The 71,835-nt window shown below is 33.3% G+C and overlaps 7 protein-coding genes, 1 non-coding gene and 1 pseudogene across 11 annotated transcripts; all 9 read left to right on the top strand.

Moving 5' to 3' along the window:
- The first annotated feature begins 2,995 nt into the window (after positions 1-2,995).
- On the top strand, positions 2,996-3,069 carry TRNAI-AAU (transfer RNA isoleucine (anticodon AAU)). Its single transcript has one exon. It is a non-coding gene; the product is annotated as a tRNA-Ile (tRNA).
- A 15,607-nt stretch (positions 3,070-18,676) lies between these two features.
- Positions 18,677-25,954, top strand: LOC100809005 (protein STICHEL-like 3). Its single transcript, XM_006594473.4, has 6 exons — positions 18,677-21,697; positions 21,836-22,055; positions 22,311-22,859; positions 23,633-24,209; positions 24,708-24,771; positions 25,586-25,954. Exons 1-6 carry the CDS (start codon positions 19,637-19,639, stop codon positions 25,676-25,678), a joined length of 3,564 nt encoding a protein of 1,187 aa, XP_006594536.1. The 5' UTR covers positions 18,677-19,636; the 3' UTR covers positions 25,679-25,954.
- Positions 25,955-27,244: 1,290 nt separating this feature from the next.
- On the top strand, positions 27,245-31,870 carry LOC102666725 (uncharacterized). 2 transcript variants are annotated; one of them, XM_041008309.1, is made up of 6 exons: positions 27,245-27,358; positions 27,616-27,699; positions 28,924-29,397; positions 29,627-29,674; positions 30,698-30,939; positions 31,162-31,870. In XM_041008309.1, exons 1-6 carry the CDS (start codon positions 27,301-27,303, stop codon positions 31,747-31,749), a joined length of 1,494 nt encoding a protein of 497 aa, XP_040864243.1. In that variant the 5' UTR covers positions 27,245-27,300; the 3' UTR covers positions 31,750-31,870. The 2 variants fall into 2 exon arrangements, with proteins under 2 accessions (XP_040864243.1, XP_014621265.1); XM_014765779.2 differs by having other exon boundaries at positions 30,545-30,939.
- Positions 31,871-36,981: 5,111 nt separating this feature from the next.
- LOC102666727 (uncharacterized) lies at positions 36,982-38,130 on the top strand. Its single transcript, XM_006595341.1, has 3 exons — positions 36,982-37,401; positions 37,743-37,875; positions 37,988-38,130. The coding sequence occupies exons 1-3, from the start codon at positions 36,982-36,984 to the stop codon at positions 38,128-38,130; spliced, it is 696 nt and encodes a 231-aa protein (XP_006595404.1).
- A 6,225-nt stretch (positions 38,131-44,355) lies between these two features.
- Positions 44,356-50,359, top strand: LOC102666517 (uncharacterized). 3 transcript variants are annotated; one of them, XM_006594470.4, is made up of 6 exons: positions 44,356-44,524; positions 44,849-44,917; positions 45,790-46,257; positions 46,594-46,686; positions 48,773-49,182; positions 49,464-50,359. In XM_006594470.4, exons 1-6 carry the CDS (start codon positions 44,467-44,469, stop codon positions 50,103-50,105), a joined length of 1,740 nt encoding a protein of 579 aa, XP_006594533.1. In that variant the 5' UTR covers positions 44,356-44,466; the 3' UTR covers positions 50,106-50,359. The 3 variants fall into 3 exon arrangements, with proteins under 3 accessions (XP_006594533.1, XP_040864241.1, XP_040864242.1); XM_041008307.1 differs by having other exon boundaries at positions 44,417-44,524; positions 44,832-44,917; positions 45,129-46,257; XM_041008308.1 differs by having other exon boundaries at positions 44,461-44,524; positions 45,129-46,257.
- Positions 50,360-51,030: 671 nt separating this feature from the next.
- On the top strand, positions 51,031-51,843 carry LOC100802081 (fasciclin-like arabinogalactan protein 12; annotated as a pseudogene).
- A 2,243-nt stretch (positions 51,844-54,086) lies between these two features.
- On the top strand, positions 54,087-55,286 carry LOC100801554 (fasciclin-like arabinogalactan protein 11). Its single transcript, XM_014766268.2, has one exon. The coding sequence runs from the start codon at positions 54,201-54,203 to the stop codon at positions 55,143-55,145; it is 945 nt and encodes a 314-aa protein (XP_014621754.2). The 5' UTR covers positions 54,087-54,200; the 3' UTR covers positions 55,146-55,286.
- Positions 55,287-60,273: 4,987 nt separating this feature from the next.
- LOC102663271 (uncharacterized) lies at positions 60,274-61,716 on the top strand. Its single transcript, XM_006593209.2, has one exon. It carries the CDS (start codon positions 60,274-60,276, stop codon positions 61,714-61,716), a length of 1,443 nt encoding a protein of 480 aa, XP_006593272.2.
- A 361-nt stretch (positions 61,717-62,077) lies between these two features.
- On the top strand, positions 62,078-69,480 carry LOC100816631 (uncharacterized). Its single transcript, XM_026124868.2, has 2 exons — positions 62,078-65,502; positions 65,779-69,480. Exons 1-2 carry the CDS (start codon positions 62,078-62,080, stop codon positions 69,242-69,244), a joined length of 6,891 nt encoding a protein of 2,296 aa, XP_025980653.1. The 3' UTR covers positions 69,245-69,480.
- Positions 69,481-71,835: the final 2,355 nt, after the last annotated feature.

The raw sequence follows: 71,835 nt of genomic DNA, 5'->3' as shown, positions 1-71,835 counted from the left end.
TTATATAACCGATGTTGGTAATTTTACTTTAACATCGGTTTTTGAAAAACCGATGTTAACGATAATATTATCAACGTCGGTACTTTCAACATCGGTTGAAAAACCGATGTTGAAAGTCATAAATAACCGATGTAGAAAGCATATTTTCTAATAGTGGATCCCAAATCCAATAATGTTAGTATAAAAAGGAAAGAATCCCTCAAATAAGGAGACTGATTCATTTCTCACATAATCATTACATATCCCTGGTAGTTCTAAGCCGAATCCTCATTTAAACATTAAAATACCTTTTGCAGGTATTCTCTCTTGTTGTGTCAAATCCTCACGCACATGAGATCTCAGCAAGAAACATCAAGCAGACGACCTTTTGACTTAGTAAACCCTTCGATACAGTAAGAGACCCTTCGATAGAAAGACAATTATCCATCCTATTTGTGAGAGGAACAGAGAGCAAGTACCCAAATTTGGGAAGAACCGATATGAAATTGAAGCATAGTTTAAATTCTAATGGATAAATGCTATTATTCAATGATTTGATAGTAAATATGCAAGTTTGATCTTAATAACAATCCCGCAGTAGCCTTGGATTATGGAAAACAATGTGCATGCTTGGTTTTTAGTTTGAAGGCCCAAAAATATGTTCAAAAAGTAAAGCTGGAAAAGTATTTTGTTTGGTTTTAAGTTGAGCTTGATTTTAAATTGAATTTTGTTACAATTTTGCTTTGAAAGTCAGTTTGAAATGGAAGTAAAAGGAGAGTTTATTTTTATAAACACAGTTTACAATATGAATTTTATTCAAACTTGTGTTTATAAATTTTAATGATTGATAAAAGGTCAGACATTAGGGTAATTTTTTTATTACAAATGAAAAGAAGACAAAACAAAGAAAAAAAATTATGAACGCCTTATTAAAAAACAAGGCCATGGTCGTGAGTATGAAAAGCTATTGATGTTTTTTTTTCGAACAGCAAGCATTATATTGATGAAAGCAGGGTAGGTGCCACGAGTAGTGACAGACACCAAGCCAAGAGATACAAGATATTAATGAAGAGTGGACATCCGAGTTCAAGAACATACAACTCGTTTAAACTATTGATGTACGTTGCTAAAATCCATAACGATGAAAGACAAACTGTGGATATTTAAGGACTCTTTTTAATAGACTTAAATATCATCATTAATATCTGTAATGATAGTACCATGATATTGATGGGTATAGTAAATTATAATCGCCTGGTCGATCAACAAATCTGTATTAATGGTAGAGAAATCTTGAACATTTGAATATTCTATCAATGCATGGTAGTATAAGTCTATAATGATAGGTTCCTAATTTTAACTATAGTCTTCTTATAAATGAACGAAACTATTATTATTCATGTAATTACGTTTTTCTTTCTGAATATATACTGATTCTGAATTTAAAAATAAAAAATCATACGTAAGTCAAGCTAATGTTTTTAAAGTTTGGGACATGGGCATCCTTGGCCACATACGGTCACGTCCAACCCGTTTGTCTATATATTTGACTTGGTTATCCGAATTAATGATATCAAAGTAAACACCCAAAAATTGCTACGGTGAATTTGCCCCCTTCTAAACCAACACAAGGGCTCCACAAACCACCACGCACTTGGAAAACAAGAACACAAAAATCAATTTGTCTAGATTGTGTTTGTGACTGTGTAACTCTAGATCAGCTGATCCAAAACGATATACAATTTCATTATAATTTTCTTAAGAAAAAAATCATGATAAATCTTACAAAAAGAAAAAGAAGAGAAGATGAAGAAATAAATAATTAAATGAAATAATTTTTAAGCAATCAAACATGCATATACATGCGTGCGTGACCATCCAACTCAAAAAGATTGAACTTCACAGATATAATTAGCTAATTAAGTGGACCAACAAACAAATATTGACGAAATTGAAATAGGTATCCTCGGAACTGAACAGGAGATGAAATGAGGATTAAATAAAGCAATTGAAAACTTAAACAAGTGACATGCATATTTTTCGCAATTTTCACATACTGTGAGAAGGATTTTAATAGTATATCTCAAGTTTGACAAAAGATCACAACCTAGCTCCCACAATCACGTGGGCATAGTTAGGGTTGTTAGGATGATGTGCATGTTTACATTAGCTTGTGTCTTACTAATTAAAAGAAACTTTTTATCTAAGCAACTCGGTGAGAGCAACAAATTGTTAGCGAAATTTCTAGCGGTGAGATCTTAAAATCATACGAGCTTTGGAAATGGCCGAAATCAAGTGAGTTTATACTTGAGAACATTGAACACTGTAGTTGGATTTGACTACAAACATGTATAGGTTCTCTAAATTCTTTCGTGAAACTATAAAACGTCGGCGTGAGCAAGAATCATTTTTCACATGTAATGTGATAACCTCTCGTGGTGTGTCGTCTAATCGTAGCAAAGCACGTACCGGACCCTCATTTTGTTTGATTTTTTGGGGTAGATTTACCCATCCCTATCACGTTGAATGAATTGAAATAAAATTAGAGAAACAATATCACATTGAAATGAAATTAAAGGGATTGCATTAATTAAGGTTAAATTAATCAGTAAATTCTCTTGTAACTTTGTAAGATTTTTTTTTAATTACGTTCTCATCATTTGATTTTTTTTAATTAAATTTTTATAATTTAAATTCTATAATTATGTCCTTTATAAGTTAACGCACCATTAAAATGCGGCTAAATATCACTAACACGACATTTTTTTAATTAAATCCTCGTAATTTAAATTTTATAATCATGTCCTTTATAATTTACACATATTACATACCATATAATGGTATGTAATGAGTTTTTTTTCTTCATATTTACAAGAGTCAAGAGGTTGCAGAAAGATTATCCAATAGTCGAGTTAGTCGGGTCAATGTATTGTGCCGAGCCCAAATACAATCGCATGAATATTTCGTTTTTTTTTAGTTCTAGATTTAAAATAAATTTAAATCAGACTTATCAAATGGCCTATTAGCTCAGCTGGTTAGAGCGTCGTGCTAATAACGCGAAGGTCGCAGGTTCGAGACCTGCATGGGCCATTTATTTTTCATTTTTAGTACATTTGTGTGTTATAATTTTCTTCTATCGCCCCTTTACATTGCAATAACGCTAAGGATTGGGATCAACACCTGCATGGGAGGGCCAATATATTCAAAAACCGGCCCAATATATTATCCCCTAAATTTTTATTGTCTGGAAATTTAATCAATATGTTTAATCATTCTGTTTCATTATCAATAATTATGAGTAGGGCATGATAAGGGTGAGACATTCATCTATGCTAAGAGGTTTAGATGGAATGTTGGGCAGAGGTTGTATAGGGTTATTATTGAAATTGTCTTCAGGGACATGCTCTCTTAAAATGCTGGCTTCATCGGAGCCAAGTACCAAATATTAAATTCCTTTATACGCAATCCATAAACAACTGGATGTGAAGTTTGTCTCATTTAAAAATCCCAACTACTACATTCATGTCTCTTCATGAGTTTACTTTACATTTGGTGATTAGCAAAACAGATTAAAATTCTCTGTTCTTTTTATCTCTAGTTCCTAATTACAAGTTGACATGTCAATTAAACAAGTCTCATTTTTTTTCTATTAAATTTAACAAATACATAATGACTTCTTCTCAAGTGAGTTGTTGAATTTAATATATTTAAGTTGGGTGTAATATATCACTAAATTACAAAAAATATTATTGATAAATACCACTGATTTTGCCAAAAAATATATATCACTGATTAAATAATTAATTATATTTTAATTGTAGATTAATAGCCTGTTAATAATTTATGACCGCGTCCAATTTAAATGCACAGGATTTTATGTAAACGTTTTTTCTTCAATTACATTCTTTCATCAACTCAACTGTTATTTGGGCTTCGCAGTTGCATACCCATTAGCATATGCCATATGAGCCCGTTGAGACATAGATCCTGTTAGGGAATTTGATATTGGTCCCTCCCCTTTTTGCTATTGACTCTTACAAATCCGGGAAAAGACCTCCTTATCCCTCAATGCAAATCCTCCCCTTTCCTTCACACCTAGTGACCCCAGCGACCCATCACCACCCCGACATCAGTTGCATGCAGCACAACTACGCCCCAGATCCACATGCACATGACCCCCTCTTCCATGATCTAGATTCGTCCGCACCACCACGAGTCCTCTGCAACTCCCCTAAATCACCACTGCACCAACACACTTTAACCCACCCAAACCACACCATGGAGTCACGCCCCACCCCACACACTATGCCACCAAGTCATACACCACCGCCATTGAAATAACAACACAAATACGATTCTGTTGAAACAATACAGCATAATCATATTTCTATTATTAGTTTTTTTTTAACATCCTCACTTATAAACAACAAAAATATAATTTTATTGTATTGTTTTAAAAGGATCACATTTTTAATATATTTTTTTCATCTTTTAATATCACGAAAATATGATTTCATTGACATATAAACAACGAAATCATATTTATATAATGTATTTTTTCGCACCCCATTATATAATGGAAACACAATTATATTATATGATGATATGAAAAAATTGTGTTTTCATCAGAAGGATATTTTTGAAAAAAAAAAAATAGGTGTCAACTCCTTGGTAGGAACTATTAGCAATGAAAACAGAACCAATAGCAACTCCCTTCGTGTTAATAATAGCAACTTCCATTGTTTCGTTACGGCTTAGGTAAGGAAGGGTAATTAGGTTAGGTTGTTTATACTAGTGTATGTTTAAGTTTGACTTTAAAATGTTTTAAATCGTTGGTTGGTAGCAGTTTGTCTCTTGAAAATTTGCCTATAACTACGATTTGATCATTCCAAACTAAAACCCAACACACCATGATTAAAAAAAATGTGTTTAGATTACCGCCAAATTTCATCCAATTAAGTAAAATACTTTGCACTTGTTTTGTTTGGTAAAAATTATTTCCCATGAAATAATTATTTTAAAAAAATATATATATTAGAAAATTGATAAAAAAAACAATATTTTTTAAATGTAGAAACCACACTCAACTTGCAATATAAAAAATTAATGAGCAAAAGAAAAGAGCAATGTAATCATGATGAAGTAAAATAAAAGGTAAATATGGAAACAAACATTTATATATATATATATATATATATATATATATATATATATATATATATATATATATATTATCCAAATTAATCTTCCCTATTTTCATCTTTATTCTCTACGTTAAAAATATTTTTTCCCCTCCAAGTCCACCTTCAGTAAAGCAAGGACATATAAAAAGTGTTTGCACTTGATTTAGTAAAAGAATATTCAAAACCCTTTGCTAGTTTTAAGATATTAAATCCTTTATATATGATTATTTTATCAACTTGTCACTTTTATATTTTCATTAAAAAAGAAAACCTTATCAGTTATCACTTTTTGTTTGCTTGGAAAGTAACCTTATGGTGTTAAGATCTTTACGGCTAGCAATTTTTTTTTAAGAAACTTTTCTTTTAATGAATTATTTATTCCAAGTGTGCATATTGCCCATCATTCCGAGAGTTGATACTCTAATTAAAATTGTTAGGTTTATAGAGTCTCTTTCATGCATCAATTTTATGTCAAACTTTGATATAATTACCTACACTTTGTAATTTCGTTCTTTTAGGGCTAATTAGCTAGTCGAAATATATTAAAACAATATACGATAAAATACCTATCATAACAGTAGTACGTACTCTGTTGTAATAAATTATTTTATTGTACCAATTAAATATATTTTTCTTTTCTTTACTATCTATATTGTTTTTTTTATATAATGTATTTCTTTTCTTGAGAATAGTGATAAATTAGAAAGTAATAAGATGAGATAGTTGTTTTCTTTCTTTTTCTCTCACCATCCACACTATTGCCTAACTATTGATATCATTAATGTGAGTGTCACCATCCTCATAATTGTCACTGGGATGGATAACGAATGAAACTATTTTAAATATATATAATTTAAAATTTGAATTAACAATTGACTTAAATTTGATTTAAAAGTTAAATGAGTTGATCTTGAGTTTAAGATTGAACTGGTTAAATAAATGAGTTTAACTTGAACTACATATAACATATCTTGATTGATTCATAAATCAACTCGATATATACTTTTATCTATTAATATCATATTTATCTGTCTATAAATCTATGCATATATTAATTAAATATTTTATATTATTGAATTCCTATAATTATTTTTAGTCAATTTAATATTCTTTTTGTATGAAACGAATAAATAAAAGTATGTATAATAATTATAAATTTAACATGTACATATATAGTAATGTGTTTTATATTATTAAATTGATATAGTTAATTTTTTTTATTAATACCATATTGATTTTATTTATGCATAAAATAAATGAATAAATAAAAATATGTAAAATAATTATAATTTTAAATTAAGTCAAGCTGACTAATTAAATTGAGTTATTCGTGAGTTTAACTTAGTTGAGTCGGACTAAAAATAAATGTTCATACCAAACTTGAATTGAGCTTAAGTTGAATTATTTCATATCATGTTAAACCAAAATTGACTCAGTCTCATTTATCACTATCTTCATCATTATTATTATCATCACGATGTTATCACCGTCGTTATTATTATCAATATCAACACCATCACTATTTATTATTATGTTAAAATGAGACAAGATAATACGTTTGAAAAAATAAAGTAACACTTACTAGAGTATTAGTGAAAAAAATAATTAATATTATATTAAAAATTAATATAATACTTATTTTATATATTTTTTGAATATGAATCTTAGTTTAGGACGAGGAAATAAAAATATATTAGTCTGATTTTTCACTTTATATATTTATTGATTTTGGAGAATTTGAATTCGCATTGATTGAACTTTTTTCTAGCTGCATTAGTTTTGTTACCTGATTTTCTGAGATCTAAGTGTACTTTGTCGTAGCATCTTCTAGTGACCCGTAGGTTTTTAAGATTCCAGTTCAATTAACCCTGCGCTGCAACCTAAATTCCCCAACTCCCCGCCGCAAAGGAGCACCTACCTACCTCTCATCAAAATCCTATGCAAACCAAATTCACGGAGCTGTTTTTGTTCTCGATGTTAGATTTTAGAGAGATTGCATCACTCAAATGGCTTTTTAAAGTGATGAGATTGCACACATCGGAACGATAATTATATTAATGTTTCTCCGGAACTAGACATGAAGGGTCTTTCCCAATGACTTCAAATGATTCTCTCCACCATTGATTTAATTTTTAAACTATTGGAGTCCCTCGTATTCCCATAAAAGAAAAAGGTTTATAATGAATCATTATCTATAGTCAGAATCATCAACTAAGGAGAATATATACTATTATTCAATTAATCAAATTGTGAGGCTAGCTAAACCTTTGTGTTTCTCTTTATAGGCCGTATCATATGAAAATATAAATTATAATTAATCACACATGGTGCACCAATATGCTATCTAGATAAATTCATTATAATCACACGTGGATGGTTCCTATATTTTATCAACTTCTTGTCTAGGACGGCTTAGCATCTTTAGTCTTTAAATTAGCCCCTCTTCTATTTTTTTGCACCTCTTCTATAAGAAAAATGTCTTATTACTATTAGTTATAAAAGGCGTGCTAATTATCTTTTGTCGTTTCTACCAGAGTAAAAGCGTATTTTACTTAAACGGGGGGTTTCGTTGTTTAATCAGCACTTCTTTTCATTAAGTTTCGTGAAGTAACTTTCAACGAGTTAATAAATTAAACGATTTGGTGACATGGCCATTATAAAGTTAAGCATTAGTCAAATTAAGATTTGGTTACGATAATGGTAATGATTTCTACCTCTTAGATAAGAATCTAAGAAACCTTTATTTCTTGCTCTTCAAAAAAGAAAAGAAAAGAAAGAAACCTTTATTTCCTAAAGTAAAATTTACTAACAGTAAGTATTGGGATAAAGACAAAATTCAACTGTAAAAAAAGTTAACTATTATTTTTTAATTAAAAACAGAGCTTTATTTTAACAAATAATGTTATTTTTTAACCTTTATTATAGTTATTTATGCTAAATTTCAATTTTGATTAGAAGTTAAATATTAAAAAAACATTTAATATATTGTACTTAAATTTTGTAAAAAAAAAATAGTAAAAGGTTTAAATAGTTTACAAGACATCATAAATTAAAACATTTGCATTGCAATTTTGTTATATAAATACAACTAATGTATCAAAAGCTTAAAATAATATCAAAACAACTTCTTAATACTATTATTTTAAGCTTGGTTACGTCTGTAAATACTATATATATTCACACAACAATTACTTACCTTAATTATTATAATTAATTGTTATCCTTTTTTAGACGGGTATGCATAATCAAACTCTACTAAGTCATTAGAGATTAAAGTATAATGATAAAACAACTCATGAAAACTTAAAATCTTCAATAAAATAATCAAAATCGTTTTTATCTATCTAAAATAAGTAAATCTAATTTAATTATATAATAACACACTAATAGTATAAACTTTTTTAATCAAACAAGATGATTTCTGACTAGTTGGTAATAAATCACATACATTTTTGTATGAAAATTAAGCTCACAACAGAATATATCCAAAAAAAAGTATATATACCTCAATAACCTAACAACTCTATTTCTTTGCAAACTATGCGTATAATTTTGATCTGAACCATGTTTTGGGTTTTCTAATTTTTCAACAATATATAACATTTTCTTTTCTTCTTTTTCTTTGTTTTAATACTTCCCAACCCCTGGTCTAGTAATGAAACTTTTCACTGGATCGAACTAGGGTTCATTCACTTTCTTGCATGTCCTCTTTGTGATTTTTGGATCATTAATGAAATCTAGAAATTTCACACATGCACCGCGCGACGGCCGGCGACCCATTCAATTCCTCCGACGAATCTAAAGCATTAAGCATCCAATGAAAAAGGTTCAAAGCAGGCAACGTCATGTAGTTCATCAAGTCCTCTCTCAACTACTTTCCGATTTACAAGTCATCGCCAAATTGTGGCACCGTGAATTTCAACTATACACCATATGATTCTAACTCTATTAATTACTCATGAATATGTCTCTCACGTCCTCACATGTTATACCGCACCGGTGGTCACCAAAAAACTTTAATGTTTCCTTTGTAGAGAAAGGTTGAGGAGGATAGATAGGCTCTTAATTAAAGTAGCATATTGCATTAACATGGACGACATTCGAGGATGGTCCTAACGTAAGTCCTGAGTGCCTTCATGCTTGGCTCTGATTTTGGTCATTGTTCGCAAAATGTCATCATCTTAGTAATTATAGCACGAGTGGATTATGATGGTCTCCACACTTCAAATTTCAATTTAGGGTGGCTGCAAACGTAGTTGAATATGATTTTTGTAATAACCGTATTAATTGAATGAAAATGGAAAAAGAAAATCAAGATAAGTAAGTCCTGAGAGCGCAGTTGCCTGGGTCTGATTTTTTGGTGATTGTTCGCAAAATTTCATTTTCTTAGTAATTATAGCATGCCTCTTCAAATTCTAGTTTAGTGTGCGTGCAAACATGATTGAAAGTTTGAATTTGATTTTTGTATAAATCATATTTACTTTTTTTTTAATTATGTTATTGATACGAAAGGTATCAGCCACATATTATTTGAATGAAATGAGAAAAAAAAATCAAACTAAGTCATGACTTGTAAACTGTGATTAATCCAAATATATTTGTACCATAGAAGGCATCTAACTGAAGCGTAAAGAAACTACATGATATTATATTGATAAAACTTCTTTTATATAATGTACATATATATTTAAAATATTTCATTTTTTATAAATTTATTTGGATTATTTGTTATTATTATTTGGAAACATCAAAATTAGATGCTAGCAGTTTGTGCACATTATTTCAGGTATTAATATTATTTTGCTTTGTTATTGCTATTAAATACTTCATAATTTGAAACAAGTGTTCTACTAAAAAAAATTGAAACAATTGTTTAAGATTAAAAAAATCATAAATATGATAAATTTTAATAAAATATAATTTTATTTAATTATATATATAGCGTTTTCGTTAATGTTGAAAAATAAATACTATTTTCTTATTTTCTTACAAAGATAAATCATCCAAAATAAATTTAAAGTGTGAATTATTTTTAAATAGTGGAAATAATATCTTTTAAATATATTGAATTAAGTAGCAATAGGTTGTTTATGGCTTGACATGGTAGCATATGAATAATGATTTAGAAACAAAGCAGATCAAGAATTACGGTGTTTTAATTTGGTTTCTAAAATTTATGAAATGTAGGTTAAATATGGTCTATTAATTTCTTGATTAGTCTCTATCAAATTACATCATTGACACCTTTAATACATATCTTGAGAACCATAATTATTGTAAAACTTAATTAAAAGAAAATTGGCAAAAAGTTACTAAACAAAGAACTCAAAAAAATTAAAAAATAAAAATTAATAAACGATATATTTCATGATTGAATATTTGATTTGTCTAATTTTTTTATTTATTTAATTAGCAAAAATAAATTGATGGAGGCCTTAATTATGTCTCTATTTTAAATTATTATAATATTATTGTGTTGCTTATAGAGTTAGGCATTTGATATATTACTTTGGATTTGAGAAAGAAACGAGCTTGATGGCGTTTGCTCGTGTTGGCTATAGGGAAGTTGTGGGTTTGAGATATGTTTGCTCGTGATGGCGAGGACGTGAGGTTGAATCATGAATGGTGGCTGTGCTGTTGATCACCATTAATGGTGAAACTCTGAGGTAGTTGTAGTGTGGTATGGGAAAAGCTTTTTGAGGGGTCATGCAAGGAGTGGTGTAGTTTTTGGCGAAAATTAAATCAGATGATGGGCATCACTTTACTGCGGTGAAGATTCAATGAATATCATGAACTGTGTTGAGACTTGAGATGTTCCTAATTAAGAAAGAGGGAAAACATAAAAGAATATATATCTAATTTTTGTGGCTTCTTTTTTTTAGACGATCAATCTGACAATCTAAAATTATTGGCAAAATATTGCCCCAAATCCCAATTAGTGGTAAATGTTTGAACAATGTACAACGTACAGACTACTAATGTAGGTATGTCTTTATTAATGCTTTGACACTTTGACGACAAATTAGTTAATAATGTTCATACGTTTAAAAAATATATATAAAAACATATTTAACTTAATTGCTTCATTATATGACAAAAATCATATAACCAATGTAAGTTTTAAAAAATAACCAGTGATAAACATAATGCGTGGGCTTTTTTTTTAAGAAAAAAAAAACCCACAAATTATATTATCACTAAAAAGGTTTGGAAACTATTAATTTGAGGTTAATATAATCGTGAATGTAAAAATATTTTAGCCCCTAATAAAGACTTTTTTGTATTAGTATATAATTAAATACTTAATCAAACCTAAATATAATAAAAATAAAGGTTATTATGACTTAGATCTGAATTGATAGTCGTATTCTGCGGGAGTTGGTTTCTTCCATCGTTCGTGAGTGGAGCAAGACAACAATAATGCAGTGGGAGAACAAATATTTGCAAAATATTTTGACAACCTAGACATGCATGATGCATATAGCAAACCAAAAATTGTGATGAGTTCTTTGCTGGTTCGGATCCGATATCCATGAATTTTGAGCCTGCACCCGTGTTTGGATTCTGAATAACAATTATCACCATTTCTCTTGTACTTGGAGATGACTTTAAAATGTTTGGGACGTAGGCGTGAGATTCAAATGAAAAATTGGTAGAATATATGAAAGCAACACTTAGGGCTACAAATTACATTCGGGGACCTCCATTAGCCCCACACACATATTTATGGACCTAACTTCCGAGTTTTGAAGGTTGAGTGTTTATTTTTTTAAAATATTTATTAGGTTAAATATAAGTGGTCCCATATATGTCACTACCACATGCGTTTTCAGTAGTCGATGAAAATTTAATTTTGTTTCATTTGAATAGCTACTTCTTCCAATTCTAGATTTTTCACTCTCAAGCTCGTGTCATATTATATTATATTTCTTTCGTGGTAAAGAGATTTTACTGACTGCACTACCACTTTCAAGTGGACCACCGATAAAGATCAATCTAATAAGCTCTCCCCTTTTCTAGCAAAATATTTATAAAAAAAAATTGGAACACTTGAAGACAATCTTGCAATCTCTTGAAGCATATATTATTCTCTCTAAACATCATATCGCACTTAATGTTCTTTGTTCAATTGGTAAGGGTGAAGTGGACATTAAAAGTCATGTGGGTTTGCTCAGAGTGAACTTTAGGGAATGTGGTCCATAACAGAACATAGTTCAGTGGCAACAGTTTGAGCATCCAGAGAGAACCGTGCTAGATCAAAATTCGGTCAGATCCCATTCCTTATATGCTATGGAAATTGGAGTTTTTATAATTTCTCATATTGTACTACTTTCCATTTGGGCGCACATAAGACATAAGTCAACCCATAAATGAGAAAGTCATATATGTGATTTTGGTATGTCGTTTTTGTTCAGACAATTAAAAATAATTACACTCGTCCAACAAAAATTGGTTAGACCATAAACCTGTCATTGCCATAAATATATTGTAGTGTATGGACATTTTAAAAAGCTCATCATTTTAATACTTTTATATTTTAATACTTTTAATAATCTCATTTTAATTGGATCTAAGTATATGACTTTTAAGATACACAGAAAAGAGAGTGGACGAACGAAGGAATAATGATGGGGAAAAAAACATTATATTCATTCCGTCCTTTGTTTGGTTTTATTTAATAAGTGAATTGAATGATCGAAAAAAATAATGTGGAATTCATCAATATTTGCAGTATGTGGATGAAAATTGGAGAGAAAGGTGATTATATAATAAAAGACGAAATCGCCATTGTTTTTTTATTTTATAATTCTCGTTTTATTAAGGTATTTTTTCATATTATATATTTATATACACATGAGAGTAAATAAGAGGAAAGGAAAATGTTAACTTTCACCCATTTATATGAGATAATTATTTATACATTAATTAATTTACTTTTTAAAATACAAGCGAAAATTAATTTGTTAATGCTAAACTCACTTAAAAATTTCTTGACACATCAATGAGCGTATAATGTAATATACCAAGAGTAAACAATACGTGCAATGACTCTTAAAAAGTATCATTTAATCACACAAGCTTTCATGTCTAATAAATTTGTTAATTTTACGGAAATTGATTATTTTAAAAATTATGTTTATTATGATTTTTGATCGGTTGATTATAAAACTTTTTCTATTGATGATATATAGAAATTAGATTCTATGTTATAACATTTAAAATATAAAACTACATTATGAAAAATGCAATGGTAAGTAAATTAAATACTTTTTCTTGAGAGATTCATAACTATTAAGCGAAGTTGAAATAGACATAACGTTTTAAGTTGAAATTCTATTAATTTAAAATTAGTATTGTTTGATTGAGTAGAAAGAAAAGTAAAAAAAGATTAAAAAAATTAAATTAAAATAGAATGTAAAAATATAAATTCTGCATTATTTTACTGTTTATTATTTTTTTTATTCTCTTTTTCTTCAAACGAAACCTTAGTATTCTTATAATTGAATGATTTTTTTATGTCCATTAATTACAGCGAATGTCATGTATTTGGGTGAGGGGACGGACTCTGGTACGATACTTCAGAGGAACAACCAATTAATTTAAGTCCAGTCAAATTAATCTGAGGAGGAGTAAATAAATGACGCAAACTACGTTATAAGTTTTAATTTAAGTTCCAATTAGAAATTAGAAAGAGAGAATAACAAAGTTAAGGTTGTACCTTACGTCCTTCTGGGAGTACTTTGTGTGTAGGGGATGAGACAATGTGTACATAATGAAAGTAGCACGGAATGTTTCTGTGGGGATGGGTTGATTCCCTCCTCGATCACTTGTGGATCAAAGGCATCCAAACCAACTAGCTAACATGAAAATTAAATATTAATTTCAAAACATGAAAACGTAAGACTTCAAATTACTATTACCTGATAATTGAATGCAAATGAGGACACCGACTAATTAAGACCACAATTCATCCAGCCCGATGTCCTGAATAATGATTTTATTCGCACCATTTTTTTCATACTTTCTCTTCTTCTTTATTTTTTTATATATATATACTTTGTAGACTCACCAGAATGGTTAATCGTGTGTCCCTTGAGTTAAATGCATTGTAGATGAAATTATTTATTTCATTTAAAAATAATTTTAAAAAATATACTACAATTTAAATGTAGTAATATTTTGAATTGAACTGTAGATATAAAAATTTAAATTGGATTTGAATTCATTGTATAGAAGAAATTTACATTCTCAAACAAAGAGGCATATTTAATTATTTAGGCCACTACAACAAAAATGCAAAAAAAAAAAAAAAAAAACAACAACAACTAAAAGCAGTTGCCACTAAAAGCAGTTGCTAGTGGCAAAGGATATAATGGAATTTGAATGTCATTGTTAATATAGTTGACACTAATTTTTTGTATGTTTATTTTTATTCAAGGAAGTAGAGCTGACAAAATGAATTGAGTCGGATCAATCTATATTCTATATAAACTTCATTTTTTAAGTCCAGCTAAGTCTAGTAGCTCATTTAGTAGGTTCATATAGTTTATTATACTTTTTTGTCTAAATTTATACAAATTCAAAATAAAAATAAATTGGGACAAAATAAGTCTGGTTTGAATTCCTATCTATATTTCTTGAGCATATCTTGACTTGATGGCTCGTTTGACTCAATAGTTCATTGCATCGGTCTAATTCTATTTGAACCAACATTTTCTTGATCCAATTTGATTCAATTCAATCTATTTTGTCAACTCTATTGGGAAGTCCCAAAACAAATGTTCAACCTAACATAGTGTTTGATTTAGAGAGATGAATGAGCACAAAAGGTATACACCAATCAAAAGCAATAAAAGATCATGGACTAGGATGTTTGTTACATGTGAAAGAGCAATGAAAGTTTTAAGAAATATGTGGGTCCAAGACAAGGCAATACACAAATTTGTTGACACATTTTTTTTCTTAAGTTAGAGACTACGGTATCTTTTAACCTATTTGATCAAAGACTAATTCTATTTGTGGTGCGTATTTGTCGTTAGTTCAAGAAAATTTTACATAAGGTGACAATCGAACACAAATTTTCTCGTTAAATAGATTGTTTCCACTTATGTAAATACAACAAGATCTTATATCATTGTGTCAATCCTTTGAGTTGTTTATTGACGCACATGAGGCTTTGCTTATTTTTTTTTATTATCTTTGTTGATGATGTTCCCTTCTTAACTGATAATCAATTATGTTTTAGTTTGCTATACAAAATTGATTTCGGGTGGCCTTAGCTCAAGGTATATAATTGATTATGCATTTTTCGTTATTGATTATATGCCCCCAGTTAATTGCAAATAAATCAGTTAACGAGACATATATTATGCATATTGCATAACTGATTATATGCCTTTAATTTGAAGAAAAAAAGGTTTTTCTTTTCACATAGTTGTGGAAACGTGTTTTTTTCTTGGGGTAAATGGGTATTTGATTAATCTCCATTTTTTAATTTTTTCTTTTATTATTCACCTAATCATTTTAATTTTTCATTTTTTTACTCTCCTTCATCTCAATAAAATAACCCAACTTTCTAAATGAATTATGAGATGAAAGTGTGAGAAATGAAAATGAATAAAAAAATAAAAGAGAGTGAAAAGAGAGTTAAAAATGAAGTTGCTTAATTGGGATGAAAGAGAGTATAAAAAAGATGAAAGCAGTATCCATTTCACTCCATTATTCACACTTTTTTTACACTATATTTTTTTCTAATTACCTAATTGATTATGCTAAAATATAATTAGTTATCTTCTTGAGATTAACTCTATCCAATTTAAACCATTCAGTGAATACATAATTGATTATGTTAAGGGAATAATCAATTATGTAACAAATCTAATAACAAAATATTCTAATTTAATGCCATATAATCATTTAGCCAATGGACATAATTGAATATCAAAGCAAAGACATGAACAAAATTTCAAAAGTTTCATTGGTTTACATAATCAATTATGTTATTAGGATAAGTGATTATGCTACTAACAAAGAGATGAAAAAAAAAATTAAAAAAGGACCACAAGAGTCATGAGTATTTTTTGGATAATTTTGAAAGGATGAGATTTTTTTTCCATCTGCCAACACTTTTACTCCCTTTATTTCATTTTGGAATCAAAATTTTACCTCATGAAACCCACATTTAAAAAAATAAAATTACGCTACACATTCACCCCAAACAAACACCATCTAAAAAATATCTTAATTCAATTATATCTCAAATTCATCTGCTTAAACCAAACACACTTAAAAAAAAAATTCTCCAATAAATTAATCATATAAGTCACACAAATTTAACTGATAATCAACCAAGTTGTTTTTTCAAGTATGCTGACAATCATGCTCCTTCAGAAACATCAGCTACCATGATCAATTCGTTGAATTACAAGTGATGGACGGTGTTGTGGATAAGTGTACAGTCAAATGCTTTTCGTGATGCCGAGAATCTGAGATACTCTTCATTACTTTTCCTAATTATTCTATTTCTCTCCTATGCTCGGATAATTTTTTAGGGTACGGATAAACATTTAAATAGGGCCATTCATGTTTTATAAAAGATTTCATCAAAAAGAAGTTTCGATCGGGTCATAAGCTATTACAAACCCTTGGGCCACAAAAATGCTGCACTTTTATAACAAAACACTTAGTTTTGTCATTTGTATGTTTCATTAACTACGGGTCAATCTTTCTTGATTAGCAATGTAACCATAAAAATATTATCAACATTAATTAAATATTCTGAAAATAATTTTAAGTATAATTTTGATATTGTCAGAATATTTTTTTATATTATCAATAATTTTTTTGATGGAATACATTATTATAATTTAAAAATAATTTTAAATATAAATTTTAAAGTGATTATTATAGAAATTAATACTAATTTTTAGTTATGTGATAATAGATTGAATGAGAATATAATTCTTTTATACTATCAATTTATTTCAATTAAATTTATTTTTTAAAGTTTTTTTACTAGCTTCCTCTGACTCCCATATAAGATAAGCCTTCTCAATATATATATATATATATATATATATATATATATATATATATATATATATATATATATTCTTAATTCTTAATGCTATTCAAATAACCTTTAGCTCAGAAGTCAAATACTGATAAAAAAAAACTCAAACAAAATTAACAAATTCCCTTCTATTGTAATTTTTGTATTATCACAAGTTGATTATTTGAACATCAGTATAGGTATAATGTATTTAATATACGTTCATTCAAGATATTTACTTCTAATCTCGCGTTTATTCATATTAAAATCCAGTTCACACAAGCAACTGCGTGAGACTGTAGAAAGTTTTTGTTTAGAGAAGAGACCGTAGAAAGTTATTCCTTAGACATTATGTATTAATTTATCTTCCTAAATCCTAATAAACTTGTGTGTTTCCGTTAACCCAAAATCAAAGAAAGATTCTTAAAGAACCTAAACAAAACTCTCTTTCCATGATTCAATGTATATTTTATCTTAAAGGGTTGAAATGGGACAGAATGACATGTGCAGGGAAAGTATCCGATGCGTATAACGGTACAAGGAGATACTACAGTTTTCTTATCAAAAAGTAAAAAAAAGGAAACAATTTTTTTGTTTCTCGACAAACGAAATTCAAAAAGAGAGTACCACTATGTTTTTTTAAAATAATCTCTTGCAAACTTATATGTGTGTGTATATATATACATTTTTTTTTGTCTATTATCTTATAACAAATAAATACATTTAAAATGATTCCATTAAAAAGATTGACGTTGCGATACGCAATTGCTCACCTATATTTTCGTTTCGGCTAGTGATCAAGTGCAGTTAATGCAAAGTGCAGAGTTGAGAAGCCACCTACCAATAATTGATGCATGGAGATTGGCCAAGTAGAAGAAAACAACTAAAGACATTTCATGTTATGATATGTTGGGTTCCTGTACATTGTTCGGATGGGGAGTTAAGACATACAACTAGGGGCATTGAAAATCAATAATAATCCTTTTAATACACGACATTTTATTTTGGGTCACAGATGTATAATAAGTACTGTTATGATTTCAAATCAATTTCTCTTCCCAAACTTACCTAATTTGTAGCAATAGTTAAGGCAGCATCAAACATAAATAAAATCAGGGCTGAGCATGATCGGTTGATTTAGACAGGTGTAGATTTTCAAATTAAATTCAATGTATTTTCAAATATATATTTAGTATAAACTATATATTAATAATAATTTTTTTATATGTAAGTATTGTAATAAATTAGTATAAAAGAGAAATAAAGTCTATTCTTAAAAAAAGCATTGGAAAGATTGTTCAATTCCAAACAAACAACACGATGGAATTTCAAAGGGACGGCCTCATAATTCAAAATCCAATTATTATTTTCTTTTTGAGATGAATAAGCAGTCAAATATATTCAACGACCCCATTTATTTTAAAAAATATATATAATCCTATTTGCATGCTTAGCTAATGGACACACCGCTTTATTGGCAGTGTGTCCTCTGTTCCCAGAATTGTGTCTGAGAGTCTGTCTACAACGGATCTTACAAACACCCCCATACTCTCAAGTCTCACCCCACAACAACACAATTTCTCTCTCTTCCACTCATGGGTTCGAGTTGAGACTATCGTTTTCTCGCTCTCGTGAAGCTTGCTGAGAGATCTGAGCCTTAATAATCCAAACGGGTCGCCTTCCTTTTTTCTGATTCAGGCGTTTGAGCTGTTTGCCTTCTACTTTTTCTTCATTTCTCTCTTTCTTTTTGCTCCCCCCTTTTGGAAGAAATGTTACATCACGTTCTTTAAGCCTCTGCTTCATTAACTTCCTCTCATTTTGTCACACACTCGGGGATAAGATTGTTGGTACTTTGAGTGAGTGAGTGAGTGATTGCACTTGAGTTGAGCTTTGAGATTAATGGGGCCTTTTCTTCTTCTCTTCTTTTTGCATGCTTAGTCTCAAAATTGTGCCTTGTGGTGTTTAACGCTATTGGGTTAGCAGCTAGCACTATTGTGTGGTCAGCAAAGTTCCTTCCTTTGAGTCCTTTGGTTGCCTCTATGGGTTTGATTGAATGTTGGGTTGTGTTTATTGAGTGTGTGGTGGGGGGTTTGGGTGGTTGAAGATTCTTCCTGAAGGGAGTTTTGTTACCGGGTCGAATCTTGGTGGGTCTTAGTGTTGGTTTTTTTTGTTCATGTGATAATTGACCATGAGAGTCGCTGTTTTCCCTTTTTGGTGAGTTTGGATTCTAGCCTTATTTTGGCATTTCCGGGGTGATTAAATGGGTGTAGAGGATTGAGCATTTGCTTTTTTTACATTTTGTTTTTGATGCCATAATAGTGAAAGCTAGGCACAGCTATAGACAAAAAATGAGAATTTTTTTGATTTGTTTCATTAATTTAGAAGAGATTCTGCTGTTAGAAGAAGGGTTGGTGTTCTGATCATGACTAGGGCTGTCCGTAGTAGGGTACTTAAAGATGCCAATGGTGATATTAGTGATCATCTACGCAACCACATTCATTTGACTAATTGTATTCACCTGAAGAACCATATGCACAAGAACAGCCCCATACTGGCTGATAGGTCAATCATGAGGGACCTAGTTGTGCTGCAGAGATCGCGGTCTCTTAGAGACCCTTCTGCAAGTCCTCCATCATGGCACTCGCCTTCTGTAGTTGACTTGCTTTTCAAAAGAGTTGAAAATGATGCCGTGTCTCAAGGGGGAAGGATGTCTGTAGGTGCCGAGCGAAGGAAGGAAGGGAGAAGATTGTCTGGAACTTCACCACCCTTGGTGAGTATAGGTTCATCAAGAGTTGCTCCGGGTGAGATTGGTAGGGGTAATGATGGGATAACGGCACCTAGTGAACGAAGTAGCAGGAGTGGATTGGGAGATGGAAGGAGAGTTGGGAGAGAAGAATCTGGTAGGAAGAATGATAGGCCTGACTTTTTGGATGTTAATCCAGAGGAGCCTCTCTATCAAGGTGGCAAAAGCTTGGCTGAAGATGTTATTTCAAGGCACTCAGAGTCTAAAGCTAGAAAGAGCAAACAAAGGGGGAAGAATGTTCGAGATGCCCAAGTTAAGACCCTTTCTGAGCAGCTGAATGATGTTCCATTGGATAGTGATGATTTAGCATCATCGAACATTCATTTTCGTGGAAGGTTTCCTAGACAGGAGAAAGTTATTGAGGAGGTAGAATCCCGGATGCGCAGTCATGGCAGTGGAATGAATAAGGGAAAAAGGCGTAAGTTTCGAAGCGTGCGAAGAACTCGGGTTGCTACAACATCAAGAGATATTGGAGCTGAGAATGAAATCTCTGTGGCTTCCAACTCATTAGCCCACCATAAATATCACTTGGAGGAGGCTGATGAGTTTGCAGATGAAAATGTTACCAGGGCTCCAAAAAATGGGTGTGGCATTCCTTGGAATTGGTCCAGAATTCATCATAGAGGTAAAACATTCCTTGACCTGGCTGGAAGAAGTTTGTCTTGTGGTTTATCTGACTCAAGGTTGAAGAAAGGGACATTTACTGCCAATGGAAGAAATATTTCTGAGATGCCTGTGGCATCTGAGCGCTCAAGCTCATGTACGAAGTCTGATGCAGAGGCACTGCCTTTACTAGTTGAGGCTTCTGGATCTCATGCAAGCACTGAAAATGCTTGTTGGGATCATGACTACTCTGGGGAACTAGGTCTTTTTGGTGATAATTTATTCAAGCATGATGTTGATTCTGACCTCGCTTCAGAAGCTAGATCTGGTGATCAGCGTAAGTTGAGAGGGAATCGTCACAGTAGACACCAAAGTTTAACACAAAAGTATATGCCTCAAACCTTCAGAGATATGATTGGGCAGAATTTAGTGGCACAAGCTCTTTCCAATGCAGTTATGAAAAGGAAAGTTGGGTTGTTGTATGTGTTTTATGGCCCCCATGGCACTGGAAAAACTTCCTGTGCTCGCATATTTGCCAGAGCTCTGAACTGTAATTCTTCAGAACACCCAAAACCTTGTGGTTTTTGCAATTATTGCGTAGCACATGATATGGGCAAGAGTAGAAATATAAGGGAAGTTGGTCCAGTTAGTAATTTTGACTTTGAGGGCATCATGGACCTACTTGACAATATGACTCTTTCCCAGCTTCCGTCTCATTACAGAGTGTTTATTTTTGATGACTGTGATACTCTGTCAACAGATTGTTGGAATGCTATATCGAAGGTCATTGATCGAGTACCTAGACGTGTGGTTTTTATCCTTGTCAGTTCTAGTCTTGATGTCTTGCCTCATATAATAATATCCAGGTGTCAAAAATTCTTTTTCCCAAAGCTGAAGGATGCAGATATTATATATACACTGCAGTGGATTGCAACCAAAGAAGGTCTAGAAATTGATAAGGATGCCCTGAAACTCATTGCATCAAGGTCAGACGGATCTTTGAGAGATGCTGAGATGACCCTTGAACAACTTAGTTTGCTTGGGCAGAGAATATCCGTTCCTCTTATTCAGGAATTGGTAAGCTATTTATTTATTAGTATCTTTGTCGTCACTGCTTCTTAGTTCTTACACTAGATTCTATTTCTATTGTAAACTGGTGTTAATATTGTTAATTCATTATGCATGAAGTGCTCTGAAGTTAAATAATTTCTTCAGGTAGGGCTAATCTCTGATGAGAAATTGGTGGATCTGCTTGATTTGGCATTATCTGCAGACACAGTTAACACTGTGAAGAATTTGAGAGTGATCATGGAAACTGGTGTCGAGCCATTGGCTTTAATGTCACAACTTGCTACAGTAATTACTGATATACTTGCTGGGACCTATGATTTCACAAAAGAAAGGCGAAGGAGGAAGTTCTTCCGGAGACAACCATGTGAGTAAAATAATGCCATTTTTGTGGATAGCATACCAAGTTATCAATTTAATCCTCATCATTCTTTAAACACATACACATAGATATCTTTTTTATTCCAGAATTGGCTGTCTATAAATATTTTATATAGCTAATTACTTAAGGCTTTACATTTTTGTAATTGTGGAGACTGGAGTCTTACTCTGGTTTCATATTAATGATTATGTTTTTCATTATTATCCTTTAACAAATTGATGGTACTAATTTCTGTTTCAGTGTCCAAAGAAGACATGGAGAAGCTGCGCCAAGCTCTGAAAACTTTATCTGAGGCTGAGAAGCAGTTGAGGATGTCCAATGACAAGCTAACATGGTTGACAGCTGCCTTACTTCAGCTTGCTCCAGACCAGCAATATGTGTTGCCAACTTCATCTGATAATAGTTTCAACCACAGTCCCTTTGCTTTAAAAGATGCAGATGCAAGAGAAGCAGCTAGACTGACTGGTAATCCTGTTGACATTCCTAACAAAGGGAGACGGTTATCAATGGATGCTAGAATTGAAAATTTCCATGCTGGAAGCTCAGCAGATGGTATGACAAGGGGTCTTGGTTCTGAGAAAAAACGACATAGCGTGTCTGGTTTTACTCCTCAACATGCTCATTCACAAACCACTGATAAGATTAGGATGAGCGAGAGGCAGATTTTGGGTAAAAACCATAAAGAAATTGAAGAGATATGGTTAGAGGTACTTGAGAGGATACAAGTTACTGGTCTGAAAGAGTTTCTGTTTAAAGAAGGCAAGCTGATCTCTGTTAGTTTTGGGGCAGGTGAGTGTCAAATCCGCACAATGCTTATTCAACAATGCAATTAATTATATTTTGTATTGATATGATTAAAATCTTCCTCTTAGAAATGTCATTCTGTGTTAATATAATATTCATAATTTTTCGATACATTTTAGATCTAGAAGAACTAGGGGATAAATTTGTCTTGTATTTGATTGCACTAGCTGTAGTATCATGCAAAAGGCCTGAAAATTCTGATATGGTAGCATTCTTAATGTTGTTATTAGAGTTTATCATAAAGTTAAAATGGTTAACAATCCCGTGACACTCAGCTTTTAGTAGTGTCATTATCAGTGTTAATATAACATGCTCAAGTTTTCCAAGAATTTCGGGTCAGGAAGAATTAGGGCCTTGTATTACACTTAATATAGTATGATCAACCAGATGGCCTTGTATTATTATTATTATTATTATTATTATTATTATTATTATTATTATTATAGTGGATTGAAAAATTGGTCCTGGCATCATTGTTTATTTTTTAGAATTCATCAAAGTTAAGAGTGGTTAGTCTGCAGCACATACTACCTTATAATAATAACTATCAGCTTTCTATTTTGAGTGTTTTTATTTCACACTGTTCTCGTGTATGTCTGATGATGTATCTCCTTAATCATTATTTTGCCATTTTACCGGTTGACATTGTGTCCTGCTTAAGGTTGTTATGATAGTGTTGCTCCTGTGTTTATTTGACATTTGCTTTACTCGTCAACATTCGCCATTTATCTAATGATATTTGATGGTTTTTTGTACAGCTCCAACTGTGCAGCTAATGTTTAGTTCTCAATTGACCAAATCTACTGCCGAGAAGTTCAGAGGTCATATCTTACAAGCATTTGAATCCGTCCTTGGATCTTCTATAACAATAGAAATTAGATGTGAGTTAAATAAAGATGCAGCCTCGGCTGTTCAACAACCTCTTACATTGCCCGCTACCAATGATAGTTCGTCCCAGATTAGAGACTTTAATGGTGTTGGCACTCTAGCTCATCCATCAGTAACTGATTCTGTTGAAAAGAGAAGGGGTGAAATTGTAGAAGAAGCAGCTTCTCAAGTGGAGCACATGAATAGCGAGCAGCAGGTTGATGCTCATGGAACATCTTATAAAAGTTTAGAAGGTACAAGTATAGGACAATCATCAGCTTCCCAAAAAATGCCAATTGTTAAGTCGCATTTAGACGAAAGAAAGCTTATGGAGCAAGGTCAAAGTCGGAGTCTTGTAAGAAGCAAAGTATCTCTTGCTCATGTGATCCAACAGGCAGAAGGTCAGAGAAGTGGGTGGTCAAAACGTAAAGCGGTTTCTATTGCTGAGAAGCTTGAACAAGAGAATCTGTATGTTGCTACTCCATCCTTTTTTCTTTTAACATATAGTCTATGTACTAAGAGGTGTGGCTCATAATTTGCAATGTATGGATAGTGGGGGGATGGGAATCAGAAATAAACATATCACTCCAAATTTCAATTAACCGATGCATTACTGTATTGGTAGTGTTATGCTGGACAACAGGATAACTTTATTTCACATTTGGTAACTGAGTTAGAATTTTTTTTAAAAATATTATGTTTTTTATGTCAGAATGAAATTATGCAGAAGTGTAGTAGTGCACAATCTAGGTATTGCATGCATGCATAATCGAATAATTATTGAATAGTAGTTTTCTAGAATTATGTTCTAGGTTAAGATTAACCTTCCTTTTCAGTTATGAGTTAGTATGGGATAGAGATTAAGCTTTGGAGTTTGGATGTTATCTTTTTTCAGTAATACGGTAATGTCTATGTTATAACTTATAATAACTGCTTATTAATTGGAAAATCATTTACTCCTCTTAGGAGACTGGAACCAAGATCAAGGAGCTTGATATGCTGGAAAGCATCAAGAGTAACCCGGCGAAAGGTAATTCATTTTATTGTGACCACTTCTCAATATTTAAACTTTTGAACCATAATTCTTTGTTTTTTTATTCTTATTGTAATTTTCTTACACGAAATGAATGCACTATATTAATGTTATGCTGCATTAAAGTATTTTGATACTAGAAATATCTTGTGGAAATTGGAACTGTGCTTTTTTGCCCTGATCATTACATCTAGAAGGGGCGTCCTTGTTAATCTAATTCTTTTCTTTTTCATTTGGAGATATCTGGGGTCTCTTTCTAACTTTAACTTTCCAGCTTTCAGAACACTAGCTAAATTGGTTTTTAGACAATCTTCTTATTGACCTTTTAAACTATTCATAAAGGCATGTATTGTGTTGTGTAGCCTGATATAGCAATGTCCTTTAAGCAAGCTAGTGTAACTTTTCCATTATTGGGATGATATGCGTGCATCCATTTCTGGAACCTGTTGTGATTCTGCTCAGCCTTTAGGCCCCTTCTCTCTCTCTCTCTCTCTCTCTCTCTCTCTTTATATATATATATATATATATATATATATATATATATATATTTCTTTATCTTTGCCATGAATAAAAGATTTGATTGGGTGTATGTGGGGTGCAAGTGCATGTTTATTTTTACATACTATGAGTCTATTAACTTGGTAATGTTGCAGTGATGACATATTCTGATATCCATTACTTTCATGGTTTACGGATGAAAATCTTAAAAGTTCTTAACGTTAAATATGATGTTACTTTGGCAATTGAATTTTATTGTGTTATTATATATGAGGACATTATTGATGTTGCATGTATTTGATTGCATTGGCAGCTGTCACGCTTGAAAATTCGAAGCCGAAAGCCACGTGCACTGCTGAATCTTGTCTCATGTGGGAAATGTCTGTCTACAAAATCTCCAAGGTAGTTTTGGGTATGTCGTGGGTTCATTCAATAGCAATTTGTAATGCCTCTATTTAGGCTTTTTCCTGACGTGTTATAGGGTCCAATTTTACAGGGTCAAGCCTTTTTTTTTTTTCATTTAATTAAATAAAAGCATGTAGTTATATATCAGATGAAGAAAATGTAGGAAAGTAATTAAACTAGTAAACTCCATTTTAGTGATAAGATATTGTATATGTTTCCTTCGTAGCATAAATTTGATGGAAATTTTAATTGAGATTCGGTTTACAATTTTTAGTCACTATTGGTTTGTGACCAGTGTCTCCCATTGGACCTCTAATGCTGAATCACTTGTCGCGGTACTCCTAATGCAGTAAATATGGATCGAGTTCCTGTAAACTGAGGAGTACACTTGAGAGAATTTGTTGATTATCAGGTTACTTATGTGTTACAATAATGAAAACAATCTTCTTCCAAATAATCTTCTGCATCTTTCCAAATAATCTTCCACCGCTTCGTATGGTTGAACCTTTCTTGCTCCTTCTTGTTCCGTCATTGATAAGCTAGCAAGTGCTTTTCAAGGTTATTAAAGGAATAAAAGCAAAGGGTGTTTAATAAAACAATTGGTGTTTTATTCTGTATATAACACAAGAAAACTGTTTATTTTTATAAAATTAAAACTTATTAATATCTAAATATTTTAAATATATCAATGATATTATAATCATTTTTTTATCATAAATAAATATTCTTAAATATACAGATTATAAGTTTAGGTAGATGATGAATAACTTAAATTATGATATAAGATTATTTTTAATTGTTAATAGATTCTTTTAATTTTTTTTGAAATGTTATAAATAAATAAATAAAAAGTAATATGAAAGAGATGTAATTAAGTAGATCAAAGATATAAAAAATAGAAGAGATAGTTTGAGATAGAGATGATAAAGTGAGTTCAACTCAAAATACACTTGTTTGACTTGCCAAAATGAGATCGGTTGAATTACATTATTCAATTCATCAATTCAAACTACTTGTCAATACAACAAATTAAGGGTTGAGTTTGTTCACTCACTAGATTGGATTTTTTTTGTTACATAAACTAAGAGTATATCTCTAGCGCTTATTATATAACGAGTTACTTATTTTACTGACGTTAATATTAGTGAGAGAAAAATTGTATTTTTGTCACTGATAAATTATTTTCTTGTAAATGTGAGATGAATGAGATTTCTTTTACTAGTTACAAAATAATGTGTGATGCATTAAAGAAAGAGAAAAAAAGAAAATATTGATAATATTTAATTGAAGGGATATAATTTATTTTTCAAATTTAGTATTCTAATTTATCATATAAGAGTAAATATTTATTATATTAAAAACATATAATAATATTTCATATATTTTAAATAACTATAATTTTAAATATTCTTTATCTAATACTTTGAGTGCATTGTTTATGATATCGAATCTCTTTTCTTCTTTTTCTTTTCTCACCTTAAGGAATATTGCTTGTCTTGTCCCTTTTCCTTTACCTACTAGTTTTGCTTTAAATTAGTGGAAAATTCACTTGATAAATCATCATATCCAGCAATTGAGGAATTTCTCACCATAAAGAGAAGAAGGAAAGCACAGGAGTGAGTTATGTCAGACTCAGGTGCAGTTACCTTGCCAGCTGTAGATGACATTCCCAAGCATGAGAGTACGTTTACTATATATTAAATGTGAATATTATATGTGAAATTGTATAAAATGTGTTAATTTATGTATAAATTCAATCATAAACAAAAGTATTTACGCTTTAATTTGCAGTACTTGCTGTATGAATAACATTGCACTTTGCTACTATTTTTTTGCTGTTGATTTCTTTAGTTTAGGGCTCTTTTATTTTATTTCTCTCTGTTTTTTGTTTCCTGCCCTGCACTGATCTATACATATCCTTTGGTAATGCATCTGCAGATTGTAGCGAACTGGGTATTGTTGTGGCTGAAGCTGAGCATCTACAGTCACTGGAACCCGAAAGTTCTTTTTTGGAGCTAGACAGTATGATTTTTATTTGATTTATTTTATGTTCGTATATTTGAAAATTGTTTAATTTTTAGTGACAACAGGACTAAGTTTTTTTTTTTGGTAGAGGAGTTGGGCATGATGTATTTTGCGTCCTCTTAAAACCATTATATATAAAATGAATATGTATATATTATTGGTACATGATGTACTTACTTAATTACTTAAACCTAAAAAAAAAGGGAGATAAAAAGAATCATAATTTTTTTTTATTAATCTTGTATATATGCAAGTTTTCTGTTTTTGCAAAATATTGTGCCTTTTAAAGGTAATCTTGGTTTTTTGTCTAAACATAAAAACTTCATTTAGCTTAAAAACCTATTTAAAAATAAATATTTTTTATGAAGAATTTTAGTTACGCAAACAGATTAAGGCTTTAATATTAGACCTAATTCACATATAAAAAAAATATTATATTTAAGCATAAAACAAACACATAAATTATATCATTAAAGTATGTATAGAAATATTATATTGTTTATTTTGTATATATATGAAATTAATAAACCCATTCTAAAATAGTTCAGAATTTTTTCTATTAAAAACGTTTAAAGCTACTTTTGTAAAATAATTTGTTTAACAGCACAGGCTTGAGCTTAATTTATTTCGTAAATAAACAATGCGAAATTTTAAGTAGTCACGTTCCTTTCTTTAGATGAAAGAAAATGTAAACTATTGACAAAAATATTGATTTTTTTGTAATTTAAAATTGATCATTTTAAAAAAAATATTTATTAATAAAACATTTTCTTATTTTAGGTTACATATTTTACTAATGCCTTTTTTTTTTATTGGTTTTCATCATATAGTAATATTAATATTTTACAAGTTTGTCCAACAAATATATAACGTAAATGTGAGTAATATGATTTTCTTTTTGGGTATGGTGAGTAAATGAACCTGGGTACAAATATATAAGTAATCAATAGAATAAGAGTACATGTAATAAAATTATTATCCACGAGACCACGCTAGTGTATATGAATTCATGCATAAATCCTGCTGTTTTTCCTGAAAGAAGATTGTATATGATTCTTTTTTTACTAATAGCACTGAAGGTTTGTATAAATTCATCCAGATTTATATCCTGAAGAACCATTGAAAAAGAATAATCCGTAACTTTTGCTCAATTAAAAGATTGAATTAGGTTTTACTGTTTCGTAATGTCAAAGCATGCAACCGTACTTTTATGAGATGCAGGAACGCATAAAAGGCAAATATATATAGCAGCAAGTTCAGGAAATTGGAGTGAGGCTTTATCCTATTTCAAAATTCATCCTCATTGGTGGCGAATTCCATTGACTTCTCGTGGAGTTACAGCTCTACACGTTGCAGTTAGCATGAGAAAAACTAGTTTTGTGGAAAAGTTGGTGGATCGTGTGGATCGTATGAACATGCAAGATTTGGAAATTCGCATGGCAGATGGGAACACAGCCTTTTGTTTGGCTGCGATAACAGGAAATGTGAAATGTGCTAAAATTCTGTTGGGCAAGAATCCGGGGTTGCTTTGGATTAGAGACCACAAAGATATGCTACCAATTCAATTATCATCTTCTGCAGGGCACATTCCAATGACGGAACTTTTATTTGAAGCTCAAGATGACCTACACAACAATATACCCTTCCATGACATCGTTAACCTATTTTTCTTGACCATCACCAACAACATTCACAGTAAGCTTATCCACATTAATTTCTAATTTCTTTTGCATGAATACTAAAGCTAACCGCTTGTGGCTGAAGCACATTTCCTTGGCATATTTAACTATAGTTTATCATTCTTCCATTTTTCTCTTGCCTAATGATTTATATATATGCATGCATGCTCTTCTTCATTTGATTCTGGGCATTGCAACTGTGACATCAAAATTGATGGATCGCTATCCAAAATTGGTTACTACAGAAAACGAAGAGGGATTGACACCTTTGCAAATGCTGCTTGCTCGATGTTGTGAGTTCTCGTAACCCTTGCAAACTTGGTTTTCTAGTTCATAAATGCTACTGTATAGTTTTGTGAATTTTGTTTTTTTATCATTCATATATAGTTCTAAAGCGAGCAACTCATTTACAGGGTTTAAAATTTAAATATATTAAGTTAATTAATTATATTTAAATATATTTTTATTCTTTACAACATAAAATAAATGATTTTTTGTGTTACCCACTATAAAATATTTTTTTTACTTTTCATTCCTTTAAAATTTGATATCATTGTTTTTGGTCTTTTGTAAAACCAAAATTTTTTAATTTTGATCACTATAAAATATTTTTCTCTGATTTTTATTCTTTCAAAATTTGGAATTATTATTTTTAGTCTCTCAATATTTATTTATTTTTGTCAACAAAATATATCTGAGCTGAAAATAATGAGATTAATTCCTCTTGTCACAAGTAATCCATCTATTGGATTATTATAGGATGGAGCCCTGAGGTATAGCAAAGTCAAAAAGATCATAACTTTTTTTGTTATCTTCAATTGTTTTTCTTAGCGTAAATAAAGTTATGATATTTCATTCATAATCGGAAAAACAATACAGGTAGGAACATGGTTAAAGACATGCTTACGGACTTGAAATCTTGATGTCCTTACAAGAGTGTGGACAACATGATTTGCTTTTCTCCTCACAACTTGAAAGTTTGAAATAGATGTAAAATGTGTTCTATATTTAGCAAATATAACATTGATATAAGATGAACCACTCTACTTGTTGAAGCTGTCTGTAATTATTTTGCAATCTGGCCAGAAATTAAATAATATTCTGGAAATCAAGTTGAATTGCCCATTGAATTGCTTGAACATTATCTTCAACTGTTATTGTAGCACTTGTACGTCGAGATATTGTAAGTTCGTTGTTTAAGGGTATGGAAGAAGAGAAAGAGCCTCTCAACTCTGAACAATTGTCAAAAGTAGTGTTCGATGCAGCAAAATCAGGAAACATTATGATTTTAGAATGTCTTTTGAAATATCATCCAGATTTGCTATTTGAAGTGGATTCCAGAGAGCAAAGAAGCTTGCTTCATATTGCTATTTTGTATCGACAAGAATCTGTATACCAACTAATATTAAGCAAGGGGGATTCCAAGAATGTGATGATACAATTGGTTGATTCTAAGGGTAACAATGTTCTTCACTTAGCTGCTGGAGAGTTGGCACCTGAAGAAAGATTTGGATTACCAAACCATGTACTAATGGCTAGAGAGGAGAATTGGTTTCAGGTATGAATATCTATTTAATTAGCATTTTCTTATAAAAATAATGCTTTTCTCTTTTCCACTTATTCATTTTTTTGGTAAAAGACGGAGATCAGCCTCTCTCCTTTTTTTATAGTATAAAATATATTAAAATATCATTGCTGTTTTTACAATTACTTCACTACTTATCCTCTTCATCGATCTTCCTAATTATATTATAGTTTTCACTTTTAATTAACCTAACAGGAAGTGGAGAAAATAGTTCCACCTGCAATGAAAACAATGAAAAACGAAAGGGGTTTCACTCCTAAAGAAGTGTTTTATCAGTTACACAATGAGTTGCACAAAGAATCTGTATCTGCAGTGAAAGATGCGGCAAATACTTTAATAGTGGTAGCAACTCTTGTTATCACCTTAGGTATCACCGGAGCTTTGAGCATTCCTATTAAGGATGTTGATAGTACACTCACTCCTATATTTCGGAAGAAGACATGGTATACATTGTATTTTCTAGCAATCGAAGTTGGAAACTACTTATGTGCTGCATCTATGATGTTCTATGGTTCAGTTATAATTCCTTCAAGTTGGGAACCAAAATATGAGGGTGTTCTCTTGCGGCAAAGAAAGTTGATGTTTGGGAATATGGCACTTTCTGCCTCTCTTGGACTCATGTTTACTGCTATTGTTTCCGGTGCCATATTGATCTATGACTTCTTATCCGATTGGCTCTTTTATTTCATTGCTGGACTTGGTTGTATCACATTGATATCGCCAAAATTAATCCGCAATATCTATGAAGCCTATCACCCATTGGTAAAGAAAAAAAAAGCTTAAATTATATTAGTTGGAATAAACTTTTATACAAGATTGTGCTTGAGAGTTCTGGCTGTTTTAATTTTCAAGATGGAAAGTTTGCAAGAATTAATAACATTTCTTATATGTTGAGACAGTTTTACATTGGATTGTGTGGTGTGATTCGTTTTCTTTTTGAATCGATTATATTCCTTTTGTACTTAATTTTACCATTTACATCTTTCCTCAATTGAACTGCTTGTGTATGCAAATTGAAAATTTTCTCAGTAAACAAAACTTGATATAATATATAATATGCCTCCTGAAATGGTGAATAGTATATCAGTAGCAGCGTTTTTTTTTTCTGAATCTACTTGGAGAGAGGAAAAGAAGGTGGCTCGTTTCTGTTTCAAGTGTACTTGATATTGCAGCAATCAGTCAAGGTTAGTGTTGATGAATTAACCTGATGGAAGAAAGTTCATCATCCAAAACAAAAATGATATAAAGAACTTTGGCCTCAAACTAGTTCCTGACAATCATTTTCCCTCTATTAAATTCAACAGCTTAAGAGATTAGAGAAAAGTGGCATTTCAGATTAAAGGCGAGCAAATACATGGTTTTCGTCCTAAATAAATCCCTGATAACTGATAATCCTTTCCCTGAAGCAAGCAGCAAAATTAAGTGGGCTTTTAGGAACTTCAAACGTAAGAGAAAATATAAAGAAGTGAAAATATTCAATACATTAAAATACTGGATAAGTGGTTGTGATTTAAACTTGGATTTATAAATTTTAAAAATAGAACTGCAATGGATCTGAATCCTCTACCTTCACAGGATATGGAGTGTTTGCAGTTTAGAAATAAACTGCACCCGGTGCAGTTTGATCCGATGACTTTCTTTTATTATATCTAATTATTCATAATTTTTTTAATAAAACGAATTTTATATTTTATATAAGGGCAAAGATTCGTGCAATTTGAAAATTAAACTGCATATGATATCGAGATCCTTGTGTAATCTTTAATAACATTTTTCTCTTAATCTTCATTAAAAATATTGCTTAAATTTTTTAATAATATTTAAAAAATACTGTCAAATATGAATAAATCTTACAAATATGTATGTGAGATATTTTATTAAATATTATGTGTAACTTATGTCGTTAAAGATTTTTAATATGAATTATGTTTAAAATTTGATAAAATATCATGGAAATATATTAATAATATTTGACAGTGTTTTTTAATATTATTAAATTTTTTAAACAATATTTTTAATAAATATTAAGAAAAAATAATGTTAAAAATAAAAAGATGTGTAGTAATGCTTGTTCACACTTCACACCAGACTTCTTTACTTTCCTGTCCACTGTCTACTTTCAAATTAATATTCGATTTAGTCACATCACTTGCAAAGAATAAAAATTAAAATATAAGAATAAAAATAAAGGTCAATCACGTGGTATGTGTCTACTGTCTTCACTATTAAAGCCATTTATCTATTGATTGTTTGAAACACGTTTGGTAAAGCCATTGAAATTTTAAAGCACACATCAACCTTTAATTTATTGTTAAAGTATTAATAATGTTTGTTTAATTAGTTGTCTTTGGCACGTTAAGTTAAATTAATTCAAAGATGCAAGGATGTTAAGACGTGTAACAGAACAGTGTGGCTGAATAGGTGGCTCGGGTACGTATGGGTCATGTGACAATCCCAAGTGCTTTGGTAGTAGCTTCTCCAATCTCAAAAAGTCAACATGCAGGAGCTTTAATTTTGTAATAAATTAAACCTCAAGCCAAAAAAAGCACCATGTTGAGGTGGCTCTGATCACCTTCATTGTTGTGGCAGTTGTATATATATATATATAAGCCTTCTTCCTACCTTTTTTCTTTCATTTTTGTGCCGATCGATGAATGGTGGACAAACGCTCCAACACATTTGAACTTAATTACGTTCAACTCAAAAGACACTGAAGATTAATTTTTCTCTGAACGTACGTTGAACCTCCAATGGACGAAATTCCAATCATAGGCTTAACTGATAGCGACGGATTCAAGCTTGAGAGTATGTTTAATACTAAATTATTAATGGCATTGTTAATATTTTGTAATCTAGTTTTGTACATTCCATGCATGCCTGCACTTTTCTAATTTTATACTTTCGTTTGTATTATGTATGAATTCAATCATAAACAAAGTATTTAATTTTTAAATTTCAGTAGTTGTATGAATAACATTGCACTTTGCTGTTATCTTTCTGATATAAACATACCCTTTGGACTTTGGAAAATGCATCTACAGATGGTACTCACCTGGTTATTGTCGTGAGTGAAGCAAACATCGACCATCACCGGGAAGTTTTCCGGAGCTAGACAGTATGATTTTTAATTGGTTCATTTTCTGTTCTTGTTTTTGAAAATTTTTTAATTTTTAATGACACCATTTGGACAATTTAATTGAGATATATCGTCAAAAAGAAAGAAAAAATGCAAAAGGAGACAAGAACATTTTAGGTTTTAATTTATCTAGCTAATTTGATCCTCTTATTACGAGTTATAGTAATTATCTTTTATATTTTAATGTTATTTAGGTCTGAAACTTTGAACAGATTTACTACTCAACAAATATATGTAGCACATTAACTTTTCAAATCGACAAAATAACTTTGAATTTTAACAATTAACTTAAATAGGTACAATATATTTTTATAAAGTTTAATTTCGATCTATTAGTATAATACATGTTTGTTTGACAGACTAGAAGTGGTGCAAGAACAATCGAATTCAAATATTAGTTGCATAACTTATAAGTTACTTTTAAGATAAAGTTAAAAACTAAGAGGAAGAGTAAAAGAGAGGCTATACATTAAGATGCATGTCTTCTGCTTCAAGATTAGGTTGGCTTAATGTCCCTTTAAACTACAATTTTCTTCACATCTTTTAGGTTCAAGGCTTGAGATCTTTTTTATTTTCTCACAGCAAAAAGAATTATTATTATATGCAGTTTGTAATTTGTCACAAGTTCTGAGCGAATTAGCAAACTAATGAAAATTTACATAAGAAACCCAACATCAATCCACTCACAAGTGTACCAACTTACTAAACATGAAAGCCCCTCAACCTGCAAAACACCCGCGATAACAGCCAAAAGTAAACACCACAAGCAACAAACTAGAGTACCCCCTCCTTGAGAGATTATGTATCGTCTGAATAGACCAATAAAGAATAACAAGCGCTCATTCTTTTCATGCTTAGTTCTTAAGGGGTTGTAGATGTTCAATTGAAAAATCCTCAAAATACGTGGGTCAGAGATCCTGCGTGAATCCCTTATGTCACACTAGCTCACGCATAAGAGAGGTCACTAGGGTTTTTAGAGTTCTTAAAAGAGAGGTCACTAGGGTTTTTAGAGTTCTTAACCAGCTTTAGGTCTCCCTAAGGTCTTTTGCAGGTGAACAAAAATCATGCCTTAATCCGACAGTTCTTCCCTAAAGAATAGGATTATTTTTCCACTCATTCGAATAGAATAGTCTGTAACTTTTTTCTCAATTGATAGATTGAATTAGGTTTTACTATTTTGTAATGTTAGAGTATGCAATCGCTTATCAATCATCAATAAGATAAATTTCTTTTAGCTTAAATATAGTTTTTAATTCTTATAAAATTAATTAGAAATTTTATTTTTTATCCTTGTATAATTTTTAGTGTTTTTTATTTCTCTTAAAATTAAAATATATCATCTTTTAGTTTAGAACTAGGTTATGATAACTCAACCTACTTTCAGGTCAAATGATGATATATTTTAATTTTAAGAGTATTAAAAACATATAAAAGTTTTACTGGGATGAAAAATAAATATTTTTTATTTTATAGAAATGAAAATATATTTTTAATTCTCATGAATTAATGTTATCCATATAAGTCAAACATGTCAAAGAAATTTGTTTGTATGAAATGCATGAGATGCAGAAACATATAAAAGACAAATATACATAGCAGCAGCTTCAGAAAATTGGAGTGATGAGGCTTCATCCTATTTCAAAACTCATCCTCATTGGTGGCGAATATCATTGTCCGCTCGTGGAATTACAGCCTTTCATGTTGCAGTTAGCATGAGAAATACTAGTTTTGTAGAAAAGTTGGTGGATCGTATGGACTTTCAAGATTTGGAAATTTGCATGGCAGATGGCAACACAGACTTTTGTTTGACTGCAATAACAGGAAATGTGAAAATTGCTGAAATTCTGTTAGGCAAGAGTCCGAGGTTGCTATGGATTAGAGGCCAAAAAGATATGCTGCCAATTCAATTAGCGTCTTCTGCTGGTCACATTCCAATGACAGAATTCTTATTTCAAAAGACTCAAGAGGACCTACACAACAGTATACCCTTCGAAGACATGGTGAAGCTATTTTTCTTGACCATCGACAACAATATTTACCGTAAGCTGATCGACATGCATTTCTTAATTTTGTTAAAATTTTTACATATAATATTTTTTTTTAAAACTCCACTAAAGTTTTTGTGACCCTAGAATTAGTGATAATTTTATCACTAAATTTGATGACTAAGAGCATCTATAATGCATAATTATTTAAATAAATTACTTATCATAATTTTGTAAATTTTATAATTTTACATAAATTTAAATATTTTTACATGAAATTAACTTTAATGTTAAATTGTTAAAATGAGTGATTAACTTAATTTTGTAGATCATATAATACTTGAAAAATATTTTATTTATGGTATAAATTTGATAAACAATAATGTTTATATAAGTAACGCCATAACATATGTTCTAATGGAAAAAAAAAAGTTAAACAGCATTGCTTAAAATTAAACATTCTAGCTAGTTACCCCACTGCAATGTCACTGTGTTTCTTAACAAAAGCTAACAGCATATGTAGCTGAAGCACATTTCTTTTGCATATATATTTAACAATAATTTTTCTCTTGCCTAATGATTTATGCATGCTCTTCATTTGATTCTGGGCATGACAGCCGTGACATCCAAATTGTTGGATCGCTATCCTAAATTGGTTACCATAGAAAACGAAGAGGGATTGACACCTTTGCAAATGCTTGCTCAATTTTGTGAGTTCTCGTGATAACTTAAACGACTTCAAATAAGAATAGTCAACTGGACCATACATCTTTTGAAATCTTCAGATTAGTTGTAGAATTTGTAGTTGATGTAGAACTATCAAAATGTGTGTATTAATTACTTTATTTAACTAAATACTTGTATGTGTACATGACTAAATATTATTTCAACTCAATGGTAGCCTTGTGCAAGGAAACTACTGGTCATCAAGAAATTGCAAGTTTGTTGTTTAATGCAATGGACAACGAGAAAGAGTGTCTCAGCTATGTACAGTTGTCAACAGCAATGTTCGATGCAGCAAAATCAGGAAACATAATGATATTAGAGTTTCTTTTGAAGGACCATCCAGATTTGCTATTTGAAGTGGATTGCAAAGAGCAAAGAAGCTTACTTCACATTGCTATGCTGTATCGACAAGAAAGTGTATACCGACTAATATTAAACAAGGGGGATTCAAAGAAAGTGATGATACAATTGATTGATTTTGAGGGTAACAATATTCTTCACTTAGCTGGAATGCCGGCACGACCTGAAGAAAGATTCGGATTGTCAACAGACCATGTTCTAATGCATAGTGAGGAGAGATGGTTTCAGGTATATATGTCTACACGATTAGCATTTTTCTATAAGAATAATGTTTTTTCTTTGTTGTTTTTCTATTTTACACGTCCCTGTGCATTTTTAATTTTTATGGTAAAAAAAGTAGATATCGGTACATAACAAGATCTCTCTCCTTTTTTTTTATATAGTATAAATATATTAAAATACATCATTACTCTTTATACAATTACTTCACTACTTCGAGATCTTAAGCTATTCATTATAATTTAGTTTTCACTTAATTTTAACCAAACAGGCCGTGGAGAAAATGGTTCCACCTGTAATGAAAAGGATGAAAAACAAAAAGGGTTTGACTCCTAAAGAATTATTCTCAGTCACACAAAGAGTTGCACAAAGAAGCAGTATCTGAAGTAAAAGATGCGGCAAATACTTTAGTAGTGGTAGCAACTCTTGTTATCAGCCTAGGGATCACCGCAGGCATGACCATTTCCGTTAATGACATTGATGGTACACAAGCAAACTCCTATTTTTCCGAAGAAGACATGGTATACGTTATTTTTCCTATCAATTGCATTTGGAACATGCTTTTGTGCTTCATCTATGTTCTTCTATGCTTCAGCTATTCTTCCTTCAAGTTGGGAACCAAAAGATGATTCTGTCCACTTGCGGCAAACAAAGTTGGTATTTGGGAATATAACACTTTTTGGCGTCTCTTGCAATCATGTTTACTGCTATTGTTTCCGGTTCCATATTGATCTTTGAATTCTTATCCAATTGGATCCTTTATTTCATTACTGGACTTGGTGGTGTCGTATTGGCTGTGCATCTTACACTTGACCATAAGCGATGGATTAACGTTTTGCACTCAGTGCTATCCTATTGTCAAGATTATTATGCCCGATACACAAAATCTCTGAAGCCTGCTACACCATTGCCAAACAAAGAAAAGCTTAAATTAGTTGGAATAAACTAAAGCATAATATCGTGCGCGCTCAAGAGTTTTGGCTGATTATAAGATGGAAAATTTGCAAGGACATTTTATATTTTAAGACAGTTTTACATTAGATTAAGGATTAAGGCTCTGTGATTCGTTTTCTTTGTGAATCTATTATGTGTCTTCTATTCTTTTCATTTCACATTTACATCTTTGCTCAATTGAACTGCTTGTGCATGGAATATGAAATAATTTTCGGAAAACGGATCTTGATATTATATATGATGGTGAATGCTAAACATGCTGCATCTCGATCAGAAGCACTCTCTAGATCTAGACTGTATATGCTTAACAGCATATTCTTTTTCGAATCTACTTAGGGAGAGGAAAAAACAAGGTACTTCTTTCATCTGTTTCATGTGAACTTGATTGTGCATCAAGTCATCAACCAAACAAGGTAAGTATTAGTGAATTGCATATCAATATTCATGGTGATAAAAAAATAAAAATATTATATATACTATTAGTTTCATTGTTATTAAACTCAAATTTTTTAAATAAAATCTTCAGATATGAATAAAAATAAATGGTTAAAAGAAAGAGATTTTAATAAAAATTGACATAAGTTAATCATCGATACACACTAAAACAGTAAATATTTATTATATACAATAATATTTAATATCTTCAAATAAACATATGAAATATTCTCTAACTAATATAATACTTTAGTGCATTGTTGGAAAATTCAGTTGATAAATAATCATAAGTGGCGGGGGTGGGCATAAACCCGCGGCCCACTAAATCCGTCGGTCCAATTGGTGAATTTGACGGGTGAACTCAGTGGAACTCGGTTGGTCTTGGAAAACATGTTACGTGGGTGGCCGAAAGCAAGCGACAAGCCCAAACTGAATTGGGCTTCTATATTTTTAGAACTATGCACATCAGATAATTTTATGTTTGTGTCTGCACAGTTTGATTTTTTTGTTTTTCCTCCTTTTATGTTTCCTTAATTTTTATACTACTATATACGTTATCAGATAATTTATACACATATTTAATAAGATTTTATTATAAAGTAAATTCGCATTAAATGTTACTGATTAAAGTACTCATTTATTTTAGCATATCAATTTTCTTCAAAATCATAAATGTTATGTAATTATATTTGCTGATATGATTATGTGTTAAGTTAATTTATGTATAAATTCACTTATAATTAAACAAAGTTATTTTACGTTTTAAATTTCAGTACTTGTATGAATAACGCTGTTTCTTTGGCTAGTTTATGGCGTATTTTATTTCTCTCTTTTGTTTCCGCCCTGCACTCCTTTGGGGTAAATGCATCTACCGATTATAGTGAACTGGGTATTGTTGTGGGTGAGGCAGAGCATCTACAATCACTGGACCCGAAAGCTGTTTTTTGGAGCTAGACAGTATGATTTTTATTTGGTTTATTTTATGTTCTTTTATTTCAAAATACTAAAGGAGATAAGTTATTATTTGTCTAGCTAATTGTTAATTTCTGCTAATACTCTTACAAGTTATAGTAATTACCTTTTATATTTTAATCTTATTTAGGTCTGAAATTTTGAATAGATTTACTCAACAAAATATACGTAGGAAGTAGGAATTAGGATTAATTTTTCAAGTCGACTTGCTAACTTTGAATGCTGACAATTAACCTAAATACAATATATTTTTTTATACCTTAAAAGTTTGATTTCTATTTGTATAATATAATTTTGTTTGATATACTAGGAATGGTGCAAGAAGAATCAAACTATTAGTTGCATAACTTATAAGTTACTTTTTCAGTGATTTTTTAAAAAATTAACCTAAAATTATTAAGATATATATTTTCCATTTTTCTTCTTCTTAACATCACCCCCACACCTCTGCACCATCACCCAGATAATTATTCTCTTTCTCTTTATAAATTACAATTCCTTTATATCTCAAAAAGCTTCTTTAACATCACCCAGGTAAATTTTGCAATATCTACAACAACGAAGTTAATTAACTCGCTGATAAGTTCAATGATTCAAGAAGCTTAGAAAAGGAGGCATAATCAGATACTTCAAAGGCACGCCAAAATACAGAAACAGTATTTTTAAGACGGATTTACTGATACCACCTTTTTCTTGATGCAAATGGAAAATATTGGAGTGTAGGAAAGTACAGAAAATCAAGATAGAAATGTGGTTAACCCTAAAAAAGCAGAAAATTGCTCTAGAGAGATTTTAATTACAACGGGATTATTTTTTGGATCACTGTAGTGATTAGACATGTCATTCCTGACTGAAAATGGAGGTTATCTTTATATGTATGATTGATTGTCTGCTACACCATTCATCTTCTTACAACCGTGCTCTCATCCATTCTGTATTTCCAAAGAGAGCGGAAAGAACAGCCAAAATCCCTTTGAGTCACCTTATCTGCCTTGATATACCACCTTAGTCTCCAAGTACTATAGGTTATTTTCTTGACTACACCTTCTAATCTAACAACCTATCATTCACTTTGCAATGGCCTCTATAAATGCACTATGTTCCATTACAACATCCACACAGCAAACAATCATTACAATGACAATTAATTAACCCGTTATTTGCGTCTTTCCAAAAGCAGCAAAGAAATCTGGAATTTTCAATCATCAATTTGATGGATGAAGTTAATCATCTTCTTCTCCTTCCTACTAGCACTGTTGCTTTACCCCAGTCAATGCTGCAGCTCCTAAACCCTGGCCAAACATGTCATTAGAGTAAAAATGTAAATATAAAGTCTCGTACGGAATAAAAATGGACAAGTAATATATAATTAATTGATAAAGACCCACAAACCTAATTCATATATTTTAGTGAATGTTTATTTCACCAAATGTTATTTATAATTACTAGCGGAAACACAGATTTTATTGGGTATGTGTCCGCATTTCTACGAGAGTGAACATTTAATTATAATTTAAAAACAATTGTGAAACTTTCTTGTGTAATTTTTTTTAATAATTAAGAGCATAATTGTCTTAAAAATATAGTAACCAAATAATTGTCTTAAAAATATAGTAACCAAAAAATAGTTAACAAAAGAAATATTCTATTTATCTATTGTTATAATATGAATGAGATTAAAAAAAATCATTAGATTTTTTCTCTTTGCCTATAAAAATACTTAAGAATACTTAAGAAGAAACAATAAAGTAAAAAAAAAAATCAGAAGAAGAAAATAGTTAAAAATTTCATAAAATATAAAATGTTTTTTTTTTATTTTGTGTATCTCGTTTTTCTCTTTGTCAACACAACACATACATCTTTTTACCTCCATGAAATATTAGAAAATTATATACTCTCATAACTTTTGTTTCCTAAAGGCATAAAGCTAATAAAAAAAAGTAATTAAAAAAACTTATAGCATATGAATGAGATAAGAGAAAAATTATTGCCTATAAAAACACTTAAAAGAAGAAGCAACATAGTAAATAAATAAAAATAAAACTAAAGAAGAAGACAGTTAAAAAAAATCTATAAAATATAAGAGATTTTTAACTTATTTTATATCTTCTAATTTCTCTCTTTAGATTAAAGAGTCTTTTGTCAACAAAGCACTATATATTTTTTTACAATCCTTAATATTGAAAAATTATATATTTTTATGGTTCTCTTTCCCTAAAGGCACAAGGATAAAACAAAATTTTTTTAAAAAAAAACTTAAAAAATCTCTAGAGTATTGTTATTAGTTTGAAGAAAGTATATGTTGAAAAAAAAAAGTAATATGCGGTTACACAAACACAAATGATTAAAATAAGATGTTCATAAAAATGAAGCCTTTAAATATTAATTAAAATATTGGGTAGGTTTTTAAAATTTTAAAAATGGATAGTATAATTAACAAATTAGTAGATTTTTAAATTAAAAAATGGACAGTTTTAATTAAAATATTGGCTTGTTAAATAATTAACAACAAAAAGATAGCAGTTTTAGTTAACTAATTTGTAGGCTTTTAAGATTAGTTATCTTTGTTACTCTTTTTTATTTTTTTTCAAATGGAAACAAAAAAAAAATCACCAAAAAAATAAAGAAAAGAAAGGGGAGAAAAATAGTTATTGAAAAATATGATGAAAAAATGAGTAAGTTGAAAGCAAATAACGTAAGGAGTTTAATAAAAACAAAAGTTGAAAAAAATTAAGAATCCTTTCAATTTTAAAATTTGTTCATTCCAAAATATTATTTATTGTAATGTCTTAAAAAAAACATGAAAAATAAGGAGAGGTACATGAAACAAACAATTCTATTGAATCTTGCAAAACACTTGTAAAATTTCAAGAAGCTAAGATTTTCTCATCTTCACATATAAAAGGAAAAAAAATCATGTATTCAGAAAAAAAAAAACTTCCATGGACCACAAAGCAGAATATTTTTGTATCTTTTTTGAAACACAAAAGAAATATATTTTGTATGCAAACTTAGAAACAATAAATTGTAATACTTAAAAAACTGATAACAAAATTGAGTAATTTTTTTTTAAAATTGAACTGATAATAGGAGGACCAGTAATAGAAACATAGATTTAAAAGAAGGGTTAAAAGAATTTAAGAACATGAAAATAAAATATAATATGGAGTTCGATTTTCGCCTAGGCTCATCAAGAAACAATGAAACCCCTCTCCTTTTCTAGAGTATAGGCTCAAATTCCCTTCTCAGTTCTCAAAGAAACCAAAGTGAAAAATCTGCATTTAATCCTTCACATGCTTCAATGAGTGATGAAAAAAAAATCAGAGGCAAAAAAACAAAAATAAAAAAAATCTTTCAATTCAATTACTGAAAAAGAAATTTCATGTAAATTATAGTAATCAAATGTGTAATTTAAAACAACCATATAACTTTCTTGAATCTGTGTAATTTTTTTAATAATTAAAGGTATAATTGTCTTAAAAATATATAAAAAAAAACAGTTAACAAAGGATATCCCTTTTATCTATTATTATAGATGTGTAATTTATATACATAAAAAAATTGAAAATTAATTGTTGATATAAAATACAATATCTTTTATATAAATAAAGATATTTTAGTTGTTATCATATATTCATAGGATAAAAAATTTGAGCCAAACACGTGTTTTAAGTATTGATGGAATATTAAAAAGATTCTCAATCAATTTTAACAATTTATCAACATATTTTTTTAAAATTCTCAAGAATGTCATTTCTATGTTATATTTTTTGAAATAACAATATTCCAACAAATACAATAACCTTTCGTGAAGTTTTCTGTTCTTTTTCTTGCATTTTATCTGTATTATCGTAGCCAGAAAGATTATTGTATGGGAGCTACGAGAACTCTTGCCTAATTTTCTTCTAATAAAAAAAATGTCTGTTATGTTTTGAGGAAACTAAATTGAATAATTGATTTTCTTATTGTTTGTTCGTGCACTTTGCTGTCAGGAATCGTGTTCAAAGGGGTGGTCACGCGGAATAAAATGTCTCAAACAGTTTGAATTAGTATACTAATCATTGAATTAGTAATTTAGATGAAAGAAAAAAATAATTAATATTAAAAATCAGTAAAACGGATGATTAATTTTTTTCATATAACCTGAATGATTATTTTTAGTGATTTTCGTTTTTAATTATATTTTTTCAATTTAAATTTGATATATTACTTAAATAAAAGATCAAGTCAAGTAATAATCGGATAACCAACGACTTAATATACATTAATGTACCAAATTAATCAAAATATTATTTTAATGAGTTTAATATAATGCATTGTAAGTGTAATGAGAAATGATGTTTACTTGAATAAAATGAGAGAAGGGAAAGAAAGACAACTTAATAGCCGAGAAAATTTTGTTTCAAGGCACATGTGCAATGTGCAGCGTGCAGCGTGACTTTCTTTTCTTTAACTAATATAATGCGCGTAAGTTAGGAATATTTTAAAATATATAATATTCCCAACTTAAAACAAAATATATCAAATATTCTTTAACTAATACTTTGAGTGCAATGTGCAGCGTGACTTTCTAATATTTGAAGGAACTGGTTGTCTTGTCCCTTTTTACATTACCTACGTGTTTCGCTCCAAACAGATGGAAAATTTACTTTATAATTGATCATAACCAGAGGAATACCCAGAGATAGAAGAAGGAAAGCACAGGAGTGAGTTATGTCTGACTCAGATGCAATTACGTTGTCAGCAGCTGATGACATTCCCAAGCCTGAGAGTACGTTAATAGTTAATACTATTTTATTATTGACTTCGTTAATATTCTGTGCTTGTACATTCCATGCGTGCCTGCACGTACAGTTTAAATTTTGCACTTTAATTTGTATTATATGTGTATAAATAAATAAATTGAATCAGAAACAAAGTATTTACTTTTTAAATTTCAGTAGTTGTATTGTATGAATAAGATTTCACTTTGCTATTATATTTTTGCTGTTTTTTAATTTTGTTTATGGTTTTTTTGTTATTATATATTTCTGTTTTTCTGTTCGTCCTGCTCTACTCATGTTTCAATTCTGATGTAGACATATATATCCTTTAGTAAATGCATCTGCAGATTGTAGTGATCTGGGTATTGTCGTGGATGAAGCAGAGCATCTACAATTACTAGGTATATATTATTGAATTGGTAAATGGTTTATTTTCTGTTCTTATATTTGAAAATTATTTAATAATTTATAGTGAAACCATTTGGACACAACTAAATTGATATATCCAAATAAAGATATTTTCAAGAAGAAAAAATACTAAAGGATCGAATTATATAAGAATATTTTAGGTTTTCAAGTTAGTTTTGACTTTTGAGTTAAAAAATTGTTCAGATATTTTTCATCTTATTGACATCACCCAGCAATACCCACATCACCCAGAAAAATGACAACCGAGTTGAACCAGCATACTGATACTGCTAGTCACCGCTCTGTCGACTTGATCACCGGGTTCTTCTATTTACTTTACAATTATTCTTTCCACTTTATAAATTACAATTCCTTTTATGCCTAAAAACTGCATTGCAACTGCTACACAATACAGTCAACATATTATTTATTAAGAGAAAATTTGGATAATTTGCATTAAAGTTATAGGTTTTATTCTTATTGTTGTCATAGTGGAGAAAAAAATGGTATTTTGGTAATATATATCATATCCCGTTATATATCCTTAGTCTTATATAGCCAAGAGCTTCCTCATGATAAGAGGAGAAACACTAAATAATTCTCTTGAAACCCTAACGATCGACAAACCAAATAGGATGAGTAAAAGAGACTAAATATATAATTTGCATGTCTTCTCCTTCAAGTTTAGGTTGGCTAGCTTAATCTCGCTTTGAAAAACTATTTTTTTCCTACTACCCCAAGATCATTCTACTTTTTGTATCATGTTTTTAAAATTAAACTATTCATTATTCGAATCTATTAATTGAGGTAAGTCAAACTTAATTCTAAAAGAAATTTGATTGTATGAAGTGCATATGAGATGCAGGAATGCATAAAAGACAAATATATATAGTATCAGCTTCAGGAAATTGGAATAAGGCTTCATCCTATTTCAAAATCCATCCTTATTGGTGGCGAATTTCATTGTCTGCACGTGGAATTACAGCCCTACATATTGCAGTTATAATGGAACAAACTAGTTTTGTACAAAAGTTGGTTGAGTGTATGGACGTGCAAGATTTGGAAATTTGCATGGCAGATAGGAATACAGCCTTTTGTTTGGCTGCGATTTCTGGAAATAAGAAAATTGCTGAAATTCTGTTTGGTAAGAATCCGAGGTTGCTATGGATTAGAGGCCAAAAAGATATGCTGCCAATTCAATTAGCATCTTCTGCTGGCCACATTAAAATGACAGAATTTTTATTTCAAAAGACTGAAGAGGACTTACACAATATTCTACCCTTCCAAGACGTTGTGAAGCTATTTTTCTCTACCATCACCAACAGCATTTACAGTAAGCTCATCCACATTTCTTTCGCATAACAATAAATAAACAATATAAATAAAATTAGTAACGAGTCAATTTATATTTATATGTATTTTTTTATAAAAAAATCGACTACTAAAATTTTTATGGCCCCATAATTAGTTGCACAGTTTTTTATTACTAAATTTGGTTTCTCTTGTTTCACTTTTCTCCGCACAAGCTATCCCACTGCACATTCACAGAATTTCCTAACTAATTACTGTAATAACCGCATGTACATTCCTTTTGCGTATTCAACAATAATTTTCTCTTGCCTAATGATTTTTATGCATGCTCATCTTCATTTGATTCTGGCCATGGCAGCCGTTACATCAAAATTGTTGAATCGTGATCCAAAATTGCTTACCATAAAAAACGAAAGGGAATTGACACCTTTGCAAATGCTTGCTCAATTTTGTGAGTTCTCATAATCCTTACAAACTTGCTTTTTCTAGTTTACAAATGTTACTCCTAGTTTTCTGAATCTAACTTCAAAGCAAGCAACTCATTTATATAATGTAGTAAGTTATCGGAGTTTTTAATAATAGGTTTAGTTATCCATTTGGTCCTTATAGTTTTCAAACTTATCTAATTTAGTTTCAATAGTTAATATAGTTTATCTTTTAATTTCCAATAAATCTCTATCATTAAAATTGTTTAACACCGTCAGAAGATTGTTGTCAAGACCTTAGGTTTTGTTGCTCTTCTCGCACAATATCGCAAAACTCCCTTGACAATCGGCATTTTCAATTCATCTCACTCTCAGTCACTCAAAACTGATTGCAATTTGCTTCAACTAAGCATTGGCCCATGTCGTCCATTGTTACAACCAACTGAAAATCAGGCGTGTTCTTCTTTAACAGAGGATGAAGACATATTAAGGTTAAAGTTGGTTTATTGCAAAACTCAGAGCTTATCAAGGTTGATTTATTGCGAGTGTGGAAGGAGGTTAAGGTTGTTTATGTCATGAACTAAAAGAAATTTGGAACAAATTTTGCACATGTGCGATGCGAGGTGTCGTGCGAGATGCAGTGCGAGGTGTCATGCGAAAACACACCTGAGCGTTCTTCGTGCAAGTGAGAGGAGTTCTGAGTGAACTTTGGCAACAATTTTCTAATGGTGTTAAACAATTTTAACGGTAAGGACCTATTGGGAATTAAAAGGTAAACTACATGGCCTATAAGTCATCTATTAACTATAAGGATTAAATTGGATAAGTTTGAAAATTATAGGGATCAAATGGGTAATTAAACCTTAATAATAAAATAAAAATCAATGGCTAATATTAAATACGCACGCATAATAAATTGCATACGTTTTATAATATCAACTACCATTAACTTTTTGATAAATGACCGAAATTACTTAATCATTTTTCATGAATGGTTAATATTATATACACATGCATAATAAATCAGGAATTTTCTATATATATATGTGCTTTTTTATGATTTTTCTATTTTAAAAATTTAATTAAAAACATCAACAGGATAAAAGAAATTATTATTACATTATCTTATAATTAATTACTTTAAAAATAAAATTTATGATATTTTGTTATCACCATGCATTGATGTAAAATATTCATAAGCTCTCTCAATGACTAGTTTTTATGATATTTTCTCCCAACTATTTTTTTTATCTACCATACTTTAATTGTAGACATTATCTAAGGAAATTGAATTAAATTCATTAAAATCCAAACTATAAAATCTTAATCATAAAAGTCCTAAAAAAATGATAAGTCTATATTACTGCATAATCTTTTGAAATCTATAAGACTTTTATACCAAATAAGTCTTTCAAAATCCTAATCTAATACGTCTCCTTATATATATGTTTATAGACTTAAATGATTTTTTGGTCTCTACAAAATATGATATTTTTTATCTGTCATTTAAATTTTTTTAAAACTTTAGTATTTTAAATATTTAATTTTTTTGTTTTGGTCTCTATTGTGAGTAACAACAATAATATAATTGACGATATAACAATGTTGCCGGTTTATTGACTCGTCATGTCATTAAAGAATCTAATTAAAAAGTTATTTATAATATTTTTGGTAAGTAAATTTTAAATTCCTTATCAGTTAATTCAACGTGATCAATTATTTAACTGTTGAAGATTTAAAAACATAGTTTATCAATTTAAACATGAATATCCAGACTCTTTAACCATGTAACAAGTTAATAGACAATCAACATTATTGTCACGTTACGGTTTAATGTAATTACTTGATGGTTAAGCAAAACAAAAAAAATCTTTAAAAGACTAAACTCAAAACAAAGATTTTTACCTGTACACAAAAATCTTTAGTGGACTAAAATAAAAAAAATCTCATATTTTACATTCAGCAAAAGGTTATCTAAGCCATATTTATATTAACTCATTAATGAAAACAGGCTACGGGACACTATATCCAACATGTGTGTACTAATTACTTTATTTAACTAAATACCATGTATGTATGCGTATATGACTAATGATTTAAACTCAATGGTAGCCTTGTGCAAGGAAACTATTGGTCATCAAGACATTGTAAGTTCGTTGTTTAAGGGAATGCAAAAAGAGAAAAAGACTATCAACTCTGTAGAATTGTCAAAAGCAATGTTCGATGCAGCACAATCAGGAAACGTTACGATTTTAGAGTTTCTTTTTAACAACCATCCAGATTTGCTATTTGAAGTGGATTCCACAAAGCAAAGAAGCTTACTTCATATTGCTATTCTATATCGACAAGAATATGTATACCGACTAATATTAAGCAAGGGTGCTTTCAAGAATGTTATGATACAGTTGATTGATTCCGACGGTAACAATGTTCTTCACTTAGCTGCAGAGTTCGATTCTAAAGAAAGATTAGGATTACCATCACTCCCTGTTCTAATGTGTAGTGAGGAGAAATGGTTTCAGGTATACATATCTACTTGATTAGTATTTTTTTTATATATACAAATAGTGTTTTCTCTTTGCCATTTTTTCTGTTTTACACGTCCCTTGTCTTTTTTTATGGTAAAAAAAATGTGAGAACAACTACTTTTTCCATAAAAAAAAATGTCTTTCTCTATCCTTAAATTTTTCTCTAGTATAAAAAAATATTATAATAATATTTTTTTACAATTACTTCACTAATCACTACATTTATGCTCGCCATCTTACTAATTATATTTTTGTTTGCACTTTAATCGAATCAGGAAGTGGAGAAAATAGTTCCACCTGCTATGAAAAGAATGAAAAATAATGATGGTTTGACTCCTAAAGAAGTATATTACCGGTCACACAAAGATTTGCACACAGAAGCGGCATCTATAGTGAAAAATTTGGCAAATACTTTATTAGTGGTGGCAATTCTAATTGTCACCCTAGGGATCACCGGAGCTATAACCGTTCCTATTAAGGATCTTGATAGTACAAGTAGTCCTTTTTTTCCAAAGAAGACATGGTATACGTTCTTTTTTCTATCAATTGCATTTGGAACATGGCTTTGTGCTTCATCTATGTTCTGCTACGCTTCCGTTATTCTTCCTCAAAGTTTGCAACCAAAAGATGAGTCTGCACGCGTGCGGCAAAAAAAAATGGTAATTGGGAGTGTGTCACTTTTTGTCTCTATTTTAGTCATGTATACTGCTGCTATTTCTGGTGCCATAGTGGTCTTTGACTTCTTATCCAATTGGAGCATTTACCTCATTTGTGGATTTGGGGGTATTACATTTGTTTTGCATATTTATCTTGACTATACTCTATGGTACCAAGTTGTGAAGTCCGCGCTATCCTTTTTCCAGCTATGTCTTAGTGAAGCTGACAGGATTCTTATGGCCAAACTGCAAGACCTATGAAGTCTATGACCCATTGGCAAACAAAATAATGCTTAAAATAATTGGAATAGACTTAAACATAGTTAAGATCCTGCTCAAAATTTCTGGCTGTTTTATAAGATGGATAGTTTGCAGGAACATTTCTTTTTTTTAACAGTTTTACATCAGAGTATGTCGTGTGATTCTTTTTCTTTGTGAATCTACTAGACTTTAACCTGTGCAACGCACGAGCGATTTCTCTTTATTATTATTATTAAACCAAGCCTACAAATAATGCAAACATACTGTCTGTTAGAAGGAACATTTCATTAAAAATTCTGCAAACATTTCGGTAAATTGTGCTACAAGTGGATTTCCTTTTATACTTTTCACATACACATTTTTCCTTAATTTAACTGCTGGTGAATGCAATATGAAAAAAAATACAGATTTTGATATAATATATGCCTCCTAAAATGGTGAATGGTAAAACATTATCTTTCAAGCATCTAGACCCTATATACAAAGAATTAACATGATGGAAGGAAATCCAAATCCATAATCCTTTTCACTCCCAGCTCAAGACAATAAAGAAAAGAGGCATTTCAGAAGCAAGCAAATACACTGGTGTTTATCCTAAATTCTCGTAACCCTCACCCCGAAGCAAATGGCAAAAGAATTCGCTATCAGAAGAGAAAAAAAATATTCATCGAATACACCAATCTAATACCGGATAAGTGATTGCATTGAAATTTAAACTTCATATATTTCAAGTAGAACATTATTAATCATATTCATGTACACCCACCAATACGTGTCATTCATCTATTATTTAGCTTTTTTAATTTAATTTATCCCTCATGTATTTCATATGATAGAAAAATTATTAGCTAGGTAGCTCTGAATCCCTTAATTTTGATCAATCTTAAAGAGACTATTTAAGTTTTTTAATTTTAAAAATAACTAATACAACATCAATACAACATCAAAATCATTGGTTCCAGCCCCTAAACCCCCAGCCAAACCAGCCCCTGCCACACCAACTCCAGCTCCAGCAAAATCATTGGTTCCCTCATTACCCCAATCACCTTTCTCTGATTCTTCTTCTAATCAATACAACTTCAAAATTCTAAGGAAGACCAAATCATTCAGCACACTAATCCGCTTGCTCAAAACCACCCAAATTATCAACCAAGTCAATGCACAACTTGTAACTACAAAATCTGGAGGAGGTTTAACCATCCTTGCACCTGATGATGGTGCCTTCTCACATCTCCAAGCAGGTTACTTCAACTCTCTCGGCGATCGCCAACAAAAAGCATTGATACAGTTCCATGTTCTTCCAGTTTCTGTCTCAAGCTCTAATTTTGACTCTCTTAGCAATCCAGTAATGACACTGGCCAGTGATTAGCCCCAATGGGTATCAAATAAATGTGACAGCTTATGGGAACAGTGTGAATATTTCAACTGGGGTTGTGAATGCCACTCTCACAGGCATTATGTACAGTGATAAGACACTTGCCATACATCATGTGGACACGGTGCTTATTCCTTTGTATTTCTCAAAGCCTAAGCCTCCAGCTCCTGCTCCCACGTTGGCAAAGGCACCTAAAGCTGATAAGGATAACTCATCTGCGCAAGATGATGATCAGGGAGAGTCAAATAAGGCCACTTCTGCTGCCAATGCCATCAATTTAATTAGCATTCACGGAACAATGTTGGTGTCCCTTGGTGTTGCTTTAGTGGCAGCAGTAACATTCTCCATATGAGGAAGAGTCATTTGCTGGCTCTTCCTTAATTTTTCAGAACAACTGTGAAGTTATCTTTATGCTCTTTTTCTTTGTTTTGTCTGTATTGTCGTAGCCAGAAAGATTGTTGTATTGCTTAATTTTCCTTAATTTCTTCAAATAAAAATAGTTTCTGCTATGTTTTGAGAAAGAGAAAAATGAATTGAATACTTGATTTTCTTATATTATGCTTTGATATTGCAAACTGCAAACATCAAATCCAATATACTGCTAGATGTTTGTTCGTGCACTCTGCTATTCAGGAATCGCTTTCAAAGTGTTGGTTGGGCGGAATAAAATGTCTCAAGCATATAATAAAATGGCTTCAGCATGATGAGTGATCACATTCTGTTGGATAACAATATATTGGCATTGTCGTGTTCAAATGACATATGAGGGCTCTGTTTTGACTTATGAAGCAGAAGACGTGATAAAAGACTATCAGCCTATGTTTAAAATGTTTTATAGGAGTTACAATGTGTTTAAATTGCTATTTTAGTCGTAAAGCATTTTCGAAAAAAAATTATCAGAATAACTTTTACAAATTCAAACCTTTCTTATTTAGAATATAACTAGTTTGCTTCTTTTTAATACTTGGAAAATGATTTATTGTTTAGAACTTATCTGTTGCAAGATCAAAAACAATTTTTCACACTATATACATTCTCTAATGTAAAATTTATAATTAAGATTAATTTTGTAACATACCTAATCAATTATTGTCAACGGTTCAAAATCAATTTTACTCAATTTTAAATCATTGAAGCCCTTATTCTTCCATGTAAAAAGGATGCCTTTACCCACACAGAAAATAGTCACCTCCTGATTTGATTGAATGGGTAGCATATAACAAAACGACATAAACTCTTAATGATGTCGATAAAAAATGTTGAAGAAAATAAATGATTGAATATACAGATTCAGTGCTAATTTAGTTTAAGAGTTAGCTAGAATTGATTTTAAACGATTCAATGCATAATTTGGATACATGTTTAAATTAATTTAAAATGTGTGTTAGCATTAAAAAGTATGTTTTTCTTCTTTCTTAATTTCTTTTTTTAGGATGAAACGTATGTTTTATTAAAAAATGTAAGAATTAATTTTCTAGTTATAAATAAACAAGACCAAAGAAGTAAAACATTTTCAACTTGGAGCAGAAGAATCCGCCTTAATTTTTTTTTTTTTACAATATGTTGTATGATTAAAGTGGGATAATTTTTGTTGTCCCTTTTGATTTTTAAGAAATATTTTTTAAATGCACATACATATAAACAGATAAAATAATTATATATAATACGAAATACAATATCAATCAAAATGAAACTTCCCTTTTCTTATGTTATTTCCTCTCCTTTTACAGTAATTTGATTACTTTTTGGGTGCCTGTTTTTTAACTCTGTGGTAGCTCTTCTGTCAGGTGTTATATTGATAGGGACTGCTATTACCTCCAATTTTCTTTTTTCTTTTCTTTTTCGTTTAAAATGGCCGTATATATATATATATAGCACCGAAAAGAAAGCCTACCAGAGGGAAAATCAAGACATCATGCTAGAAGGAGACCACTATAATACTAATGTTTAGTTGCATTCTTTGGCCTAATAAAACAGGAATATCTTCATATTAATTTATTGAATGAAGTTAAAAATCGTAGAGATGGGATACAAAAACAAGTACTTTGAAACAGGAAAGAAATATTATTTAGAACAAAATATAAAGAGCCAAATAAACTTAAATATCGCGTGATGGAACCATTAATCCATCTCCTAGGAACTTGGGATATAACAAATAATGGAGTTTTAGGTACATGGAAGTATGGTGTAGGTTTCAAGTGCGATTCTTAGCTCCTGAGTCCTTATTACCAAAACCTGACAGATAATGCCACATAAGGAGCTAATCATTTGATTTCCTTTCCTTCCTGATGGATGCAATAACTCAACCTCTAAACAGATCACACACCAATAACTACGACGTGAACACAAATAGTTCCATTAACTTCCATACATATGCACATTTCAGTGTACCTTGGGCTCCCACTTCCTTATCGTTGCCAAATCTCTTCTGTCTCACCCAACTAATCAAACAAGATGCACCACCTTTCCTATGTCCATGATAGGTAAAGTTGATTTCCTACTAGCTACATCAAAGATGCAACTTACCTTTTTCCTTTCTAACTAAACCCTACACCTATCCACAAATCACTCTCCCAGCCTCAAAATAAAAGGCAACCTCTTACCCCTCTTTCCTCACAGCAACACTCACAAGTCACAACACAACCCAACCCTAGCGAGTAGCAGCAGCCTCAAAGTACCCTACACCCTCACTTAAAGCTCTCTCACTCCTGAACCCTAAAATGAAGACACAACAACAATCTCTCTTCTCAGCCTCAATTTTACTAGTTATAGCACTTATAACCTTTTTCCACACCACTTCAGCCCAACTCACACCAATCCAAGCCCCAGTTTCATCACCCCCATCCCCGCCACTACCACAACCACCAGCATTCACACCACCATCTCCACCAGCCACTGCTCCAGCTCCAGGATTCAACACAGTACCCTTAGTTCCCGTGACACCAAGTGGCGCTCCCACACCCACCATCCCAAAAGCACCCTCCATTGACATAGTCCAAATCCTAAGAAAAGCAAAGAGATTCTCTGTCCTCATTAGGCTCCTCAAAACCACCCAACTCATCAACCAACTCAACTCACAGCTTCTGACCTCAGGCTCAGGAGGTTTAACCCTCTTCGCCCCAGAAGACAGTGCCTTCTCAAAACTAAAAGCTGGTTTCCTCAACTCTCTTAGTGACAGACAAAAAGTGGAACTTTTACAATTCCACACACTCTCTTCCTTCATTTCCATCTCAAACTTCGACACACTCACCAACCCCGTTCAGACTCAGGCCGGCGACGACCCCAAGAGGCTCCAGCTCAACGTCACCACGTTTGGTGGCAGCCAGGTGAGCATGGCCACCGGCGCCGTCAACGCCTCCGTCACCGGAACCGTTTACACCGACAACAAGCTCGCCATATACCAGGTGGACAAAGTGCTTCTCCCCCTTGACCTTGTGCTTCCCAGCGAGGCTCCGGCACCGGCGCCGGGAAAGGCTAAAGGGGCGTCGCCGAAGACCGATAAGACGAAGTCCGGCGCCGATGACGGTGCCGCCGGTGGCGATAGTGACAATGGTGATAACAAGGACTTGCCTGCTGAAGCTTCTTCTGCTGGTTCCGTGAGTTTCAAGTTTGGTGTGGTTGCCTTTGTTTTTGGGGTGGCTTTGATGGGTGAAGCCGTTGTGTGATGTGAAAGGGCGAGTGGTTCTATTGTGTTGTTTGAGGTTTTTTACGTGAGTGTTGGATATTGTTGTGTTTTGTTTTCTGGTTCAATTAATTGTTTGCATGTAGCATTGGATTAAAACGTATACAAGGTGGATTTCTTTTTCTTTTTGTTAGTGCATGAATATTGGGGATTGATGGTAGGCGATTTTTCTTTAAACTATAATAGCTAATAAGTTTAATCGAAAATGAAAATCTATTTGTAGGATAATTCTTTGTTATGAAGAAATCTAATTTAATTTGTTCGCACGGATCACATTGGCTATGGAATTCGATTACACAACCATATGTTAAAGTTTAACTTTGAAACATAAAATCGCATGCACGAATGAAACCATTAACAGATGAAGACCAACGAATCCAGGACTAGTGTAATTCATGGGATGAGATCATGAGCTCTCCAGAAAATTAGCTAGCCAAAACTGGTTGAAATGCAAGCAACTAACGTACGTGGTGCAAATAAAGAGAATGTGCAGGAGGAGAGGAATAAAAGCGATACCGATGTGTTATTTATTATTCTTATTATATTTTTAGTTTAAATTTTATTTACTATTGACATATAAAAAAAACTACACTTTCAATTATCATTTATATGAGTTTTAACATAATTACTGTAAAAACAAATTACTATGTGTAACAACTTGTGATTAATGTGAAAGAAAAAACTAGGTTCACTTTTACTTTAAGACACATGCTTAACCCTAATGAATCCTTCAAACTCAACATGTATTAATGCATTACGGATAAGTAATCCATAATACATTTGTATGCATGTTTATGAAGGTGCAGTGGCTTTACCCGAACAAGTGTGTGAACCCAAGTGCAGTGCGACACAACTTAAATCAAGCAGCTGCAGGGAAAGGGTGCAGGAAGGGACAAGGTGTGACAGCTTTGGGAAGAGAATGGAGTGGGGAAAAAACACTACCAAGGGGCATAATAATCTATTTGGGTTCATTATTTTAGCTTATGGGGTGCACCAAGTAAAAAAACAGTGCATTAAGTAATTACTAAGTCATGTTTGTCCAATCCAATCCTATCTGAATTGCGGGCCTAATGGGCCGACCAAGTAAAAATAATTAGTGTTTTTTCTCTTTTAATTTATTGAAATATGCTACGTACAATCACATTAATGCTTAATATAATGATTATCACATGTAAAATTTTATAAAAGTTTCATTTTTCTCATATTCTAGCATGCACTTAATTTCTGGAATAAAAAATAGCATACATTTAATTTCATGAACAATGGTGTAAAAAATTATACTATCAAATAATCAGAAATCACCTTAAATATAATTTTTAAAATAGTCACTAACAAAGTTGTCATACCCCATTTTTGACCCGCTTTTATTTCTTTTTTCTCGTCTTTTAAGCCGGAAATTTCCATCATTTCAGATGAAATTTCGGCAGGGAGGTATTTTAAAATACCTCATTTTGTTTTGAAGACGCCCTTTTTTTTATTATTATTATTTATTTATTTACTTTTTTATTATTATTATTTTTATTTTTTAGTTATTATTTTCTTCTTTTCTTTTCCTTTTATTAAGTGTTTTTTTATTATTTCCGTTTTTTATTAATATCTTTATTAGTATCTTCTTTTCGTTTTTTATTTTTTTTATTATTATTATTATTTTATTTTTTATTTTATTTTATTTTATTTTTATTTTGCTGTTTTATTTTTTTTTGTTTTTTTCTTTTCTTTTTTTTCTTTCTTTTTCCTTTTCCTTTCCTTTTTTCTTTTTTTCTTTTCAGTTTTCTCGGTCCAGGCCCAGAGGGGCTCTTCGTTTTTTACCCTAATTATGTCCTTTAAATGCTGCATTAATTACTGTGCATGTCAGAGAGAGAGGGCAGAGGTGAATACGAACAGTCGGAATACCAACAGCCAAGCCACCACTAGCCACCACTAGCCACCGCTCAGCGCCACCCTCCCCCTCCGTGAACCACCACCATCGGCCTAGCCACCGCTCAGCGCCACCCTCCCCCTCCGTGAACCACCACCATCGGCCTAGCCACCGCTCAGCGCCACCCTCCCCCTCCGTGAACCACCACCATCGGCCTAGCCACCGCTCAGCACCACCCTCCCCCTCCGTGAACCACTAGCCACCACCAGCCACCACTCAACAACACCCTCCTCCTCCGTGAACCACCAACAAAAACAAAAAAAAAACCAAAATCATCTTGCTCATAAAATCAAAACATTAGAACAGAAATCCCTGCAAACACAGTAACCCACTCACTCATGCGGCCTAAAGCCTACACCAACCACCACTAGCGGCCAAGCCCACACCCACACCCACACAACCACAAGCACCGCGTCAAACACCCACACCCACACAACCACAAGCACTGCGTCAAACACCCACACCCACACAACCCAAGCTGTAACCGTTTTCACTCTGAAGCTTAAACGATAACATAAGGACAAAGGTAGTTCACCTTTTTTTCTAAGATTCAAGGCTAGATCTAGGCTTTATCAGTGTTGGTTTTCAAAAAATAACGGTGGATTTGAGAACTAGGGGAAGAAAGGAATTCAAAACATGTAGTTTTTTAAAAAAAGGAGGAGACTCTGTTTCCGACGCGGCGGCGCCGCCACCCATGGCCGGCCAGCCACTGCGCCGGTAAACAACTTCCGGCGGTGTTAGAGAGAGAAGAGAGAAAAAGGGAAGAGAGAAAAGAGAAGAGAGAGAAAAGCTTTTTAAAAATGGGAAAAAAACCGGCCCTGAGCCCTTATATAGAGGCCGGACCGGTTCGGTTTTTTTTCTTGGACCAAACCGGTCCGGTTCTCCTTTTTTGGCCCGCTGGACTCACCTCTGGCCCATTTTTTTTTTCTTTTCTCTTTTTCTTCTTTTCCGATTCCTACTCTCACCCCCTTTTTTCCTTACTGCACCCTTTTCTTTTTCTTTTTTTTACGCACCATATTTATTTTATGTCTTGCATTTTTATTTTTACGCATCATATTTAATTTTATGCCTTGCATTTTTATTTTCTTTATTTATTTTCCAGCATCATGTTTAATTGTTTGTCTTGCATTTTATTTTCCAGCCACATATTTATTTTTGTCTTGCACTTATATTTTCTTTATTTTATGTACCCTATTTATTTTTGCCTTGCATTTTATTTTTATGTCTCGCATTCTTTTTAGCATCATATTTATTTTCTGTATTGCATTTTTATTTTCGTTTTATTTTATTTTCAGCATCATATTTATTTTATGTCTTGCTTTTTTTTTTTTATTATTATTTTATTTTGTTTATTTTTTATTCTATGCATCATATTTACTTTATGTCTTGCATTTTTTTATTTTTATTTTTTAGCTTATTTTATGTCTTGCATTTTTATTTTCATTTTTTTTATTTATTTCCAGCATTATATTTATTTTTATGTCTTGCATTTCATTTTCTTTATTTATTTTATGCACCATATGTATTTATTGTTTTGTATTTCATGCATTTTATTATTTCTTCTAGCATATTTATTTTAATGCATTTGCAATTTTTATTTATTATTGCCAATTAGAATGTATCTAGGTCCAATGTAAAAAAAAAAAAAAAAAAAAAAAAAAAAAATGAGAATCTGCACCGACACTCACATTTATTTTTATGTTTTCCGCCGAGGACGATCATGTGATTTGAACCGTATCCGAGGAAAAGGGACCCTCACTTGATCCAACGTCATTTTAAGGGATCCGGCGCGTTTAGACTTATCTCCGCATAATTAAAAAAAAAAAAAAAAAAAAAAAAAAAAAAAAAAAGTCAAAAAACAAAAACTTTCCATAATCAAAATTTCAAAAAAAAAGGGTCAATCTTTTCTTTCTTTCTTAATCAAATCTTTAATCAATCTTTAATCAATCAAAACATTTTTTCTAATTTAAAATCAATCGAACTCACTTCTTTTATTTCTTCTATGCCTTTTTGGCCTCTTACCTTGCCTAAACTCTTCTTTTTTTGAACTTTAAAATCAATCAAAACCAACCACTTGACTTTCTACCCCGAACTACATGATTTTGATCCCATTCGGGTATGTAGGCAAAAGACTTTGTCTTCCCAAATCAAATAAAAATAAACGAAAACTTTTTTCTTCTCGTTTCTTTTGAACCCACCTCTTTAATCTTTCCACACTTGAGCATTTATTTCCAAAACAAATAATTAATTTAGCATAAAGATAAGAAAGCAAGAGGTTCCTATAGAGTACTATAGACGTTTAGGGTGCTAGTACCTTCCCTTTGCGTAACCAACCCCCGGACCTTTTGATCTCTTAAAAACAAGGGTTTTTCGAGCTTTCTCCCTTTTCTTCGGAAAAATAAAAGATCGGTGGTGATCTTAAAATTGTGAGTCAATGCTAATCAATAGCTTGACATCCGAAAATCACCGCGACAGGAAAATGGCGACTCCACTGGGGATCACACTCCTAAGTGGGTTAAACCTATCTTGTTTTTCTTCATCTTTATGCTTTGTTATTACTTGAAACTGTAAATACGTGCTTAAGTGTTTATCTTTTACGTGAGTGGTGAGATAAGTCCTACACCCGGACTTGAGGGAAACATAAGATAGGATGGTGGTATAATCATAGTGTCTTTCCGAGAGTGAGTTTCGGATGTGGCACATGTGATAACCCCGCTCAATGGAGGGATCTTGGGAATATTACTATGTTGGCATGAGTAGTCGTGTTCAGCATTGATATTTCCAAGCGACCTATGAAGTTGAGGGCCTTTAGTTACCTTTAACCCATCTTGGCCTTTTATGACGTAGTGCGGTGGCTAATCAAGAGTAGTCTTGAATTGGTTGATACGCGATACTACACTCAAACGAGGCTTTCCTATGGACGTTGTTGGACCGGGAGTAGTCCCGTAATCCGACAATATCCGGAAGTGGTCAATGACTTTGGGAACTTGGTAGAACCCGTGATACAGGTACATATGAAACCATAGTCCTTACCAAATGGCGTGTTTACCCTTAACTCCAACATTGTGGACTTAACTTCACCATGTTTTCTCCATACTTTGGCATAATCATGCATACATGCATCCATGCATAAACTCTTTTTTCATCCAAATTATCGAAGGACTTAGACAAGCTTTTTGTAAACTTTGTAGATATGGACATCCCACTGAGAAGCACCAGGAAGTACCTTTTCAAAAAAACAGACCTGTTGAGATTAAGGGAGCTAGCATCTTTAGTAAGTGATCCAGTTGATTTTCAAGCTCATCATGGGAAGTTGCTCAGAATTCTTAGAGTAGATGTTGAGGAAGGATGCCTAGAGACCCTGGTTCAGTTCTATGACCCGCTCTACCATTGCTTCACATTTCCCGATTACCAACTTGTCCCCACTCTTGAAGAGTACTCCTACCTAGTAGGTTTACCTGTGCCAGACAAGATACCTTTCCATGGTTTTGAGCCTACCCCTAAACCCTCCGACATCGCAGCCGCCCTCCATCTTAAAACCTCCATCATCCAAGCAAACCTTACCTCTAAAGGAGGCCTCCAAGGTCTTCCCACCCACTTCCTCTACCAACAAGCCTCCATATTTGCTGAAGCAGCTAGTATACTTGCCTTCCATTCTATCCTAGCCCTCCTTATATATGGCCTTTTACTCTTCCCAAATATTGACAACTTCATCGATATCAATGCCATTAAAATCTTTCTTACAAAGAACCCCGTACCCACTCTACTCGCCGATACCTACCATTCAATCCATGACCGTACCCAGGCTGGCCGTGGAACCATTTCTTGTTGTGCACCTTTACTCTATCAGTGGTTTACCTTCCACTTACCTCAATCCCGTGCCTTCAAGACCAATGATGATAAGCTTTCTTGGCCTCGCCGAATCATGATTCTTGACCCATCTGACATTGTTTGGTACCAAGCAGCTAGTGATGTTGGAGAGATTATTGTGAGTTGTGGTGAATATCCCAACGTACCTCTTTTGGGTATGCGTGGCGGAATTAGCTACAACCCACTTCTCGCTCGACGACAATTCGGGTACCCGATAAAGACAAAACCAAACAACCTTGCCTTGACTAATGAATTCTATCTTAACCATGGTGATCACTCGAACAAAAGGGAAAGATTCGCACAAGCTTGGAGCGCTATCCGCAGACTCAACAGAAGTCAGTTGGGAAAGAAATCAGACTATGTGCACGAATCTTACACCCAGTGGGTTATTGATAGGACCAAGAGCTTTGGCCTACCCTACCGCTTACCTAGATACCTATCGTCCACCATCCCCCCATCATCCTTGCCTATCCCCTTTGATACTAAGGAAGAGTTTCATGAACAATTAACCAAAGAAAGGCAGGAAAAAGAAACTTGGAAGAGGAGATGCCAGGAGCTCGAGCAAGAGAATGAGACTTTGAAAGGGAAGATAGCCCAACAGAGCCGTGAGCTTTTTATCCAGAACCAGAGGATGATTGAGAAGGACGACTTGCTTCGTCGGAAAGACGCCTTGCTCCACCGAGATGCTAGAAGGAAGAGGAGGTTTGTGGACTTGTTCTCCCGTGCACATTCAGATTCCGAGGACCCATCTACTCCGGGAGTTTGAGTCTGAAGTTCTTAGGACCTTATGTTTAGATTTTAGCTCCCAAAATCTCTTGACTTGTAAAAAAAAAAAAAAAAAAAAAAAAAAAAAAATTTCTTTGTAATATTCCAATGCTTAAGTGAAGTGTTTCAGTTTATGATGTTTACAATTTCTCTGACAAGTTCTTCGATAATAATTTGTTCCCTTTCTTTTTGCATAAGCATAAGCATGCATCATGTTGCATTCATGGTTTCTAAATCGAGTCTCACACTGTGTTCACTACTTCAAAAGGGGGGAGTCAATCAACCGCCGCCCAAGGAAAGTGGCCCGACGAATTCTCCACAAACCAACTCGCATTTACAACACCAGGGCCAATCGGAAGAGGATGGATATAGTTGAACAAGAAAATCAGAGTCTCAGAGAGGAGGTTGCCACTTTACGAGAGGGAATGGATAGGTTGACGACCATGATGAGTGCACTCCTGTCAGCCCAGAACTCTCAAGCTGCCGCCGCTACTGTAGAGCAGCCCTTGGTGAGCACAACCCCGCTATCTACGGTGACTTCTCCACCCCTCTTTTTGCCTCCAGGTTGTACATGGGGAATGCCACCTCCAGTCTGTGGAAGCCCCCAGCCCGCTGTATCTGAAGTTCCGCCTCCTTTTGCTCAGCAGTCAGCACCGGTTCCGCAACCCAGTACCTCTTTCCCTCAAGCTGCAATGACTTATTCAGCTCCACTGATTCACACTATTCAACAAGAGGTTGAACCAATTTTCCAAGCTGAAAATGTTGTAGCCTTCGACAAGATGGAAGAACTCCAAGAAAGATTTGATGGTATGCAAAGGGAAGTCGAAGCCCTCCGAGGAAGAGATCTGTTCGGGAAGGACGCCTGTGAATTATGCTTGGTCCCAAATGTTACTATCCCTCACAAGTTCAAGGTGCCAGACTTCGAGAAGTATAAAGGGAACTCTTGTCCCCGCAGTCACTTGGTGATGTACGCGCGGAAAATGTCCATGTATACTGACAATCATAAGCTGCTTATTCATTTCTTTCAGGACAGCCTGACTGGGGCCGCTCTGAAATGGTATATGAATTTGGACAGCGCGAGCATTCGTACTTTCAATGACCTGGGTGAAGCGTTCATCCGGCAGTATAAGTACAATCTGGACATGGCCCCAGATCGTGATCAACTCCGTGCGATGACGCAAAAAGAGAAGGAAACATTCAAGGAATATGCCCAACGTTGGAGGGAAGTGGCTGCCCAGATTGTCCCGCCGTTGGAAGAAAGGGAAATGACCAAAATATTTCTGAAGACCCTGAGCCAGTTTTATTACGAGAAAATGGTTGCAAGTGCACCAACAGACTTCACCGAAATGGTCAACATGGGGGTGCGATTAGAGGAAGGTGTCCGAGAGGGACGTTTGACTGGGGAAAGTGCCCCTGCCGCAAGTAATGCCAAGAAGTTTGGAGGCCACTTTGCGAAGAAGAAAGATCAAGAGGTGGGAATGGTAGCTCATGGTAAGCCTCAGCAGAATTTCACCCCATATCGTCAGGTTGCGAATGTCGCATCCACTATCCCAAACCCATCATATCACCAACAAAGGCCACAATACCCTCCACAACAATACCCTCCTCACCAATACCCTCCACAACAATACCCTCCTCACCAATACCCTCCACAACAATACCCTCCTCACCAATACCCTCCTCACCAATACCCTCCACACCAATACTCTCCACAACAGTGTCATCCACAACAATATCCTTCACAGCAATACCATCAGCCACAATACCCTCAAAAACAACAAAATCGCCCGCAGACCCTCCAACAACCATATCACTCACAAAACCGCCAGAAAACAACCTTTGATCCAATCCCGATGAAATATGCTGACTTACTCCCCGCCCTGCTCGCCAAAAACCTTGTCCAGGTCAGAACACCCCCTCGTACACCAGATGTTTTACCTCCCTGGTTTCGTCCTGATTTAACCTGCGCTTTCCACCAAGGGGCCCCAGGTCATGACGTTGAAAACTGCTATGTCCTGAAGAATGAAGTGCAAAAACTAGTCCGGGCCAACTTGCTATCCTTCAAAGATCAGAATCCCAATGTTCAGGCGAACCCTCTGCCGAACCATGGGCCTACTGTCAACATGATACAAGATTGTGGTGAAGAAGGTGTCATCCTAAATGTCCAGCACATTCGAACTCCCCTGGTCCCAATACATATCAAGATGTGCGAGGCAGCTCTGTTTGACCATGATCATGCAGCGTGTGAAATATGTCCAGTGAATGTAAAAGGATGCCCGAAGGTACAAGAGGACGTACAAGGGCTGATAGACAGCAGAGAACTTATCATCACGAGGAAGGACAAAGAAGTGTGCGTCATCACCCCCGAGTTTCAGCGGTTGGAAATAAGCTATAACAGTGGGGAATCCACTACTACTCCACTGGTGATTAGCTTGCCAGGACCTATGCCGTATGCTTCTCTAAAAGCGGTCCCTTACAAGTATAGTGCCACGATGTTGGAAGGTGGACAGGAGGTGCCTTTGCCCTCTCTAACTCCTGCGGTTTCTGTGGACAACATTGCTAGTGACGGTAAAGTTCTAAGGAATGGACGTGTTATCCCCACATTGTTTGCAAAGAAAGTGAATGATCCGGCAGTTAAACAGGCGACAGTGAATGGCCCCGGTACAAGGAAGGAAGTAGGCCAATCCAATGGGACTAGCAAGAATTCTGATCATGACGAGATTCTGAAACTGATCCAGAAGAGTGAGTATAAAGTAGTAGACCAGCTGCTGCAAACTCCCTCTAAGATATCCATTTTGTCTCTGCTATTGAACTCAGAAGCACACCGTGAGGCTCTAATGAAGGTGTTGGACCAAGCTTTTGTGGAGAGGGACGTGACTGTTAATCAATTGGACAGTATAGTAGGAAACATTACTGCCTGCAATAATTTAAGTTTTAGTGATGAAGAGCTTCCTGAGGAGGGGAGGAACCACAATCTGGCGTTACATATATCGGTGAACTGCAAGTCTGATGCTTTGTCGAATGTACTTGTGGACACTGGTTCCTCATTGAATGTAATGGCCAAATCCACATTAGACCAACTTTCCTACCGGGGGCCTCCCATGAGAAGAAGCGGGGTGGTTGTCAAAGCGTTTGATGGATCAAGAAAGTCTGTTATCGGGGAGGTTGATTTGCCCATTACAATTGGGCCGTTTGTTTTCCAAATTACATTCCAGGTGATGGATATCCAAGCCGCATACAGTTGCCTTTTGGGTAGGCCGTGGATCCATGAAGCGGGGGCCGTAACATCCACCTTGCATCAAAAGCTGAAGTTTGTCAGAAATGGGAAATTGATCACTGTGAGTGGAGAGGAAGCCTTGTTGGTTAGTCATTTGTCAGCTTTTTCCTTTATTGGTGCTGATGAAACAGAAGGAACCTCTTTCCAAGGCCTGACTGTAGAAGGTAAAAAGCCAGAGAAGAATGAAGTATCTTTTGCTACTTGGAAGAGCGCACAGAAAGTGGTGCAGGAAGGAACAGGTGTAGGATGGGGAAAAGTTGTGCAGTTGATAGAGAGTAAAAACCGCGAAGGACTGGGATTTGCTTCTTCTGCAGGATCCGCAACGAACAGTGTTGGATCAAGCTCCATTACTAGCACCTTTTGTAGCGCCGGGTTCATCAACAACTCGCCAGAAGCCAATGCTGTCTTGGAAGATGTTCCTGAAGAGATAGTGCTTGCATTTGTCACACCTGGAAAACTTGTTCGCAACTGGGACGCGGTTGACATCCCTGCAGTGGTTCATGCATCAAAGTAATGTGTCTTTGTTTTTCTGTTTGTTTGTTTTTCAAAAAAAGATCCTTTCGTCTTGCCCAGGACGAAAGCGCAATTATGTAGGGCTGTTTTGTTTCAAGCACTACTCTTATTAATGGAAAATGTGGTTTATTCCGATATCCATGCTTATTGCTCTTTCTGGAAAATGGTAACACAAAAAAAACCAAAATATTTTATTTTTTTTTTATTTCAATTAATTATAAAAAGTCTGCATTGTTCACTCATTTTCTAAAGTCAATCATCAATCATATGCAGACTAGGCATTTATGAGCCCTTTGAACATAATAACCATGCATTCTCTCCCAACTTCGAATCTCCTGTCTACGAGGCTGAGGAGGAGGAGGATGACGAAATTCCGGAGGAACTTGCTCGGTTATTGGAATATGAAAAGAAAGCCATTCGGCCTCATGAGGAGGTAGTAGAGGTGATTAACTTGGGAACCGAGGAAGATAAGAAGGAAGTCAAGATTGGGGCATCGCTTGAGGCAACTGTCAAACGAAGGGTGATTGAATTACTCAAAGAATACGTCGATGTGTTCGCATGGTCGTACCAAGATATGCCCGGCTTGGATCCCCGTATTGTGGAGCACCGTTTGCCTTTGAAGCCCGAATGCCCACCAGTCAAACAGAAACTGAGAAGAACTCGCCCTGACATGGCTCTCAAGATCAAAGAGGAAGTACAGAAGCAAATCGATGCAGGTTTTCTTGTCACATCAGAGTATCCTCAATGGCTAGCCAACATAGTGCCTGTTCCAAAGAGGGACGGCAAAGTCAGGATGTGCGTTGACTACCGTGATTTGAACAAGGCTAGTCCGAAAGATGACTTTCCTCTACCTCACATCGATGTATTGGTTGACAGCGCTGCAAAGTCCAAGGTCTTCTCCTTCATGGACGGTTTCTCTGGGTACAATCAGATCAAGATGGCAGTTGAAGATAGAGAAAAGACATCTTTCATCACGCCTTGGGGCACCTTTTGTTACAGAGTAATGCCCTTTGGGTTGATAAATGCAGGTGCCACTTACCAAAGAGGCATGACCACTCTCTTTCATGACATGATGCACAAAGAGATAGAAGTGTACGTGGATGATATGATTGTCAAGTCAGGCACTGAAGAAGAACATGTCGAGTACTTGCTGAAGATGTTTCAACGGCTGAGAAAGTACCAACTTCGACTGAATCCCAACAAATGTACCTTTGGTGTTAGATCTGGAAAACTCTTGGGCTTCATTGTCAGTCAGAAAGGTATTGAAGTAGATCCTGACAAAGTCAAGGCCATTAGAGAAATGCCGATTCCACAAACAGAGAAACAAGTGAGAGGTTTTCTTGGGCGTCTAAATTACATTTCTCGTTTCATCTCACACATGACAGCCACGTGCGGACCTATATTCAAGTTGCTTCGAAAAGATCAAGGGGTTGTTTGGACCGAAGATTGTCAAAAGGCTTTTGATAGTATCAAGAATTATCTGCTAGAACCTCCAATTCTTATACCTCCAGTTGAAGGAAGGCCTCTGATTATGTACTTGACTGTGTTAGAAGATTCTATGGGTTGTGTGCTCGGACAACAGGATGAGACCGGAAGGAAAGAACATGCTATCTACTACTTGAGCAAGAAGTTTACCGATTGTGAGTCCAGGTACTCCCTACTTGAGAAAACTTGTTGTGCACTAGCTTGGGCTGCCAAGCGTCTTCGTCACTACATGATTAACCACACCACCTGGCTAATATCCAAAATGGACCCGATCAAGTATATCTTTGAGAAGCCCGCTCTGACAGGAAGAATTGCTCGTTGGCAGATGTTGTTATCCGAATATGATATCGAATACCGCACCCAGAAAGCAATTAAGGGAAGTGTTCTTGCCGATCATTTGGCTCACCAACCAATTGAGGACTATCAACCCATCAAGTTTGACTTTCCTGATGAAGAGATTATGCACTTGAAGATGAAGGATTGTGATGAACCATTGCTTGGAAAAGGTCCAGATCCCGAGTCTAGATGGGGTTTGATTTTTGATGGAGCCGTGAATGTCTTTGGCAATGGAATTGGGGCAGTTATTATCACTCCTGAAGGTAACCATCTCCCTTTCGCTGCAAGGTTACAGTTTGATTGCACCAACAATGTGGCAGAGTATGAAGCATGTATCCTGGGCATTGAAAAAGCCATTGACTTGAAAATCAAGAACCTTGACATTTACGGGGATTCAGCTCTCGTAATCAACCAAATCAAAGGAGAATGGGAAACTCGCCACCCCGGCTTGATTCCATACAAAGATTATGCGAAGCATTTGCTAACCTTCTTCAACAAAGTGGAGCTTCACCACATCCCTCGTGATGAGAACCAGATGGCAGATGCGTTAGCAACTTTATCCTCCATGTACGAAGTGAGTCACCGGAACAATTTGCCAACAATTAGAATTCAGCGCCTCGAGAGGCCCGCTCACGTGTTTGCAGTCGAAGAGGTTGTTGATGATAAGCCTTGGTTCCATGATATCAGGTGTTTCCTTCAAAGCCAGGAATATCCACCCGGAGCATCCAACAAAGACAGGAGAACTTTGAGAAGATTGTCTGGTAATTTCTTCTTAAATGGGGATGTTTTGTACAAAAGAAACTTTGACATGGTACTACTCAGGTGTGTAGATAAGCAAGAAGCAGAATTTTTGATGCATGAGGTACATGAAGGCTCCTTTGGAACTCATCCCAATGGACATGCAATGGCAAGGAAGTTGTTGAGAGCAGGTTACTACTGGATGTCGATGGAGACAGATTGTTGCAAACATGCTAGGAAGTGCCACAAATGCCAGATTTATGCTGACAAAATTCATGTACCACCAACTACGCTTAATGTTCTTTCTTCTCCGTGGCCTTTCTCTATGTGGGGCATCGATATGATTGGTAGAATCGAACCGAAGGCTTCAAACGGGCATCGTTTCATTCTAGTGGCTATTGATTACTTCACCAAGTGGGTGGAAGCAGCATCCTATGCAAATGTGACTAAGCAAGTTGTGGTCCGCTTTATCAAGAATCAGATCATCTGCCGTTATGGTGTGCCCAACAGAATCATTACAGATAATGGAACGAACTTGAACAACAAGATGATGAAAGATTTGTGTGAAGAGTTCAAGATTGAGCATCACAATTCTTCTCCTTACAGACCTCAGATGAATGGCGCAGTTGAAGCTGCAAACAAGAATATCAAGAAGATAATGCAGAAGATGGTGGTTACATACAAAGACTGGCACGAGATGTTACCGTATGCTTTGCATGGGTATCGCACTTCAGTGCGTACTTCAACAGGGGCAACCCCTTTCTCTTTGGTGTATGGTATGGAAGCAGTACTCCCTGTGGAGGTTGAGATTCCATCAATGAGAGTTCTGATGGAGGCCCAGTTATCAGAAGCTGAATGGTGCCAAAGCAGATGTGATCAGTTGAATCTAATTGAAGAAAAACGCATGAAAGCCTTGTGCCACGGACAACTTTATCAACAGAGGATGAAGCATGCTTTCGACAAGAAGGTTCGTCCTCGCGTGTTTCAAGAAGGAGATCTTGTGCTCAAGAAGGTTTTATCTTTCCAACCCGATTCTAGGGGCAAGTGGACGCCCAATTACGAAGGCCCATATGTCGTCAAGAGAGCTTTCTCTGGTGGTGCACTGACTCTTACGACTATGGATGGGGATGAGCTCCCTCGTCCCGTGAATGCGGATGCAGTCAAGAAATACTTTGTCTAAAAAATAAAAGAACAGCTCGGTAAGTCGAAAACCCGAAAGGGCGGCTTAGGCAAAAATGAGCGTCTCGGTGGGTCGAAAACCCGAAAGGGCGGCCCAGGCAAAAATTAGAGACATCAAACAGAAAAATAATTAGCCTGATAGGTCGAAAACCCGAAAGGGCGATCTATGCAAAAGTTAAGGACCAAAAGACAAAGTAACTGCATCGAGCTGATCTTCGTTCATTTGAGGCACAATGGAATGTCAAGGAGACCCTGAATCTGAAGCATCCAAACAGTGGAATTCAAGGTTGTCAGAGGGAACAACGGTTATTGTGTTCAATGAACCTTCGATTTATATTTACCATTTTCCAAACTTTGTAAGATCAGTGGAGCCATGCCATTGGCAGGTCACCACTCTTTCAAATAAATTTGAGCCTGTTGCCTTTCATTTGGAATTCTCATTTATTCAGCTTATAAAACCTTTCCTTTTTTATGGTAGCATTTGAAACAAAATATTTCTCGAAATCATAAATTTTCTTTCATGTCTTTTTTTTGAGAAGCACAAACAACAAAACACTTTTTCTTTGAACTCGTGAATAGATGAAGGGTGTGTCAACAGCTACCCTGAGAATGGATAAACCTTGCAGGTTGCACGTGGTCAATTGCTTTTTTTTCAAAAAAAAAAAAAAAAAAAAAACAAAAACAAAAAAAAAAAAAAAAAAAAAAAAATAATAAGCATGACCACAGAAGCACTAGCTCTTCTACCTTGTTTTTTTTGGATTGGCACGAAATGTTTATTCCCCATCAGTTGCTGCATACGCCGGGCTTTACTCCGTCACTATTTTGATACACCCTGGTGGCATCATCCCCATTGAAGATTGCCGAGTGTTTGTGATGCGACGGCGGGTCACTTTCCATCTTACCTGTCCAATCTTGTTCCATCAAATTTATCATTCACATAATCATACAAGTCAATCCTCCATACAGGCATACAAGTCGTGTCGTCATTCAGGCATTCATACGTTCATGCGTATACACATTCATGCATATACAATAAAGACAATATCATGCGTACATGGCTGCTTTAACCATCATGAGTCTCGCTTCAATCATCTGTTCACTTCAATCAATCATGAATAATTTGTAACCCTCTATTTCCCCAAGTGTCATCCCCAATGGGTCTGATCCAAAGGTGTCACCCTCTCTCCGCCAAGTGGCAATTTCTTTAATGAACAGCTTGTGCATCATTTGCCTCTGTTTCATGTCATCAGTTGATTAGTTCAGCAATAACCTGAACAGTTGACATTTATCTTTGTTTTTTGTCAGTTGACTAGTTCGGCAATAACCTGAACAGTTGACATTTATCTTTGCTTCTTGTCAGTTGATTAGTTCAGCAATAACCTGAACAGTTGACATTTATCTTTGTTTTTTGTCAGTTGACTAGTTCGGCAATAACCTGAACAGTTGACATTTATCTTTGCTTCTTGTCAGTTGATTAGTTCAGCAATAACCTGAACAGTTGACATTTATCTTTGTTTTTTGTCAGTTGACTAGTTCGGCAATAACCTGAACAGTTGACATTTATCTTTGCTTCTTGTCAGTTGATTAGTTCAGCAATAACCTGAACAGTTGACATTTATCTTTGTTTTTTTGTCAGTTGACTAGTTCGGCAATAACCTGAACAGTTGATATTTATCTTTGTTTTTGGTCAGATTGGCTAGTTCGGCAATAACCTGAACAGTTGACATTTATCTTTGTTTTTTGTCAGTTGACTAGTTCGGCAATAACCTGAACAGTTGACATTTATCTTTGTTCCTTTGTCGTCAGTTGGCTAATTCGGCAATAACCCGATCATCTGGCATTTATCTTTGTTCCTTTGTCGTCAGTGGCAGTTCGTCGTCAACCCGAACAGCTGACATTTACCCCCAGTAAAACCGTGTGACCCCCAGTCGGACCCCTTTTCTTTAACAAAATCGGGTACCATTTGGTTTTGTTATTCCCAGTCGAGCCATTTACCTCGTCTTGCATTCATACTTGCATCGCAAGCATTCGCAACATTACGTGCATAACAGTGCATTCATAGCATTTTGAAGTTGAAATTGGTCAAAAATGGTGTACTCTGTATTTAAATCTCTTCGACCCGTCGCTTTAAAAGTTTCACTTTTAAATCTCCGTAACGAAGAGACTTAAATAGGGGCATCTGTCATACCCCATTTTTGACCCGTTTTTATTTCTTTTTTCTCGTCTTTTAAGCCGGAAATTTCCATCATTTCAGATGAAATTTCGGCAGGGAGGTATTTTAAAATACCTCATTTTGTTTTGAAGACGCCCTTTTTTTTATTATTATTATTTATTTATTTACTTTTTTATTATTATTATTTTTATTTTTTAGTTATTATTTTCTTCTTTTCTTTTCCTTTTATTAAGTGTTTTTTTATTATTTCCGTTTTTTATTAATATCTTTATTAGTATCTTCTTTTCGTTTTTTATTTTTTTTATTATTATTATTATTTTATTTTTTATTTTATTTTATTTTATTTTTATTTTGCTGTTTTATTTTTTTTTGTTTTTTTCTTTTCTTTTTTTTCTTTCTTTTTCCTTTTCCTTTCCTTT

The sequence above is a fragment of the Glycine max genome, chromosome 13 (genome assembly GCF_000004515.6).
Source record: "Glycine max cultivar Williams 82 chromosome 13, Glycine_max_v4.0, whole genome shotgun sequence".
Lineage (NCBI taxonomy): Eukaryota > Viridiplantae > Streptophyta > Magnoliopsida > Fabales > Fabaceae > Glycine > Glycine max.
The sequence above is the reverse complement of the archived record's forward strand: the minus strand, read 5'-3'. Positions and strand labels throughout refer to the sequence as shown.

Coding starts and splice junctions, on each gene's coding strand:
- LOC100809005 (XM_006594473.4), top strand. CDS start 19,637: ATGACTAGGGCTGTCCGTAGTAGGGTACTTAAAGATGCCAATGGTGAT. Junction 22,056..22,310: donor GTTCTTCCGGAGACAACCAT/GTGAGTAAAATA, acceptor TTTCTGTTTCAG/TGTCCAAAGAAGACATGGAG. Junction 24,772..25,585: donor CAAGAGTAACCCGGCGAAAG/GTAATTCATTTT, acceptor TTGCATTGGCAG/CTGTCACGCTTGAAAATTCG.
- LOC102666517 (XM_006594470.4), top strand. CDS start 44,467: ATGTCTGACTCAGATGCAATTACGTTGTCAGCAGCTGATGACATTCCC. Junction 44,918..45,789: donor AGAGCATCTACAATTACTAG/GTATATATTATT, acceptor TATGAGATGCAG/GAATGCATAAAAGACAAATA. Junction 46,687..48,772: donor GCAAATGCTTGCTCAATTTT/GTGAGTTCTCAT, acceptor ACTCAATGGTAG/CCTTGTGCAAGGAAACTATT.
- LOC102666725 (XM_014765779.2), top strand. CDS start 27,301: ATGTCAGACTCAGGTGCAGTTACCTTGCCAGCTGTAGATGACATTCCC. Junction 29,398..29,626: donor CATCACCAACAACATTCACA/GTAAGCTTATCC, acceptor TGGTTACTACAG/AAAACGAAGAGGGATTGACA. Junction 29,675..30,544: donor AATGCTGCTTGCTCGATGTT/GTGAGTTCTCGT, acceptor CTGTTATTGTAG/CACTTGTACGTCGAGATATT.
- LOC102663271 (XM_006593209.2), top strand. CDS start 60,274: ATGGACATCCCACTGAGAAGCACCAGGAAGTACCTTTTCAAAAAAACA.
- LOC100816631 (XM_026124868.2), top strand. CDS start 62,078: ATGGATATAGTTGAACAAGAAAATCAGAGTCTCAGAGAGGAGGTTGCC. Junction 65,503..65,778: donor GCAGTGGTTCATGCATCAAA/GTAATGTGTCTT, acceptor AATCATATGCAG/ACTAGGCATTTATGAGCCCT.
- LOC102666727 (XM_006595341.1), top strand. CDS start 36,982: ATGGTAGCCTTGTGCAAGGAAACTACTGGTCATCAAGAAATTGCAAGT. Junction 37,402..37,742: donor GTGAGGAGAGATGGTTTCAG/GTATATATGTCT, acceptor AATTATTCTCAG/TCACACAAAGAGTTGCACAA. Junction 37,876..37,987: donor TTCCGTTAATGACATTGATG/GTACACAAGCAA, acceptor TCTATGCTTCAG/CTATTCTTCCTTCAAGTTGG.
- LOC100801554 (XM_014766268.2), top strand. CDS start 54,201: ATGAAGACACAACAACAATCTCTCTTCTCAGCCTCAATTTTACTAGTT.